The sequence below is a fragment of the Candoia aspera genome, chromosome 2, assembly GCF_035149785.1.
Source record: "Candoia aspera isolate rCanAsp1 chromosome 2, rCanAsp1.hap2, whole genome shotgun sequence".
NCBI lineage: Eukaryota > Metazoa > Chordata > Lepidosauria > Squamata > Boidae > Candoia > Candoia aspera.
In genome coordinates this window covers 65,766,791-65,838,879 of record NC_086154.1, presented here as the reverse complement: position 1 = coordinate 65,838,879, position 72,089 = coordinate 65,766,791, and the positions used below count along the sequence as shown (strand labels likewise).

The 72,089-nt window shown below is 41.3% G+C and overlaps 1 protein-coding gene across 1 annotated transcript; it reads left to right on the top strand.

Annotated features, from left to right (window-relative positions):
- Window positions 1-37,706: 37,706 nt before the first annotated feature.
- Window positions 37,707-70,973, top strand: LOC134492271 (glutamate dehydrogenase, mitochondrial-like). The gene is made up of 12 exons (XM_063296451.1): window positions 37,707-38,207; window positions 40,091-40,171; window positions 50,659-50,714; window positions 51,109-51,172; window positions 52,519-52,613; window positions 52,872-53,051; window positions 61,070-61,207; window positions 61,591-61,728; window positions 62,858-62,938; window positions 65,349-65,564; window positions 70,473-70,535; window positions 70,747-70,973. Exons 1-12 carry the CDS (start codon window positions 37,721-37,723, stop codon window positions 70,861-70,863), a joined length of 1,716 nt encoding a protein of 571 aa, XP_063152521.1. The 5' UTR covers window positions 37,707-37,720; the 3' UTR covers window positions 70,864-70,973.
- Window positions 70,974-72,089: the final 1,116 nt, after the last annotated feature.

Genomic DNA, 72,089 nt, shown 5'->3' with positions numbered 1-72,089 from the left:
CCAGCCTTGGATTCATCCAGCCCAGCACGTTGCATGATGTGTTCTGCATACAAGTTGAATAGGTAGGGTGAGAGCATACAACCCTGCCGTACTCCTTTCCCAATCTTAAACCAGTCCGTTGTTCTGTGGTCTGTTCTTACTGTTGCTACTTGGTTGTTATACAGATTCCTCAGGAGGCATACAAGATGACTTGGTATCCCCATACTGCTAAGAACTTGCCACAATTTGTTATGGTCCGCACAGTCAAAGGCTTTAGAATAGTCAATAAAACAGAAATAGATGTTTTTCTGAAACTCCCTGGCTTTTTCCATTATCCAGCGGATATTGGCAATTTGGTACCTAGTTCCTCTACCTTTTCTAAACCCAGCTTGTACATCTGGCAATTCTTGCTCCATGAATTGCTGAAGTCTACCTTGCAGGATCTTGAGCATTACCTTACTGGCATGTGAAATGAGTGCCACTGTTCAATAGTTTGAACATTCTTTAGTGTTTCCCTTTTTTGGTATGGGGATATATGTTGATTTTTTCCAGTCTGATGGCCATTCTTGTGTTTTCCAAATTTGCTGGCATATAGCATGTATTACCTTGACAGCATCATCTTGCAAGATTTTGAACAGTTCAGCTGGGATGCCGTCGTCTCCTGCTGCCTTGTTATTAGCAATGCTTCTTAAGGCCCATTCAACCTCACTCTTCAGGATGTCTGGCTCTAGCTCACTGACCACACCATCAAAGCTATCCCTGATATTATTATCCTTCCTATACAGGTCTTCCGTATATTCTTGCCACATTTTCTTGATCTCTTCTTCTTCTGTTAGGTCCTGCATCTTTGTTTTTGATCATACCCATTTTGGCCTGGAATTTACCTCCGATGTTCCTAATTTTCTGGAAGAGGTCTCTTGTCCTTCCTATTCTATTGTCTTCTTCCACTTCCGCACATTGCTTGTTTAAAAATAATTCCTTATCTCTTCTGGCTAACCTCTGGAATTTTGCATTTAATTGGGCATATCTCCCCCTATCACTGTTGCCTTTTGCTTTCCTTCTTTCTTGGGCTACTTCTAGTGTCTCAGCAGACAGCCATTTTGCCTTCTTGGTTTTCTTTTTCTTTGCGATGTGTTTTGTTGCCACCTCCTGAACAATGTTGCGAACTTCTGTCCATAGTTCTTCTGGGACCCTATCTACTAAATCTAGTCCCTTAAATCTATTCTTCATCTCCATTGCATATTTCATTAGGAATTGAGTCCAGATTTTTGGTTGTAAGTCATAACGGTTGTTAAGTGAGTCCAGACTAGTTTTTATAACCTTTTTTTACTGCAGTTGTTAAGCAAGTCACAGTGGTCATTAAGTGATTCAAGATCAGAGCTTGTGGTTTCCTTCGGCTGTTAAGTGAATGGCATGGTTGTTAAGTGAACCAGGAGTTACTTTGCAGTACTGGGTGGGGTGGGGGGTGGAGTGTGATAGTCATATGTTTTTCACCAAAACATGACTATGGAAGTGCTTCTGTGGCTACAGTAGTATCATTTTCAGTTAATATTACTGTTATTTTCAACTAATATTACTGGTTGATTATTAAAAACTTTTAATGTAAGGTCTTCATTGGAATCTTTGTTCTACAGTACAGTACTAAACAGGTTTAAATGTACTGTACAGCAGCGGTTCCCAACCTTTTTGGCACCAGAGACCAGTTTTGTGGAAGACAATTTTTCCACGGACCGGGGAGGGGATGGTTTCGGGATGATTCAAGCACTTCCTCTTTTTCCTGACCTTTTATTCATTTTTCTTCGCACTGTTTGGAGATAGCAGCCAATGGGCTTGCTTTCTCTGACAGGAGGCGGAGCTCAGGCGGTAATGCGAGTGATGGGGAGCAGCTGTAAATACTCAGGGTGTAAATTCACTCGCTCGCCAACCACTCACCTCCTGCTGTGTGGCCCAGTTCCTAACAGGCCACGGACTGGTACCGGTCCGCGGCCTGGGGGTTGGGGACCCCTGCTGCACAGTACTGTAACTTTTTTCCTGCTGTAGTAAACTGCAGCTTTTGTTACTGTACAGAACTGTAATGTATATAAATCTGATTTTTATAAAACAACTGTTTTAAAAACAGTAAACCAGCATTCAGTATTGTTAAATATAATTAAAAATTAGACAGGCAGAGGATGGAACATACATGGCACCATACAAATCTCTACTTAAGTTAAACAAAAACTGGGAAAAAATTAAAGGCAAGTATTCAGTACTGTATGGAAAAAGTACTTACTTATTTTTCTTGTACAGTAAGGCACACAAGGCTCCCTCTCCCAGCTGCTAAATCGCAGGAAGTACTGGGCCTGCTGCCTCAGAAATCCAGCGTCGTAAGCCTGGAGGACTTCCTGGTACCAAAGTGTGGTCATGTGACCCAAAATAACCACCACTTCCAGGATGGCCGAATCCAGGTGACGTGATTGCGGAGGCCTTGTGAGAGTCATAATTTCGGGCCCCAGTTGGAAATCTACTTTTGGGGTACCATCGTAACTTCAAACGTCCTTTAAGTGGCCAGTCGGTAAGTGAAGACTACCTGTATACAGCAGGAATAGTTGACTGGACCCAGATGGAACTTGATAACTTGGAACAGAAAACAAAAAAATGAATGACAATATTCCATGCTCTATACCCAAAAAGTGATATTGATCGGCTGTATTTGCCAATAGCTGAAGGGGGCAGGGGACTCCTACAGGTGAAACAAACTGTGGAGGAAGAAAAACATGGCTTGAATGACTATATGAAGAAAAGCGAAGAACCTTTATTGAAGGAAGTCAATCAAGGAAAGCTTTTGAAATCAACAAAGGTGAAGGCTGAGTATAGAAAAGAAACAGTTGAAAACTGATTTGCTAAGTGGAAGAACAAGCCAATGAATGGTCAATATTTGAAGGATATAGAAGGAAAATCGATAAAAACCCCACATGGAGCTGGTTAAGATAAGGAGTGTTAAAGAAACTGAAGGCTTTATTTTAGGGGCTCAAGAACAAGCTTTGCCAACTAATTGCATGAAAGCAAAAGTCCATCATGAAACCAACAACAGTAAATGTCACCTTTGTAGTGAAAAGGATGAAACAATTGACCATTTGATCAGTGGCTGCAGCAAAATTTCATAAATTATTCAAGCAGCCTCATGACCAAGCTGCCAAAATTATTCATTGGAAATTTTGCCAGAGGTTTGGGTTTAAATGTAGCAAGAACCACTGGGACCATCAAATTGAGAAGGTTTTGGAAAATGAGCAGGTTAAGATCTTATAGGACTTTAAGATCCAAACAGGCACTTTGTTCATAACACACCTGATATAATAGTCATTGAAAAGAAGAAAGTCTGGTTCACTGATGTTGTTATACTAGGTGATGCTAGGATTGAGGAAAAGCAATTGGGAAAAAATGGCAAAATATCGGGACTTGCAGATTGAAGTTGAACACTTACGGAAAAAGAAATCTGCTGTTATACCAATCATGACTGGAGCCATTGGAATAATACCTAAAGGACTCCCTCGATATTTGGACATTTTGAATTTATCGGACCTGAACACCCAATTTTACAAAAAAATACCTTGCTTGGAACTGCCTATATCCTCAGATACTACCTTAATAATTCTTAGGTCCTTGGTTAGGACTTCAATTATTAAGTTTCCACCAGTCTTTGACTGTGAATCTAACTGTAGATTACCAATAATAATAATAATAATTATTATTATTTATTAAACTTGTATGCCACCTGACCCTCAAGCATCCAAAATAATACTTTGAAAAAAAATTGAATCCCAAAATTAGCACAGAAGGACTAAGAATATAGTTTAGGCACAGAATACTGAAACCTGGAAAATCAGGTGGTGATTGTAGCAGAATGGGATGGACTATCCCGCAAGATGGAATGACTAACTGGTGGATAAAATCCCTGACAGGGGATCTATGAAATTTCAGTGATAACTTTGCCTTGGATTCAAGAGACAGAAGAGAACCCAGTCTCACTAGCTCTAAATCAAGGGAGGTTGTCACTCTTCATTTGTTTTGTTTTTAACAACTGATAAATTTGTAAAGCAAAACTAGCCAGGTCTTTTGGGATGAAATATGAGAAGCCTACTACTTGCAGATAGCTTAAAACGCAATCCTTCCAGTCAAATCATCTAGTTCTTACCCATGAGCAGGTTGGAAGGGCTTGGGAGACCTAAGGGAAGTATTTAGCTTTAGAATTTCCAAAACAAAAATCTGGAATGATAATTAAGTACTTAATTAAGAAAAAAGAATTGGCAAAAATATACAGAAAGAATGCACACTGCCTAAGATAAATTAGAAAAAAATAAAGATAAGTGGTAGCATTCTGAATAGAAGAAATAGAACCGTAATTCTTTTAGTCTCATTCTTGAAATCAATGGCATTTTCTCATATCATATCAATGATATTTAAATATCAGATATTAGGTCTATGGGGAAGCACACTGTCAGTCCCACATTACTGTAATTCTTTTCTTTTTTTCTTGTTCCTTTGAGTCAATCTTGTCTCCTGGCAAGTCCATGCTGTTTTCTTGGCAAGAGTTTGGGAAGTGATTTGCCTCCTTCCTAGATCTGAGAGAAACTGACTGGCCCAGCTGGCTTCTTGCCTAAGGCAGGACTAGAACTCACTGTCTCCCAATTTCTAGCCTGGTGCTTTGACATATCAAACTGGCTCTTTTTATTAATTCTAATCCCTTTTTTGAGGGGTGCCTCCGACTCAGTTTTTGACTCCTAGTGACTCCTGGACTAGTCCCTGAAGTTTTCTTGGCAAGATTTTTCAGAAATGGTTTGCCATTGTCTCGTTCCTAGGGCTGAGAGAGAGTGACTAGCCAAAGTCAGCCAGCTGGCTTCGTGCCTAAGACAAAACTAGAAGTCATGTTCTCATGGTTTCCAGCCTCTTGCTTTAACCGCTACAACAAACTGGCTCTCAATCACTATTAATACCCATGAATTAAAATAGGTAGATTTCATTGAGAAGGGTGATCCTATTATAAAGCATGGAAATGAGGTTATTCCTGGAGGCTGACTGGTACTGTTAAGAATCACAGATAGGGGTAGGAGACAGATTGGACACATTTGCAGAGAATTCATCCTGAACTGAAAGGAATGTAAGGCTCTTAAAAGGCTCCCATTTTATTCCCAGGAGGCTGGCTAAAGTGAAGTTGCCAGTGCATTATTCCTTGCTTTATTTAGAGAAAGGAAAAATGCCATTTGGATTTCTGTGCCAGGTATCAAATATCTTGAGCTAGCCCCAGTCACTCAAGATCCCAAATCTAATTTTCTCATATTTCAAAGACGTATTTAAACAGATTGCAAGATAACTGAGCTAGGTAATTGTGTACCATCTCTGTTGTAGATAGGCTCCAGTGATTAATATGTCAATCAGGGTTACAGTGAATATTAAGAGTCCATGGATGAGTCAAGAGCAGATACTGCAAAGAACATAAGGAAACCATATCACAAAGAAGTTATGTAAGGTAATGGTGATATTGTACTTCAGAAAGAAAAAGGAAATTAGCTTAGGCAGCGTGCTTGAAACAAAAGACCATCACTTTGAATCTCTTAGTGAAATGAATCAATTATGCTATAGAAATAAGTGAGCAGTGATGTTCAGGTTCTGAATTGTATTGATACTACCATCATAAAATGGCAGCCATCCTAGAAGTAAGCCATTATTTCTAGTTTACAACACCTTCTACTAAAATGCTGTCATCATACTTCACTACATTTCTTGGCAACAGTCAGTGCCATCATTGCCATGGAATACAGCAGTATGGCTGTCGAAAGCCCCACTCTCTATTCACCGAGAAAGCACTGGGCCATGTTCCCAACCAGCCATGCTAGCAATGAGCTGAGATCCAACACATCTAAGGGGCACTAGGTTGGGGAAAGCTGGCATTTGCACAGTTAGCTTTCACTCTCCTTTGCTCATCTTTTCACCTGGCTGGTCAATATGGCTATTAAAAGGATCCCTGCAAAAGGAATCTGATGCAATTGGCTCCTCCATACCCAGCATTCAAGGGCTACTTCAAGTTGACTATGTTGAAGGGTCAGCATGGTATCTCCTCTGCTTCATATCTATATGCACACAAAAATCATCTGCATTCATGTCTATGAGTATACCAAAAATCTATAATGATGTTGTGCTATATACATTTTTATCTACCTGCTAGAGATAGCTGGTTTCTGATCTCTTATCTGAGGGACCACCTCTCCTTGGTTACATCCACCCACCCCATTAGGTCCAGCAGAAGAGGCATGTTACGAATCCCTTTTATTAAGGAGTGTCACCTGACGGGACCCAGGAGGAGGGCCTTTTCTGCCATGGCACCTGCCCTTTGGAACATCATCTCCACAGAAGTTAGATTGGCCCTGACCCTACTTGCCTTTCAAAAGGCTCTGAAGGCATGGTTTCACTATCATGCCTGGGGATCTAGTTATAGTGTAGAGCCTGCTAGATGGTTGTACTGACTGATACATGTGTTGTATTGTACTTTCTCACTGATTACGTTTTATGGTTTTTAATTTGGTTTTAATTGTTCTCATTGTTTTATTAGTATTCTGATTATTGTTTTTTGTGTTTGTTTTAATTATGTGAACTGCCCAGAGTCACAAATATGAGATGAGTGGCTATACAAATTGCATTAATAACACATAAATAAATAAATTCTGCTTCTTCGAAGTCCAATTCTTTCATCCATAGAGTGTCACAGGGAAAACCATTACCTATACAATTCTGATCTTTTTAGGAACAGACGTGTCAAGGCATCTAAATATCACTTCCAAGGCCTTCATTCACTGATAGCCTAACAAATGCTGGCCTGCTGGTTCCTTTATTGTTGATGATTTATCCTAAAAGACAGAAGCTATCTACTACTTCAGTATTTTCATTGTCAATTCTAAGGCTGGCTGCTGTTATGTTGTTGCTAGTTTGGTCTTATTTATATTTATATTATTTATATTTATATTTTTTCACTGTGCTCCTTGACTTTCATTACTAGAGCGGGCAGATCATTTGCATTTTCAGCTATCACAATAGTGTCATCAGCATGGTACAAGTTATTGATGCTTCTTTCTCCAGTTTTAAAACCACACTTATCTTCTTCCAATTTAGCTTCCCCCCATATATATTCAACATGTGGGTTGAATAAATAAGGAGAGTGCGTATAGCCTTGTCTCAGTCCCTTGCCAACCTGCAGCCAGTCTGTTTCACCATATTCTGTCTGGACTGTGGCTCCTGTGCTGGGTATAGATTTCAAATGAGGACAGGGAGATGTTCTTGGATTCCCACTTTCCTAAGGACATTCCACAGTGTGACATAGTCAACTGAAACCCTTTTTATAGTCAATGGGGCACATACTGAGTTTTGTCTTTGGACTTCTCAATTATCCAGCATGCACCAGCAATAATGTCTTTTGTTTCTTGCCCTTTTCAAAAATGAACTTGAACCTCTGGCATTTCCCTCTCCATGGAAGGCTGTAATCAGCACTGGATGATCATAGCATTATTTTGCTAGCATGGGAAATTAAGGATACTGTTTGATAGTCTGCAAACTCATAAATCTCCTTTTTGGTATTGGTACGTAGATTGACATCTTCCAATCTGTTGGCCACTGTGTCATTCTCCATATTTGTCTGCATTCTTCTTCTGTTTCTTGCCATATTTCTGAGTTTTCCAGCAACATCAATTCCTGAAGCCTTCTGACTTGGTAATGATGAGAGTCCTAACCTAACATACTTCATCTTCTAGTATTACTGTAGATACTTGTAAATAAGAAATATTTTCTAAGGTATCTTGGATGTTGACATCTCTACTGCACAGAATTTCAGTACGCTCCTTTCTTCTCTATTTGATCTTTTTAAAATCAGTTACTATCTGTCCATTGGCATCTTTTAGCATACCGATCTGAGGTTGGAACCTCCTTCTGAGTTCAGAGATCCTTTGGAAAAATCCTTATTTATCCACGTATGTTTCCATCTTCAACGCCTTTACAGATATTGTTGTAATACTGCTCCTGCCACTTCTAGCAGCTCTCTGAAATTCACTGTTAAGTTTCTTTATAAGAGCTTGTCTTTCTTGACTTTGGCTTCTCTTCTTGGCAATTTACACCCCTGACATTCAATTTTCTTTCCTTTTTTGGGGGGTTTTGACAAACTCTTTTCACATTAATTCTTAACAACTTATTTGATTTCATTCCACAGTTCTTCTGGTTCCCTATTAGTAATGTTCAGGACTTTACAGCAGTTCCTGATCTTCTCCTTGAAAATGGTGAATACAGTATTTACTCAGGATTGTATGATGGACATTGGTTAGCTTTCTTCTTCTGTTTTAACTTGATCTGGAACTTGTACATGAGCAATTTTTGATCTGTTCCACAATCAGCACCTGGATATGTCTTTGTGGTTATAACTGCTGTTATATTTTGTTGATTTCAGATTGAATTTGACTGTAAAACCTGTCGACTTCTTCTTGTGCATCAGCAGTTGGAGCAAAAACCTTTGTTGTTGTCACTAAAATGATAATCTGTCTCCAGCAGTTTCCTATATCGTTGCTTCCCAGCTTTAGCTAGGCAGCTGGAATGACCTTCACACCTTGGGTGATGCCTACCTGGCATACTCCTGATGTGTTTCACTCATTCCTGCCAAAATGAAGCAGCATAGTGGGATGGGGGGGGGCTGTTCTTTAGGATAAGAGCAAAAGAAAGGTACAAGAAGAGGGAAATGACATATTCCTCTCAGTACTTAAAGGAAGTGAATATGTTGGTACATTCTGGCACTTGGAAGAGCCTAATGCTGGGTGGATGCCCTATAATTTGCTTGATGCCACCTGTGCTTTGTGCTGTGACTCATACATGAATCACATTCCAGTTGCTAATTCATACCATCAAAATCATTGTTTCTTTATGGGTAAGTGGAAAAGAGGCTGGTGTGCAAAGCAAAAGGGAGAACCAGGATTGCCTTGAATACTGTGCTCAGGACAAAAATATACTCAAGTCACTTCCATATATCCAGCATCACCCCACCCTCCAGACTCTCCCTAAACCCTCAGAGCCATTTGTGCAATGGCCTGAGATTGTCCTGACAGTAGTTGTTGAGAGTACAGGAGAACAGACCTGCATTTCTTCTACCCAACCTATGACAGAATGCAGAAATTGGAGACTGGCCAGCACACCTGCATTCAGTGCCTCTGTCCTTCCTTTATGTTCTCTTGCTTGCAGTGAAGGAGGAAAAACAGCCAATCTGGCTGACAAAAACCCATAGTTCATTTGGAGGTCACTGGGGAAAGCAGAAAAGCCATCAATGCAACAAAAGTGGCCTGCTGTCCAGTTCCATGGAGCTTGAGTTACTCAAATAACAAAATGGAAGTGTTGCAATGTCAAGTTTTGGGATGCTGAGCTGAAAGAAAATTGGGTTGGCTGCCAACTGAGTGGCAGTCAGTTCTAGTATGGGAATTCAGAGGCACAGTGATGTGGAAGCAGCATCAAAGCCCTATGTAGAAATAACTATACACTGTAGTTCTAATGAGGAATGAACGCTATAATGGCTTAGACATCTCATCACTGACCTTCACACAGTACTACTACTGTGCCCAGTATTATGTTGGGAAATTGCAACATGAAGGCTAGCTTGAAGTCCAAGGTTTAAAACAGATGCAAGGCCTACATAATCTAGAATGCATTGCAAATGGCTCTCTCCTTTCAATTCTGCATTAAGAATATTTATATTCCATAACTCTCCTCAGGCACACATTCTCTTGTTCAAATATGTGCACTAAGTATTTTTAATTTGATTTGCATATTAAATATTCTTCAATCAGAGCAACTATCCACAACTGTAACTGCAAGCTTTGTTCATTTTGATCCTTCCTTTGGAGGGAATACGTGTAACTAGTATTGCCTTGCTTAAGCTCTGTGGCAAGGGTCTCCTCTCTCTTATGTGGTTCATCAACATTTTGACCAGCTGATCAATGGAATGTTGAAAAAAAAAAGAACGGTTTGCTGTTCTCTGCACACTCCTTAGCCTTCTCTCACTATCTTTTACTTTTATAATGAGGAAAAAAAAAAACTTCCTCCCCACAACTGGCCACTGTGTGAGAAAAGAGGCACAGCCGCTCTTTGGTGTGACTGTGGAAGACAGGGGAATGGGGCCTAGGCATTTTGTTTTGTTTTTGGATTTTTTTATCCTGCCTTTATTATTTTTATGAATAACTAAAGGCAGGGAAGATAGCACACCTTCCTCCTCCTATTTTTCCCACAACAACAACCCTGTGAGGTGAGTTGGGCTGAGAGAGAGGGACTGGCCCAAAGTCACCCAGCTGTTTTTACTTGGAAGGAAGCCAGGAATGTTACCTGCCACAAGGTAGGCTGTCCCACCCCTACCTGGAGAGCAAAACAGGAAGAGCAGCAACCTCTTTGCTTTGGGAAGCCCCCCAAGCCTCATGGAAGCCGCACATTTTTTATTGACAAGATTTCTTGACTGCCTCAGTTTAAAAGGGCAGCTGGTGCTATAAGGTATGTACAATAGTATAATATTTATACATGAATTAACAGTTAATGATTGTTGTAGAGACAGAAGAACCTTCCATGTAAAAGGAGTTGTATTCCTAATATAGTCACAGGAGAGACACATTACATTCCTGTTTGCACAAGGCCCCAGAAGCTACTGGTTGTAGCTTTTCTAGATTTCCCTTTAGGATGCAAGGTATGTTCCTATTTCATTACCCCAACTTCTTCCCCATCCCCATAGATCTTTCCAGAGCTACTTCTCCTTTGGCTGTAATCATGGTACCTTACTGATTTTAAATTCTTTACAGCTGCTATTGCAACTTGATAGTGGATCTGGAGTAACATGGTTGGGTGAACAGTTGAGCAGAATAGATAGTCACCTTAAAGTGATACATTGCTAATTTTTTTATATTTGTTACCATCTTTGCTCCAGATAATCTTTACCTCAGCTTGAGACTGGAAGATGCAACAAAAAGCTGGCGAGGTCTGCTTCTTAATATGGCCTCTTTTTGAAGCCATCATTTACCTTTTCAGAGACTGAATTTGTATCTGTAATGTCCTCTGAACAAAGTGAAGTTGATTTGGGGGATGCTGGAATTTGGTGTTAATGCTGAAATCTGCTTTTGCTTTAGGAGAACTCTGGAAGACTTCTTCTGCCCTTTTGTTACAGGGTTTGTTGGGTCAGTGCACATTGTCAGCAAGGATTACTGCTGAATACATTGTAATGGTCCCTCTGGCAATTCCTTTTACTAGAGAGAACTTGACCTGTTCCATAGCACTGCTTGAAAGACAGTGATGTTTATTCACTAACCCGTATGTCTTGCTGGTCTTGTTTAACTTGCTCATTATGCTTTCCAGATCCTAACAAAGAAATCCAGGAAGGAGAGGGTAATTAGTTTCAGTGGTACCTCATGATATGCAGTTTAAATCCTGGAGAGGAAGGTGTTGTCAGCCATTTGGCTTGGCACTGGTGTTGGTTAGCTGCAGCTTCCTGCATCCTTCAACTGGAAGGGAGGAGGAGAGATAAGGGAGAAACATGTCTTCAAAGAAGTCCAAATATCTTTTCTTAAACCTTCCTTCTTAGATTCCAGTTCAGAGATGGGGCAGGATACCTTTTTCTGGGTTTCTGGTTTTAACTAGCACTCTCATCATCCTTAAGAAATCTGTGGGTCAGGTTTGGGAATAAGGATAGTAATGATGGAGAAGATGGGCATAAAAAGGAGACCTTGGTCCTCATCCTGGGTATGCATTTGCTTTATGCTTCAGCAATGCTTGCCATTTTTTAATTTCATGATTGCATTTTTTGTGAGGGAGATCTAGACCTGCTGTATCAATACACCATGACTATTCTCAGTGTCACTCTAATCTCCAGGGAAACTAATTGCTTGGCTCATTCGATGAGTGTGAGAGAGCCTCTTCATTAGGGAGATGAGGCTCACTCCTCTCTGCCCTATCTAAAAGGAAAGAAAAGATGGATTGGGGGCATCTTTACTGCAGTGGCTCTTTCTGGTGACCAGTTGTGTGGGCACACAAATAGGATACTGGCTAGTCATCTTCCCTGTTAACCCTACTACCAGGGGGAATTGGCTGAGTATCATCTGCTCTGCTCTCTGTAGTAATGTGGAGGGAAGAAAAGCATCTGGAGCTGCCATGATTAAAAAAAATACTTCTTTCACTCTTCCTCTTGTCTTTTCCTTTGCTGCTTGTGGACATATCAACAGGCGAAAGAATGGATTAGGGAAAGAAGGAGCTAGATGGAGGCAAAAAAAGTGGGGGAGAAATACTCCCAATAAATATGATAAAGGACTTGAGCTACAAAAGCTCCAGGAGGAGGCACCATTATAGAGATGGTAAATCCTCCCTCACTCCCTGTGAATCCCAGGAGAGAGGCTGTCTTATTCCAAGCTTAACTCCAAGCCTAAACAGAGCTCAACTTCTAGCAAAGCATCAAAAATAGGGTCCAGTTCCTCTCTCAATCAACATGAGCTGCAATGGGAAAACTGCATTTTCCAACATTTTCCATGCTATATCGCTGATAGACAAATTACAAGTTGGAATGGGAGTACTGTATTATTAACTGAGTAGCTGGGTGGTGAAAAAAAATAGAGGTGGGAGGAGAGCAAGATGACCACTTCTGGCTTGAATTAAACATCTAAACTAGAATCCAAATTTTCAGGACTGTAACAGCTATGCTAGCATGGCTCTTGCACATTGGAGCCCACACTTATGAGCTCAGAAGCTTTGTACAGCTGTGCTAGGAAACATGGAATTTGATTTGACTTCCCCAATCCAAACATCTCTCTCCTTCTGCTTATCAACATACTGATAATTTATCTGACTGAAAAACCAGCTTCTGAAGGACAAGTTAAAGATGGGAATTATGTTTGAAGGATACGTGCATTTCATGTAATGTTTTCAAAATCTAGTAAGTTAATATGAATTGTCATTTAAAGGGATTTTAGGATATTTCATAGTTGCTTTGATGGCTCTATCGATAGAAGGCTAGGCTAAAAATGGAAACAAGTTATTCTTGCCATCTTCAAACAGCAGAGTGCCGCAAGTGTTACAGATGGCTAGGGTTAGAATGAAAGCTGGGAGACCAATGCTGATCCTGCATGGGGGAGAAAATGAGTTGCTCTGGGATAGGCTAAGGTTACACAATCACAGAGAAAGGAAGGGAGCCACAAACAGGTTGCTTGACAGAGCTGGCGATCGCTTCCAAGGATATGCCAGACTTGGGCAAATCACGGGTCCTGAGAAGCCCCAGTATCTCCTAGCTGAGTGTTCTGTTACAGTGTCTTTCACAATGCCCTCCACCACCCACGCTCCCCCTTCTATGCAGATCATATGGGGGCCCTATATGAAGAGGGGAGGAGGGAGGTGCAAGGCTTCCAGAGCCTGCTGAATCTGCCTCAACCAATCAGCATCCATAGTGCACCTGATTGCTAGGCAACACAGAGGATGCAAAGACAGAAAATGCTCTTACCAGTAAACAGTGAGGAAGGAAGGCTGGGATGTGGAGAGTGGGGAGAGGGAGGAGAGATAAGAGAGCTAAATATAGAAATGGAATAAAAATAAAGTTTATTAAATGCCACATTACTCTAATGCTTTAGAAGACAAGGTAGGTTACGGGTGACAAGAAGCACTAATTTGTTCAAGATAGATATATGTGGGAATATTAAAGAGCAAACTCTCATGTAAGAAACAGCTCAACAGTTTTCACAAGGCTGGATCTTTTGTTTTTTTCTGCTTTCAGTGAGCCATGGCTTTTGAAATAGCTCATACATAAACATATGCATCTTGCTATACATTTGTGAGCAAATAAAGTGAAGGATGGTTTATTACACTTAATAAAGCATTTCAACTATAAAGGCTTGCATGCAAGCTTAGGAAAAATCATTCTTTTTTTAGCTTCTCCAAAAAAGACCTCTCTCTCAAATTTTGCTATTACCATCCCAACCAACCACAGTGTGTCTCCTCTGGTAAGGCTGAAGTTGGTTACTTATTCCCTATTTCTAGTCCCTTATTCACATGAAAATTTGAAAATCAGCTTAGTAATCATAAAGTTTATATAATGCCAGACTTAAAATTAAGCATTCTATGGCTCTGAAATCATGATATTCTGCCCTTCAAGAGAAACAACATTTTATGAAAACAAAAACAAAAATAAACCTGTTAAACAATCAGGCTTACAGATCTAAGATACTGAACCTCACAATTAACTTTGGCCTATGCCAAAACATAGACCCACAAATCCAGCAGATTACTCTGGATGTGATGCAGTCCAATCCATGACTTTCTTTATGTGTACGGCACCATTAAACATGGCACAGCATTATCTCTCTAGCATCAGATAGATAGAAATTAATAAGTATATGCCCCTATGTCCCCCAAAGCATCATTTACCTATTACCTACATTTGTCTAGCAGATTGTTCTGGATGTGACACAACAGCATCTTGTGTGGCCTGACATTTTCTGAATGTGCATGACATAATCAAGATGCCATACCAATTTTGTTTAAAAATGATAAAAACAAGTAAACTGGCCCCCAACCCCTGTGACCAACTAAAACCATACACCCACAAGTTCTGGAAATTGTCCTGGACATATGTGATTGGACTTCATCTCATTCAGTCCAAAGCTTTCTATACACATAAACCTATCAACAGTGTTGTGTCAAGGAACTGGGAATAATTAACCAACTTCAGCTACATTCTTTTTTATCAGTATGCATCAAAACTGATTATACAATCCACCAAAAATACCCTCCACACAGTGGCTCCCCTCTAAAAAAGTCCAATTCCAATGCAGGGATGCATTTTTGAAAGACAGTTCCAGTGGAGGACAGCTCTTTCCTCCCCAATTACAACTCCCCTCAATAACTTCCTACATAGCAAATAGGCTTTGACAGCATTGATCACCCTCTCCTTGGTGCCGTTTGCAAAAGCTTCATTCCAGTACAGGACAATTTAAAAACTGCATCTCAGATCAACTGGTGACTTGCATAAGAATTTGTCTTTTCCAAGGGGGCAGGTTCTTGGGAGCAAAGCTAGCAGGCTAGATGAGAATGCCTTGTGGGGTGAATGTTTCCTCATTCTCAATTTACATAATTACACTGAATATGCTTAGTCTTTATCCATTAAAGTTCCCATTCCAATCCCATTTTTTTTTACACTGTTTTGGTTGCCACTCATAAATACCCCATAAACTCTGGTACCTGTGGCAAACATCCTCTAACATCACAGAAGTGGCAGATTTTTTTGAAGAAGTCTTACCTTTACACAAGATAGCTGAGTCCCACAAGAGAGCTGAGTCTCTTACAACTCCATTGCCATTATGGTGCTAGAGCTGGCAACAACAGCAATGAAGATGTTTTTGTCAGTGTGACCTAACAAGGGCTACACTAAAACTACCTAAATAATCTCCTTCAGCACAGCCCCCTTTAGATCACAATTGTGCATCTTCATTGCTTTTTAATTAACCTGATATTCCCTTCAACAAGAAAATATTACGGTCAATTGCCAGATCCTTATAGAGACTGAAAAGATTATCCATAATTCCATGTGCACAGCTTCAGTGATGCTATCAGAATTGAAAGGCAGGCAGTATATATACTAACAATGTATCCAGTGAACAAGAGCATAGTATCAGTCACAAGTATAAGACTGTAAGTAGCTTCAGTTTGGCCATCATTTTCTTTTGACTGTAGAATTTATTACTGTGCTAGTTGGAGAATCCAACAAGCAAAGCACTGATGTACTTGTATGTCTATTTCTGGGAGAAAAAAATTCCTAATGACTGAAAACGTTGGTATTCAGGACGCTCATAGGAACCATATAGAGAGGCCCACAACTAGGGTCTGTGTCACCCAGGGCAAACATGGATTCCGCGCCCATTTTGGCGCCCCCAGTGTGGCACCTGGGGCACATGCCCCACTTCCCCCCCACCCAGTTGCAGCCCTGCATATAGATTTGTTTAATCATTTGCATAGTTGCTTCATTAGGGATTAAGTAAAAGGAGTCTCTCAATGTTAACATTTCTTAGGGAAGGACCTGGGCTCCTCTGCTAAACGTAAGTTTTCTGAAGACATGGCTTCTAGCTATCAAATGAAATTTTAAAATTTCATTTTCATTTTATAATTTTGATAACTAGAAGCCATATCTTAAAAATATCCTTAAGTCTGGAGAGGAAGTGTCCAGATCAACAAATACTATACAATGTAATATGTCCCATAATAGATATTGGGGTCAGACAACTGTAATATATCTCATAATAGATATTGGGGTCAATCTTCACAAATACTTTGAGAAGTCCCAGACAGAACTTAAAATAGTGCAGCCAAAGTAAATGCTCTAGAATTCATGCTAAGATTTTATCTTTTAGAGATGACTTTCCGATAGGGAAGTTATAGAGTATTGTTAGAACCTTTGCCAAATATTCTTGGTTTATCAATTATTGGACAACTGGCCCAGGTACTTGAGGTATTACATTTTCAGTGATACCCTGTTGCACCATAATCCAAGGAGCTCAGGTTGCCTACAGTATTAGTGATTTAGCACAATCCTTTCACTCAACAATATTATCTTGTTTCTTGCACTAATCAGAAGCTTTGGAAATCTGCTACAAATCCAAGATAGAGAGAAGTCATGTGATAAAAGCCAGAACTAGATAATCAAGACAGAACTGCTGGAATCCAATAAGACATTATATGTTGTCCTTATATTTTCAAAAGGAAAAAGAGAGATGCCTCAGGGTGTGCATATGTGTGTTTGTTGAACATGCCTATAGAGATGATCTCACACTGCACATTCTCATTAGACATAACCCATTTACTAATAGATGTAACACAGATTGCTGTCAGATGGGAAGCAAAAGTTGGTATCTCAATTTCACAGAGTAGATTTTCACATGGAAGAGATCCAGAATAAAGATTGATATCTAGCCAATGGGTGAGCACATACTTTAATCTAGTGCTGGCTTCAGCTCCCAGTTCTTTTGCTTTTTGCTCTTGATTGCTGCGAATGAGGTATGACTTGAAATATGCTAGCTCTGGGCACATTATACACCTGATAAATATATACTTGATGGCGAATATAGGCATGAAACTCTTTTGTGTACATTATATGCTATTTAGTAGAATGTAATAGCATATAGTGTAAACAACCAATTCTTGAATTCAGAACTCAAGTTTATGCAATGAGACAACACTTGCATCTCACTCCAAAAGTTACAGTGTGTACATGTCTTCCTACACTGATATTTATTTCCATAGAAACGGCCCTACCTCCATCCAAGTTTATTTCTGTGCCTATTTGAATTTGGCTTGTAATCAGTTCCTTCAATGGTGTTGATATCTAAATAGCTAAAGTAGATTGCTCTTTACCAATTGGGCTGGAGGGATGCACCTTTCAGTGACAAGGAAGAATTTAGCTTCCCGGTAGTCAACAAGAGCAAGAAATCAAATAGTGAGTGAGAAAAAATTAGTGCCTGGTGTCATCTTGTTAATTGGAGCAATGATTGTATGATAAACCATTTCAAATTAATCGCCCCTCATTTTCCTTCCCAGTCATTTAGCTCTATTCTAAAAGAGCTTCACGGGTTTAAACAAACCCATTTGAGTTGGGATCATGGAGCAACAGTTGCCTTGATCCTACAGTCACCACAACTGTATGTTACACAACAAGATGGTGAGATAGTAAACTGTCATATACCTCCTGGAGTTGGAAATAGCATCAGATAAGAGACAGGGGTGGGGATGGGGAGTGCATAGAGTGCTCAGCCCATCATCTTCACCATTCCAGCAGAGAAGTATGTGCATTTGTGTATTTGGTGGCAATGAAGAATAGAGGCATCAGGAGGAAACTGCTAAATAAGAAACCATCCCATTTTTTTTTTACCACCCATTCTACAAATTATGAGACCTAGAAATAAAAGTGACTCCATTTCAATATTAATTTTGAATGAGTGTTCATTTAGACTTGAGCAGCTTCCAGTCCCAAATACTTTGATCTGTATGAACATACATTCATTAAGAGTGAACCCTGAAGCATGTGAAACTCATGTTTTTCTGGACAGTTGTCATCTCGGATTTTTGTGACTGATTCCCAATTGACCACTTGAGTGGCAAAATTAGGAAGTAGCAAGCTAATCGCACATACAGTCCAGAAGAGGAAAGCTATACTGTCTGCATTCATTATCAGCTGCTTTCATAATCCCCCCTGTTTGTCTTGCTCTGTTACCGCCAGCAATTTCTGCCACTGCAGACCAGATTTGGCATATACCAAATGATGGGATGTGTGTGTTATTCTTGAGAGTAAGGAAAATGAAGATGGAAATTAGATTAGGTGTCTTCATCCTGATTTCCTGTATGCAAGAGGGAGAATAAGAGAGAGAGAGAGAGGGAAGAGCATTTAAGTGTACTCTCTCATCTACAGTCTGATACAGTCTAGGACAAAGAAGCCTACTTTAGTGCTGCTGCTGCTGAAGCACTGCTTTTCAGTAATTAGCTGGGAATTAAATTTAATCAGAAGCTCCCCAAATGACCTAAATAGTACTGTTCAATAATGCTGCTATTTTACTCAATGTCTTTCCCTTTGGTCACAATCTTTCTATTATTGTTTACTCAGAAATAAATACCTCTCAGGAAACGCTTAGCTCAGTTGGCAAATATCCCTCAAATGCCTTTATGATGTCAGTCCCTATACCTGGGAGCCGGAGGATTGTGATTATGGATTCTTTTGCATTTGCTTCTTTTCCATTTTTTCCAGTCAAATAATCTCTCCTGAAGCATACTGTTTTGACCCTGCTAAAAACCTTGCATCTTCTGTACTGAGGTGTTACCCTTTAGCGTTGTATGAGGAAAAGCAGCTTTAATTGAAGGTGTTTTTCCTCGCTGAACCAGCATGGGGCCTGTATTAGCAGCTGGTCCATCCTCCTTTCCCAGGGAAAAGAAGTGAGATTGGCAGGATAACAATAGGAGAAAGGGATGAGTAAGATGTTACTGATTGCCCTGGAAACGCAGGCTCCCAAAGCCTGTGTCAAAGAAGGCTGGTAACTTAGACAGAATTGCATCCACCTCCCACCCCAGCTCGCCTTTCACTCACACTGAAAGAAGCAGGGAAACATATGGCTCCCACACCCCACAACTCTTCATTTGCAGACATATGCCCAAGATCACACATAGTGCAACAGCTACACAGATTTTGTCCATATGCCTTGTTCTAATTTACCCACAAATTCTTGGCTGCCAACCCCAAATATTAAAACATATCAGTGAAAATCACATGTGCAAAAAAAAAAACAAAAACCCACCACAATGTCATTGAGCAGTATAAAAAAGTTCTCACTCCTAAAGAACAGTCCGTGTATGTAACTATCATCTTTGCCCTGGGCAGGCTTGCTTGTTTGTGTTCTTTCTTTCAAACACGGATGACAAATGTGTGGCTTAAACAGTACAGCTTTATCATGCTGCTTTGTTTTGATTGTGATTTGTAATTTGGACTATTATCATGGACATTTTATTTTATGATCTATGTACTGATGTTGATGAAAGTTAGCTATCCAAAGTCCCTGCATGTTAGCACTATACAGATTTGACAAGATAAATTTCCACATGCAGAGAATAGTCAAAGCAGTTTGGCTCAGCATAAAAGGTCTTTCCGCACCTTCTACAATTCCATTTAGTTCATTGTATTGTGCCTCATTTTTAACATTCCTTCAATGTTTTAACTATCTCTACTTTGATTGCATTTTGTGCTCACTCTATGTGGTTTTTATTTTGGTGTAAGCTACTCTGTGTCTGCTTTGCAGAGAAAAAAAGACTGTTTCTTCTTAAAGTTCTCCTTGTTCTGCATGAGACCAGGGAAGGATGGAGCTATTTTGAGGACAGCACCGTTGCTGGAATGCCCTGAGAGGCTCCTCTGACATTGTGTTTGTTATCTTTTCAGTGCCAGGTGGACATCCTTTTTATTTGTATAGGCTTTCTTTCTGCTGCTATTATGCTTTATCTTACTGGTTCTGGGGTATGTACTGTATATGCGTGCGTTTGTGCATGTATATGTATATATGCACACACTTGTTTCTATTCACGTTCTGCATTGAAAGATATTTTAACACCTTTTGTTAACATGGTTCAAATAGATAATAGTTTTCATTGTTAGCACTCTGGAAACTTTTTGTGATTGAAGAGAGAGACAGATATATATATATATATATCTCCTCCTATATCAAGCCCTGCTTATTTATAACAATCAAGTTTTGAAGAATTACTAAAGCACAAAATGGCTAGGTTCACCCATAATGCTAAGAAAGTATTTTTTTAACTATAGTTTGTTGTACAAGTCTTTTTTTTTTAAAAGGAACTTCATTAAATTTCAAAATATAAGTAAAAGATCTCCTTGGGGGAGAGGATTGTGCTAGCCACTTCGAAAGAGATGGTGGCATATTCCCTCCTAAAGAAGCCCTCCCTAGATCAGGCTATTTTAGATACTGTAGCTATCACCTCCAGTCCATCCTCCAGGAGATAAAGCCAGACTGCTTACTTGAGGGAATGATATTAAAGGCAAAACTGAAATACTTTGGCCACATAATGAGAAGACAGGACACCCTGGAGAAGATGCTGATGCTAGGGAGAGTGGAGGGCAAAAGGAAGAGGGGCCGACCAAGGGCAAGGTGGATGGATGATATTCTAGAGGTGACGGACTCGTCCCTGGGGGAGCTGGGGGTGTTGACGACTGACAGGAAGCTCTGGCGTGGGCTGGTCCATGAAGTCACGAAGAGTCGGAAGCGACTAAACGAATAAACAACAACAAGCTATCACCTAGTCCCTCTTTAGGGATGACTGTAGAGAAAACTGTAGGGCTGCAATTATTGAGTATCCTAGATGAAACACATTAGCTGGATCTTGCACAAGCCTGTGCATGATACAGAAATCAAATGATCATTCTGGTTATTGTCAGGTCATGGATGGGGGCAGTACTTTCAGACCTCTGGATCTTTCAATACCGTCAATCATGGTATCCTTCAAGGCTGGCTTTAAGGGCTGGCTTTTTCCTGAGTGAACAGTTACAGCTGGTGGTAGTAGGGAAGGAGAGGTGAACTTGTTGGCTCCTCCCTCATGGGGTGCTGGACAGTTTTTCTCTCATCCCCGCTTTTTAGTATCTAGCCACTGGAAGAGGTCATCTGTCAACCTGGAATGAGGTATCATCAGTATACTGAGGATACTCAGCTATATATCTTAAGCCAAACTGGAGATGTGTGGAAACCTTGACTCAAGTCTTTGAGGACCTGGATGAAAAAGAACAAGGTGATGAATCTGTGCAAGATTGCACTACTGCTTGTCCAGAAACCATCTGGCTTCCTAAATGCTCCAGAAGGTGGATAAGGTGGCATTCTCCCGAAGGAGCAAGTTTTTCCTTGTGGGTTTTCCTAGACATAATGTACAGCTGTTGATATATAGACAGGTGAAGATTGTGGCTAGGCCTTTGCGCAGCTTCAGCTGATGTGCCCATTGCAGCCATTCCTGTAGCAGGAAGCTTTGAAGACAGTAATTTGCGCGCTTGTCACCTCAAGGATTATTGCAATGTGCTCTACGAGGGACTGCCCTTGAATACTACCCCAGAAGCTATAGTGTAGCAAAATGCAGCAGACTGCCCATTGGCAAGTGAGAGCCACTATAATTATATATTTCTGGTTTTGCAGGCTGTATCATCTTTCAAGAGGCTTCCAAGTACAAAATGCTGGTTTTAACCTGCAAAGCCCTTTATCGCTTGATACCCAGTTGTTTTCAGGATTACATTCTTCAGGTAGGATTAACCAACCTGGTTCACGCTGGGATGCTGAGTGTCTCCCCTATATGTGTGATAGAAGGAGGGAAAGCCAGGAAAAAATGTTCTTTAGTTTTTTGGTTTATGTTCCACCCTGAAACAACCTCCTGTAGAAATCTGAATGATGCCCTGATAGCCTTCAGTGGAGTGACTATGATGGAGTTTTACTGTAAATACCTAAGATTGTTGCTGGGCTATGGATCCTGGAGCAGACTGATGATTTTACAGTGTTATCTGTTCATCTATGTTTTTATAATTTTATACAGAACATTATAAACCACTGGGAATCCTTATGGAGTTGATGATATATAAATATAAATAAATAAGTAACACCAAGACATAATGGGTCAGTTCATATGTCATACTAAGCCACAACAAAACCATAGTATGTTTTAGCTTAATGCATAGGTCCCCAGTCTCTTGGGACAGTAGGCACATTAGGACAGGCTGCGGTTCTTCACTCAAAGTGGCTGATATCAGATGGCAGTTCTTCATTCACAAAATGACATCCCACTGATTATAACAAAAGTTTATAATCAAATGACTGTTCATTTGAGATCTAGTTATCTGTAGACATGTCCATGTAGTTTTCTTAGCAACAGCATGAAAATAATTTGATACCATCTTCTTTTTCTTTTACTTCTCAGCTGAGCCTTCAGCCTTGGTGTTCTCACATCCAGGTACTAACTAGGTTTAACCATGTCTAGCTTTTCAAGGTTGGCCAAAGTCTCTTAGACAGTGCTTCCTATTTAGCCATAGGCTTTAAAAAAAACACTTTCCAGTCTCTGAAAATTTTATCTTGTAAACTAATCTCTCCATCTTGTAAACTGCTGTATGGAAACCAGTGCAGATAAGAAACAGAACAGAAAAGTATGTTATAATAAAGAGGAGCTGCTGCACTGAAAGAAAAAAAAATCTGAAGTGATTTGGGGGGGCGGTGTTTCCTAGCATTTTAAACCAAGGACAAGGGCTTGACAATTGCGCATACTATTGCTACATAGGAGTGGAGGCAGCATTTAATTTTCAGAAAAAGCATTGCTTCTGAAGGACTATAAACCCTTTCTTTAATTCTGTGTGAATGGCAGATTGCCATTTGTTAAGTGGAAAAACACTCATTCTTGCCACTAGTAGAAATAATGTTTGCCTACTAAGCCCAGACATGATTTGTGAACTCCTAAGAAAATTTGCTTGCTACAGTGAGTTGTAATCTCCCTCACTCAAACAGCCTAAGACATGCTCATTTCCTAAAAGGTACTTTCTGCATCTGGAACAGATGTGAGGAAACCTTTAAAAAGGAGAGAAGCCAACAGGAAACAGAAAAGGTTGTGGCAAGAGTGACCTGTGGGATGCATATTCCATGCCTGATTTGCTTGTCTAGGCCTTCATAGTGTTAGCGTGGAGGCTTTTCTCCTGTAGAAAGGCACAGAGATATCTGAAGCTATGTTCCCCCACCCCTTCTTTTCACAGATGGCAGCTTGCTTTATCTGCAAGAATGCTGTGCCAATTCGTGCAGGCAGCCATGCAGAAAGGCCACGCTTTAAAACAGATGTGATGCTGACAGATGGCAAGCAAAGTCTTGACTTTGAGAAGAAGGAAAGGCTGGAATAATGAAAGATAATTTTGTACATACATCTGTGTGTGTGTGCGTGTGTGCGTGTGCGCATATGTTTCCAGTTATCAGATGAATAAATACTGTATTTTTATAATTAATGACGGGCAAGCTAAAATCAAGAAAGTCCTGCCACTAAAAGTGTGATACACACACACACACACCTGTACCATATTGCCCAGTCCTTTGATTTGCTGACTCAACCCATACCAATTCTGCACCTCTATTGATTTAACTATTTACAAGTCTCCTTATGATATTAGGCACTGCTAAGTATGCTATCAGCTTGTGCCGATACTGTAAGGATCAAGTTTTGAACCCCTAAGCTGAATCATCACTGATTTAGTCTCAAACCAAATAAATTAGATGTTGTAGATTCCCCAGGCTGCAATCCCTGCATGACATCATCACCTGAACAAAGATGTGGTTTGCTTAATCACAGTTTGTTCATAGATACAGAGATACCCATCAAAGTTTTCCCTTTCAAGAAAAGCGGTGTTATAGAGAACACAGAGAAAGAGTAAGAAATAGAAAGCAAAAGAAATTAAAAGCATGAGATGAAGGCAAAAGAGGAAGAAAATATAGTTAATTGTAGTTTACAACAATATCATTCACCATACTTTTTTTTATCCTTGCAACCCATCCTTGTTTCTGCCATGCCCATACCCGCTTCATATAACATCTTTCGTTCTTTAAACTTCTCACCCATCTTTTTGAGGATCTCATCAACTCCATTCAATGACAACTTTCTCCATCTTACCTTTCTTCTCAACCCATTCATTCTTCCTCCTTATATTTGGTTTGTTATTCAATCCTCATTCATTCTCTCTATCTAACCAAATCACTTCAATGTACTGGTCTTTCATTTTTATATATAATCCATGTTCTTTCAGCATCCATATGTTCCAGACTCTATCTTTTCTTGTTTTACTCATGCATATATCTTAAGTATCCCATTCATATTCCATTCAGCTTATTTTTTTTATTTCTCTTACGAACTGGGCAGAAGCATTCTTTTATACACAGGTATTTCCACTTCTTTCAACAAACATTCACTCCTTTCAATAGCCATACTATCCACTATCTTTCTGCTAGCATTTGCATATCTTAAAAATTCTCCATCTATTTTTCCATCTTTAGTAAACATTCTAGCAACGTACACATTTATCTGCTGGCTCTAGTTTTTTTATCATTTATGTATAACTTAAAATTATTCACTCCATTTCTCCTGTCAAACACAATACCTTGGTCTTGTTGACACTCATTACAAACACTCTGTCATGTTCACTGTTTCAATGTGCACTGTACATCGTAACGTTTCACATGCCATGGTGCTGACGCGCGTTTCTGCTGGGAGGGAGCTGCTGTGAAACCTTGTGCCAAGCTCTGTATCTATGTTCATTTCAATGGAATGTGTTTAGGTTATGTGCTCTGTTCAAGGACTTTTCCCGCGGACCATCAGAAGCCGTTAGGAGCACCTGGGATTGTGAGCCTGGGAAGATTCTACGGGGGGAGGGATCTCATTTGTACCGAGGGTTTTTTAGTTTGCATTTGGCGCGCTTTTTCCATTCTCAGCTTTCTTTGTGAACCTGCATACTATTCTTTAATAAATCAGATATCTTTGTGATCCTGTTCATGAGTCTGATGGTGTTTTAGAATAGGCAATCCTTACATAAAGCTGAGAAACACCAAAGTCGTACCGTTAGCTCCTACCAAGATTAGTTTCTTGTGAGGGAAAACAGTTAACGATGGCCAAATCCAAACCCACAACCGGGAGACTCGAGGAGCCGACTAGCTTGATGCCCGAGTCAATGGTCAGGAGCGAAGAACTGAGCCTCACCCCAGAACTTTCAGGTTCAAGGCAGCATTCGAGTTCCAGCCCTGAGGGAGAGGAATCCGAAGATGGGAGAGCACCAGAGCAACCAGTACCCAGCGAATCGCCCGCAGAATTGATCACCTGGGATGAAATGGGAGAACCCCAGCCAGGGACGTCCCAGGCATCCTGGAAGTATCGGTTCCCGCTGACCCCAAACGTAGAATCTACCACGGTATCAGAAGGGAGACAGCCTAACGCGCGAGGGAGGGAGGAACCTCAAACCCCTGAAAGGCTAAGAGTGGTAGAGGCCAAATTAGAATTGATGGAGTACATGCTAAAAGCCCTGTCATTGTCATGAGGGGGGGGGGCAGCCGAGGCGCGAAGGAGATTCCAGCTCCACGCAATCATCCTCCATCCCCTCACCTGGACCACCAGCGGAGCGGGGCTGGAGCCGGAGCCGGGATGAATCTCCACCCCGCAGAGCTCGTCCATCAGTATCCCCACCCCGAGACAGGAGAACTACTGTAACGTGGGGCCCAACCACTCAAGCAGCCGCTAATTCAGCTCCAACAGGAGCGGGGGTGAAAGACTTTTCTGTCAAGTTTGATGGGGATCCAACTAAGTTGTCTTTCTTCCTCACTAATGCTAAAAGTTATATGAAACAGTTTGGACCCTGCTTCCCTTCCGAAAAGGCTAAAATAACTGCCATTGCCACCAAGCTGAAGGGACGAGCGGCTGACTGGTATGTTCAATTAAGTGAGGCTAGCTTCCCTGAGCTTGAGGATTTCAAGGAATTCATGTGGGTGTTAAAGCTGCATTTTGAGGATCCGCTAGCCAAGGCAAGGGCTAAAAAGGCACTGAAGGATCTTATCCAGGGCCAACTGTCTGTAGCTGATTATGCCCTGGAGTTTAAGGCTTTAGCTGGGAAAATCCCCGACTGGTCTCAGTCAACCTTAATAGAACAATTTAAAGAGGGACTCAACAGGGACACCCTGCAGTGGGCGTTGTGTAGAGACGACCCAGAGACATTGTATGAATGGATCTGTCTGGCCGGCAAGGCTACGCATGCCCAGCATACCTACATGCAAACCAAACAACCTGAAAAGCAACCAGCCACCAAGAGGGGACCCCGAAGTGCCACAACTGCTACCCAGCCAGGCTATAGAGCCTGGGAAGAGGAGAGAGATCGGCGCTATGCGAAGGGTCAGTGTCTCCGATGCGGAAAGGAAGGGCACCGAGCAGTTGATTGCCCAAAAGCCAAGGCTGGAGACCGAGCGGGCAAACTGCCAGCCAAATTGCTGCCCTCATCACAGTGGATGACGGCAGCCAAGGGGGCGGCTGACGCTGAAGAAGTACCCTACTTCTCGGGAGAGGCTGAAGACGACTCTAAGGAGCCGGCGGGAAACGCCAGCCACCTGCCATGAAAAGCGCCTGCAGGCAGGTGGAGGAGGATGGGTGCGAAGATGCTATGGTGAGTGCTGACTGTCCCACTCTAGCAGTAAAGTGACATTGGGCTCCTGCACAAAGACTACAGAGGTCTGGGCTTTAGTTGACTCTGGGTGTTCCAGGTGTCTGATTCACCCTGATCTGGTTGCTGCTTTGGACCTGCCTAGCTTTCCCCTCCAGCAGCCTTTGATCTTCACACAGTTGGATGGTTCAACGGTGGGGGGGGGGGCGGTGACCCATTTCACTGGAACTGTCGCAGTGCAAATGGGCAGCCACCATGAGACTTTAAAATTTATAGTAGCACCCGTTGGCAACTCCTTAGTAATTCTGGGAATTCCCTGGTTGACTTATCGAAGCCCCCATATAAATTGGGAACACAGAACTCTGACTTTTAAGGATGGGTTTTACCAAGCCCCTACCATGGAGAGGCCTTCAAGAGCGGGGGTTGGAAGGGCTGCAATTGCCATGCCGTGCCCTAGTTTGGCACATTTAGAGGGCTTGCCCGATCGATACCAAGATTTTGCAGACGTTTTTGGAGAAATGGAAGCAGATCAGCTACCCCCTCATCGGAAAACTGATTGTGCCATAGAGTTGGTTCCTAACGCTCAATTGCCCAAGCCAAAAATTTATCCAATGACTCAGAAGGAGCTTGGGGCATTACGGGACTTTATCGACAAAAATCTGTCAAGGGGGTTTATTGAACCTGCAAATTCCCCAGTTGGGGCCCCTGTGCTATTCCGGGAAAAGAAAGATGGCACACTTCGACTCTGTATGGACTATGGAGGTTAAATTCCATCTCGATCTGCAACAAATATCCTCTACCACTAATGAAAGACATGTTAACCCATTTGTCAAAGGGCAAGATTTTCTCCAAGCTCGGCCTTCGTGAAGCCTATTTTCGCATCCGCATCTGAGCTGGAGATGAGTGGAAAACTGCTTTTAATTGCCCATTGGGTTCATTTCAGTACAAAGTCCTCCCTTTTGGGTTAGCAGGGGCACCCGGAGTCTTCATGCAATTGATTAATGAAGTATTACATGATCATTTGTTTAAAGGGGTCCTGGTTTATTTGGATGATGTGCTCATTTACACTGAATCTGAGGAGGAACACGAACACCTTCTCAAACAGGTGTTAAGTAAGCTTAGAAATGCCAAGCTTTATGCCAAGCTTTCCAAATGTGAATTTCGCAAAACCCAACTTGACTATCTAGGCTATAGGGTATCTGACAAAGGCATTGAGATGGACCCTGAAAAAATTCAGGCGACTTTAAGTTGGGAACGTCCCCGCACCTGGAGGCAACTACAAAGTTTCCTAGGGTTCAGTAATTATTATCGGCAGTTTATCCAGGGATTTGCTGAGATTGCTTTGCCCCTTACTGACTTGCTACGTACCAAGGGTTTGGGAGAGACACGCAAGGTGAAAAACCCTGGGGCAGTGCTGAATTGGACACCTGAATACCAGGCGGCATTCGAGAAGTTAAAAACCCTCTTCACTGCTGAGCCTATTTTACAGCACCCTGATCCTGAACACCCCTTTGTGGTCCACGTTGATGCTTCTGACTCCTCAATTGGGGCTATATTGTTACAGAGGGATTCTGACAATCACTTAAAACCCTGCGCTTATTTGTCTAGAAAATTTTCTGAAACTGAACGCCAGTGGCATGTTTGGGAAAAGGAGGCGTTTGCTGTAAAAGCTGCTTTGGAAGCCTGGAAGGCGCTAAATGCCCTTTCGAGGTTTGGACTGATCACAGGAATTTGGAAGCCCTCCGCACCCCCTGGTGTCTCAGTCCTAAACAAATTCGCTGGGCTCAATTTTTCAGTCGCTTTAACTTCCAGTTAAAATTTATTCCAGGAAAGAAAAACTTTCTGGCCGATGCTTTGTCATGTTTACCTCAGGACTCTGACCACGTGGCAGATATAATGGGGACTGTTCTTACTGAACCACAACTGGGCTTGGTTGCCGTCACCCAGAGCCAGACCCGTGCACAGGCAACCCCGCCCCCAGCCCCGTCTGGGAGGCGAAAAATGCAAGTTCCTTGTCAGTTACAGAAGGACTTTCTCCAGGCACTGAAATCTGACACTTGGTTACTAGCTAATAGAGACAATGTTTCTTTTGAAGACGGTCTAGCGTGGGTGGAACACCGCCTTTATGTGCCTGAAACTTTAAGGGCTGATGTTTTACAGCGTTCCCATGATGATAAACTTGCTGGACACTTTGGGTTTGTCAAAACTTTGCATTTGGTTCGCCGTCAATTTTGGTGGCCAACCTTAAGGCGTGATGTAAAGGACTATGTTGCTTCCTGTCCTGTTTGTGCCATGTCAAAGCAAAAAGGGGGTAAACCACAGGGGCTTCTGCAGCCAGTGGCCAGCCCATCCCGTCCCTGGGATGAGATTTCTATGGACTTTATTGTGGACTTACCCCCCAGTCAGAAGAAAACTGTCATTTGGGTTGTAAAAGATTTTTTCTCCAAACAAGCCCATTTCATTCCATGTGCATCCATTCCATTGGCCCCGCAATTGGCCTGCCTATTTCTCATCCACATCTACCGTCTCCATGGTAGCCCCCCTCCCCCCCCCCGTTTGGTCAGCGACCGCAGGACACAGTTCACTTCCCAGTTTTGGAAATCATTTTTAAAATTGATTGGCACCAAACAGGCATTGTCCACTTCGTCGCATCCTGAGACTGACGGATCTACAGAGGTTTTGAACTCTGCCCTCGAACAATTCCTTAGAGCATACATAAATTACTATCAGGACAATTGGGTGGACTTGTTGCCCTTTGCTGAGGTGGCTTACAACAATGCTGTCCATCAGAGCACCGGGTAGACCCCTTTTCGTCTGGTTTCTGGTCACGACTTTGTTCCCATCCCTGAGCTGCCACAAACCCCTCCCCAGTCCTGTTCTGCCTCTGACTGGGCTGTTAAGCTGACTGATTCCTGGCCGGTGATTCAACAGGCTTTGGCTGATGCCCAGGCTGCTTACAAGTTCCAAGCCGATAAACGTCGTTCTTTGCAACACGATTTCAAAATTGGGGATCAGGTTTATCTTTCTACCAAATTCATCAAGTCCCCACAGCCCTCGAAAAAGCTTGCTCCCAAGTTCATTGGTCCTTTCCCTATTGTTGGTCTTATCAATCCAGTTACTGTTAAGTTGGACCTGCCTCACAATTTGAAACGCTTGCACCCTGTTTTCCATTGCAGCCTGCTCAAGCCTGTCCACCACTCTTCCCGCTGGCATCCTCAACCTCCTCCTCCTGCTCCGATCATGATTGACGGGCAACAGCACTTTGAAGTCAAGGAGGTCGTTGATTCTCGCAAGCTTCGGGGCACCCTCCAGTACCTGATCCGCTGGAAACACTTTCCTCATCCTGAATGGGTGCCTGCTCGCCATGTTAATGCTCCTGATTTAGTTAACCATTTCCATTTGGCTTACCCGTTAAAACCTTCCCCTTAATGCTTTCTTTTGGGGGGGGCAGTATGTCATGTTCACTGTTTCAATGTGCACTGTACATCGTAACGTTTCACATGCCATGGTGCTGACGCGCGTTTCTGCTGGGAGGGAGCTGCTGTGAAACCTTGTGCCAAGCTCTGTATCTATGTTCATTTCAATGGAATGTGTTTAGGTTATGTGCTCTGCTCAAGGACTTTTCCCGCGGACCATCAGAAGCCGTTAGGAGCACCTGGGATTGTGAGCCTGAGAAGATTCTACGGGGGGAGGGATCTCATTTGTACCGAGGGTTTTTTAGTTTGCATTTGGCACGCTTTTTCCATTCTCAGCTTTCTTTGTGATCCTGCATACTATTCTTTAATAAATCAGATATCTTTATGATCCTGTTCATGAGTCTGATGGTGTTTTAGAATAGGCAATCCTTACGCACTCATTATATTAACACTCACTACAAATAATCTGGTTTCACTGTCAACAACGCATCATCTACATACAAAAGTTTATAGACATTCACATCCCCTACTAACACACCTCTACCACTACCAAAAACACTTCTTATACCTTTATCCATAAATGCATAAAACAACCAAGAGGGTTCATTTATTCTCATGTGTGCTTTACTTCAATTATATGTCACTTTCATAAGATTGGCTGGGTTCATGCATTATGCTAAGCCATAAGCCATGATTAGCAAACAATGATCTCATTTACACAAATCGCTAAACCAAAACTAAAGCTGAATATAGTAAGACACATTTTAGCTCAGCATACTGTGTCAATAAGGTTATTCTCATCTGTTTTTTCAAGCCCTGACCATATCAGCTGCTTCTGGCCCTTTCGATCCTTGACTGCTGCCCAGAAAACATGTCTAAGGTATGGCAGAATTTTTTTCATCCATGCAAAGGAGAGAGAACAATACATTTTAAAAGTGTGATTATTTTGTAATCCCATTATAATAATCTGACAGAAAGAACCTTCTTGAGAAATAGTCACATGAGCTGTAAAATATAGCAGGTTGGGGAGAGTTCCCATTCTGCTCAAGTTGTTTCAGTTTGATAAGAGGACTATTTTATCCACTTGTGAAGCAATGACTGCTTTCAAACCATTCTGACAAGGAATTCTCTGAGCCTTACAGTGACAGTTCTGGCACCCTCTGATTTATTTTCTAGTCATAAAGACAGATGAACTTTGGAATAAATAGCAAGCAATGCATCTTAACAGATATCTCTAATTAAAGAGATGGTGTTAGATCTTGATGGTGGACACATGTGATAAGTAAAATGCATCTAATTGGTCTGTCTCCTGAGTTCCTGTAAATTTTGGATTTGGATAAAGCCAAGCAAATAATTAGGTAACAGTTTGGAGATACAGAGTTACATATGACAAAGATGACCAGCCACTAAGGGAAATACAGAGGCTCACACCTGTAAAATATTTATATTCTCTTACTTACTCCAATTATAGGGGCTCACTTTACTGTTCTCCCTTCAGTCATGGCTTTGTTGTTGTGGATCAAGTAAGATTGAATACATGGAGCGTGTTTTTCTAGGCTGTACCTTTTATTTCAATTTAAGACAATGGCTACTCCAGCCATGCTTAAAAATCTTCCTCATGATACTGAAGAATTTTATGCTTGCTTCTTTATAGCTGACAGAAGTCCTGAAGTCACTTATAGCACAGCAAAAATTTTGCTGCTTTATGACATAGATAGGCTGTGTGGTCAAAATCACTGGACAGAATGACTATCTACCTTGCTTACACATGAACATTATCAAATGATTTATAATTAATTAGGTTTTATTATATTGGATTTCTGATCAATGATGTTAATAGCTTTTTGATTTGGTTTGTCTTAATAGATATAGCCTAGAAAGAGATATGTGTACTTTAATGAAGAGCAGAGAGGCATTGTCTTGCATAAGGTCTGGATTGCTTCTTCTGAATTATTTCTGAAACATGCAGATCCCTACTGATCACCACTGATGCTGAAAAACTAAAGGTCAGAATACATCATAGAGAGCTAGTTTGGTGTAGTGGTTCAGGTGCTTGTCTAGAAACAGGGAGACCATAAGTTCTAGTCCTCCCTTGGTCATGAAAGCCAGCTGGGTGACTTTGGGCCAGTCACTCTGAGCCCAACCCACCTCACAGGGTTGTTGTTGTGGGGAAAATAGGTGGGAGCAATAAGTATGTTTGCCATCTTTAGTTGACTAAAATATATCTCTATATATAAAAAGCCCAAGTAGCAACAGTAAGAACAGACCACAGAACAACGGACTGGTTTAAGATTGGGAAAGGAGTACGGCAGGGTTGTATACTCTCACCCTACCTATTCAACTTGTATGCAGAACACATCATGCGACATGCTGGGCTTGAGGAATCCAAGGCTGGAGTTAAAATCGCTGGAAGAAACATTAACAATTCAGATATGCAGATGATACCATTTTGATGGCTGAAAGCGAAGAGGAACTGAGGAGCCTTATGATGAAGGTGAAAGAAGGAAGTGCAAAAGCTGGCTTGCAGCTAAACCTCAAAAAACCAGGATTATGGCAACCAGCTTGATTGATAACTAGCAAATAGAGGGAGAAAACGTAGAGGCAGTGAAAGACTTTGTATTTCTAAGTGCAAAGATTATTGCAGATGCTGACTGCAGTCAGGAAATCAGAAGACATTTAATCCTTGGGAGAAGAGCAATGACAAACCTCGATAAAATAGTTAAGAGCAGAGACACCACACTGACAACAAAGATCCGCATAGTTAAAGTAATGGTATTCCCAGTAGTAACATATGGCTGCAAGAGCTGGACCATAAGGAAGGCTGAGAGAAGGAAGATAGATGCTTTGGAACTGTGGTGTTGGAGGAAAATTCTGAGAGTGCCTTGGACTGCAAGAAGATCAAACCAGTCCATACTCCAAGAAATAAAGCCAGACTGCTCACTTGAGGGAATGATATTAAAGGCAAAACTGAAATACTTTGGCCACATAATGAGAAGACAGGACACCCTGGAGAAGATGCTGATGCTAGGGAGAGTGGAAGGCAAAAGGAAGAGGGGCCAAGGGCAAGATGGATGGATGGTATTCTAGAGGTGACGGATTCGTCCCTGGGGGAGCTGGGGGTGTTGACGACCAACAGGAAGCTCTGGTGTGGGCTGGTCCATGAAGTCACGAAGAGCCGGAAGCGACTGAACAAATAAACAACAACAACATAAAAAGCAGGATAAAATATATTAATAAAAATAATTTTCTCTCTAGGTCTCAGGTTTGTCTTAATGGAATGATCTTCCAGTACTAATAAACTTGATCACTATATAACTCTGACTTTTTAAAATAACTATTACTTTGATAGGCTTCTTAAAATTGCATTTACTTATAAGGATACATTTAATTAGCACTGTCTTTCCGTATACGATGAGGAACTAAAATGGAATAAATATCTATATCTGTCTTTTTAAAATTTCTGATGAAAAATGAGTTTCTCAATAGATCCTGTTATATACATAAGTGATTATAACAAGCAATGAAATATGACAGCATCAAAAGGATGCTTTTCCACTTGAGGTTTTTCAGGAGAACAGTGAAACATTTTTGGATTATCTGAGTTATCAAGGGAATCAAAATCTGAAAATTCAAATGCCCCGAAATAGCTTTACAACAAATTCAATGTGACTACATTTCAATAAAATCTTTATACTTCCTTCTTGGGTTGCCTGGTTGCCAGTTGTTCTACTTCTCAGAGTTTCTTCATCATACTGATATCAGGCCACAGATGTTTGCAAAACACTAGGAGAAAGACAAGCGGTGCAACCGATAGACTATAAATGATGAAGTCTTTGTTGAGAATAGAATGCCTTGCAGAGTGGGTACATTGTCTAAGAGACAAAGCTTGCATTAATACTGCTGAAAGCCGTTCATCCATCAAGAAGTTGGTGGACATGAACCCCCACCATAAGCACTGCACTTGCAAATGGAAAAAAAGTGTTTTGTCTATCCACTGGGAAGGACAGACAGTGCCAAAGGCTGTTATAGTGCTTTTGTATCTGAATAAATATAATGACAAATTAGTTTAGTGTTTAAATCTAAAAGCACATAAAATTTAGGGTTTAGGTACATTTGGTTTCTTCACTTCAGCAAGGTATTGAAAATCTTTCTTTTCAAACAGGCAGTTTTCATCTAGCTGATGAACACTGGGGGACCTTCTAGTTTTACTTTTATAATGGTTTTTAGTATAGGGAGGGTGATTTAGTGGATTATTTTATGCTAGTGTTATTTACTTACTCAAAGTCTTCTGAATAGGTGGTGTAAAGACGATTTTATTTATTCATTTAATAAAATAAAGATGGCTTTAATAAATAAATTTAAAACTTACCAAGCTAGCCACTTTATTATATGAAACACCACTGAAAGAATGTCTACATTAAGCCATAATCTCAAAAAAGAATGAAACTGCAGGTAATTCTTCACAATCAGAATGATAATTGTTCTGCCAATTAACCCTAAGACCATGTAAAATGGGAATTCTCACTTTAAAAAAAAAAAAAAAAGGAAAATATGATTTATCAGGGCAAAGTGACAGGTTGGTGTCTTTAGGATCAAACTGACTTGGAAAGATTCTGGAAAAAGATTTCAGTACTATATACTCTCGAACAGCAGCCAGAATGAGGAGTGTGAACAAAATAAGCTCCAGCAGCATTCTAGATTGCTCTAGGAATCTAAACATATGCTCAAATTTCAGCTGCTATTCTGAGATTTCTAACACCAATCTTCATTTCTGATCTTCCCTTACAGTTCTTGATTTCTCCTTAGAGAATTTCTTTTGCCTGCATTTCTCTTGTTTTGTTAAAGATGCTTTTATTGTTTGTTATGTGAAATACACCAAGCACAGTTTGTATTGAAAGTGTGAAAGTTATAATACACTATCACTGGCTTCACACATCATACTAAACCATGATTTGTTTCAGATGGCACAGTTAGCCGGGTTCATATATCAAGCTAAACCATAAATAGCTTATGAACCATAATGACTGAATTCACATAACACACAAATGAAATAAACCAAATCAAATATGGGATTAGTAAATGTAAACTAAACTCTTTCATGATCAAGAAACAGTTTTATCCATAGATGCCTGTCTTCAAACTCTGCTTAAACACAAAACTCATCACTTTCTGCCTGATCAAACCTAAAGGCTTGTTGTGAAAATGAAATGGTCATGTATGCCAGCTTGAATACATGAAAGCATGCAAATGTGGTTAAGGCAGCCGGCTAGAAACCAGGAGTCTGTGAGTTCTAGTCCTGCCTTACGCATGAAAGCCGGCTGGGTGACCTTGGGCCAGTCATTCTCAGCCCAGCTCACCTCACAGGGTTGTTGCTGTGGGGAAAATAGGAGGAGGAAGGAGTATTTGGTATGTTTGCCACCTTGAGTTATTTATAAAAATAATAAAGGTGGGATAGAAAATAAATAAATAAATAAAATTATGCTCAGTCATGAAGAGAAATTACACACTCCTATACATAATTACACACTCCTATACATAAAGCTGAATGAGAATCCCTCCCCCACCATCTAGGGAATGAATAGTACCTCTTTAAATTAAAAAAAAAACAGGACTATGTGGGCCCTGGAAAAGCTATCTGGTTCAGCACATCCCATGAAAACATTCCAATCCTGGAATCACTGTCTTGTGAACCATGCTCAACAAAGAATTGAGAGAATGAGTAAAGCTGGAATTTGATATGGAGTGCAGTCTATGCCAACTTTTGACTGAGTGGGATGGAAAGGCTGCTAATTTTGGACAGAAACTTTGCTAACATTTTAGTAAATTCAACTAATAAGAGGCCTATCAAAACATGAAACCTTCAAATGTATTTGAATCTCTAAATTCTCTACACATAGTAAAGTAGACTAACTGCTATTTATGTCGTATCATATGTAAATGAAAAACTGTGTGATTCTTCCTTTAACAGGAATGAAATTCAAATAATTTAAACATTAAGCTACTTTACATTCCATATATCTTAGATATATGTAAAATGTAACTGTTTTAATGTAAAATTAAAACAGTATCCTGTATATATCTACTTAGAAATAAGATCTAATTGAGTTCAGTGTGCCCAACTCTAGAAAAGTGTATATAGGACTGCATTTTCTCATTAAGACTGCTGAGAAATAACAATAAAAAAACTTGCATATTTGATATCAACCATTTTTACTTCTCTTAAGTGCACAGCATCACCTAACTTTCAATATATTTTGCAATCCACAAAGTAGCCTGAGATAATTATCTTTGAGAATATTTTAATTTCATCCTCTTTAGAGATTACATTTTTTTCAGCTTAAAAATGTTCTTAATATGTATACCAATCCTATTGCTATTTACTATGAAAAAAAAATTCTATTGGCTCAATGGAATTGTTTCCAAGAAAGAGTGAAAACAGAAAATTTTGTTAATTCAAAAGACACTCACATTTATTTATTTAATCAATTTATACAGCTGCTCATCTGAACAAGAGACTCTGGGTGGCAATGTATGTAATTTTTATGACTATGTCATTAGAAAAATTATATCATTTATGTATTAAAATCATGCAAATTGAGGCATAATTTGCATAATGTTGGCTGACTTTAAACAATATAAGTTAATACAAATCACCAAAAATAAGGTAAATTTAATGAGAGGCTGTTTTTAGATGCCTCAATACAGTGGATGTAACATGTCCAATTTTAGGGAGGTTACTGGACATATACTTTATTCATTGCATCCAATGACTGAAAATGGGGCTCAATTAGACTTGCCTAATAAACTGTTAGACAGGTTATGCAGACAGCATTTTGTTAGCTGGAAGTAAAACAAGACTGAGAATAGCTTGTTATGAAAGTAAAAATGGAAAGTGAAAAATATGAGTTACGTACATACTGCCATTATGCTACTCTCTGTTCGGGTAAGCAACCTTATGCAAAATATAGAAAAGTTATAAGAAATAGTATGCAAAAGAAAATAAATGAGAGAAGAAAAAAGGTACAGGAAATACAGTTAAATCTAATTTACTCCAACACTACTCTCTATTCATATCTGTTTACATCACACCTTTTTATATCTACATCCTGGCTTCCACCACCACATACCATATGATACTTTGCAATTTTTTTTTTTAGTTTCTCAGCTCTTTCTTTTCGAAGATCTTATCACCTCCATCCATCACAACTTTCTCATTCCATCTTTTAATCCTGGCTGCGGAATTCTGGAAATTGAAGTCTACAAATCTTAAACTTGGCTAGTCCGGAAAAACACTGTGTTAGGTTTACTCTCTACAGTGTTCTATTCTCCATTAGACATAAAACCTATTTTCTTACCGCTCTCTTACTTTTACCTCTACGAGCAAGGCTTCTCTCCCGCCCTTTTTTCCTATTGGACAGACTCCTGTCCAATCAAAACTTCACCACTCGATTTCCCTCTTCGATTCTGTTGGTTCGCTTAGTCTCACCTTTCGGTCTCTGTGACAGAGGCGAGTGAAATTTGCGCCTGTTCAGCCTAACAAAAAGGGCAGTGCTCTCCATTCTTCGTGTTTCCAATGAGGTGGTTGCTGAAGGCGCGGGGTGAGCGGCGGGGAACGGCCTTTGGGTGGGATTATTCGTGGCAGCCCCGAGCGGGGCTCCGGGGTTTGGTAGGGCTTCAGAAGTACCAGGCCTTGTTTCCATGGGAACAGGATCGAGCCATAGGGGGCGGGGACATTCTAGGCAGAAGTCGCGGGAAAGCGCTCGTGCCCTGCCGGTGGAAGCACGCGAAGGAAGCTGACGAAGAGCCCAGCTTTCTGGGCATAGTCGAAATATACTGCAACCGGGCGGCGCGCGTGGTTGAAAAGGAGCTCGTGAAGCGGCTTCGCACTCCCAAGGACGAGAATGAGCGAATGCTGCGGGTTCGTGGGGTCCTCGACGCAGTCCGGACCTGTGGCCACGTCCTGGAGGTGGCCTTCCCTGTTCGTAGAGACAGTGGCTGTTGGGAGGTGATCAAAGGCTATCGTGCCCAGCACAGCCAGCACCGTTTGCCCTGCAAAGGAGGTGAGCCTGAAGTGCACCTCCTGTACTGTACTGTAAATGTAAACAAACAATAAAAACGAAGCTAATTGTACGTTAACAGCAGATCTAGATATTCTTAAGCAATGATCAGCCTTGAAGATACTAACACCCATTGAGTGAAAATGCATAGGATTGTAGTTATTGGTTGTGTTGACTGGTCATGGCCATGATTCACTGAACTGTTGTTTACTTATTGGTTTACATGATATCCTGCTCCACAAGGTAATTGTGGATTCACACAATAAATTAGTTTAAAATACAATTAACTAGTGTGTGGTTCATTGTGTTGTGCAAATCTGTGCATAGAATTAGATGCATTTAAAGTTATTTAAGTTGTCTGCTTCAGCAGATGGAAGACTTTGATTTATTTTGAAATTTATAACCGGTCTTTAATATATTAATATGATCACATCTTTAGAATTTCTTAAAAGTAAACACAGCCATCTTCAGAAAGCCAACAAAAGTGGAACTGCAGAAACAGAAGGTTAAGTAATAACCCGATAAGCTATACTGTATGACTAGTGAACCTGTATTTTATGGGAAGAAGGGAACAAGGCTTCATACATACATGCTGGAAATAGTTGCAAGATGATGTGAAAGTAGATACCTGGCCATCTTTGGATCTGACAAATTGTAGTTACCAATCCTTGCTGTTTAAGGAAGTCTGATATGTCTAGCCTAGTGCTTAGAGTTGTTAGGAAAAGCCGATACATGTGATAAGCTTTAACTGTTTGCTTTTTAGCACAATAAGCCTGGTAGATGTGGGTTGCAAAAATCCAAACTATCACTAAGTAAGCTTTTACCTATCATTTGGTAAGCAGCAAAGATAAGGTTGACTAACTTTTTACTACTGTCTAGTGGTCATCCAGATTTTTGCAGCTGAGATCTGGTAGGTCTAAACCCAAACAGTAGATTTTCTGTTCTATTATAAGTAGAACTCCTTTGAAAGGTGGCATGTACTCTGCTGCTTTCTGTTGGTTAATGCCACCATCTAGCTCAGTAAAATGGTACTGCTGTCTGCTCAGCTGTGATTTTTTTTTTTCTTTTTTGGGCTGTTAGTATTATCTGGAAGGTTTTTTTAAAACCCTCTAATGTTAAGAATTAGTTTCTTTTAGTGCACTCCTAAAATGATGAGTTGCTTAAGAAAGATTGACACAGCTATTTTTTTTAAATGTAAACATTTGGAAGCCATGGAAAACCCTTAGATATTTTGGAGGAAATTGGAAACTATATAGCACTGTCTTTCCTATTGATCCTAGTCTAAAGCAATGACAAATACACCCAGTTATAGATTGGCTTGTAAAGTGTTTACCATGAAGTATGTGAGTATACTTTTCACAACTGGCAAATAGAGAAGAGGTTTTCCACAGATACATATCAAAGAATAGTTTAAGCTGAGTAGTTCATCTTCCCTCCTTTGCTTGATTATCTACCAGTATGTAATTTTCCCTCTTATTAACAAAATGGAAATTTATAAACAAAATGCATCAGGCTTACAGGACTCTAGACATGGTACTTTGTGATGATTGAGACTGGGGCAAATAAAGGATCTGTGTAAAAGCTGTAGAGTCTTTTATATAAATTGTGTAGCATTGATTACTGTTTTTTTGTGGGCTCTGGTAATCAATGCTACACAATTTATATAAAAGACTCTACAGCTTTTACACAGATCCTTTATTTGCCCCAGTCTCAATCATCACAAAGTACCATTTCTAGAGTCCTGTAAGCCTGATGTTTGGTGTTTGCTTTTTTATGTTTGTTCAGAATCCTTTCAGTTAAAATGAGTGGAGAGGTTTATAAATAAATGGATATATGTGTTCAATATACATTGATATATACCTGTTTGTTTCTCTTTCTTTCTTCAGGGATTCGATACAGCAAATCAGTTAGTGTTGATGAAGTAAAAGCTTTAGCTGCTTTGATGACATACAAGTGTGCAGTGGTAGGTAAGTTAGCACTGTATGGGTAAATACCAAGGATAGGCAGAGCAGACTTGGAAGTAGATCTATTGAAATTTCCTAGTGATGACAGAAAATACTGTGTATACTACTGTCTCATGCCCTCCTCAAGAAACCATCACTTGACCTAACTAGATAATAAAGGATTCTTCAAAGAAGCACAAAGAAGGTTTGCTGAAAGGAGAAAAGAAAATTGCAGAGAAGCTGGATGAATTATTTGCTTCCATCTTCACAAGAGTAAGATTGGGCAGATCCCTGAGCCTACTCTCCTGTTCTCAGGAGGGGAATCAGTTTTAGCCATGTAGAGGTGACAAGAAGTGTTAGGCCTTATTGACAGATTGACTATCAGCAAATCATCAGGTCCTGATGACATTCACCCAAGAGTTATTGAGCTTAAAGCTGAGATTGTAGACCTTCTAACTAAAATATGCAAACTCTCTATACTTGGTCTCTGTAGTTGAGGATTGGAAGGTGGCCAGCATAATTCCAATTTTTAAAAAGGGCTCACAGGGAGATCCAGGTAATTATAGGTTTGTCAGGTTAACATCTGTTCCAGGAAAGTAGTGGAAACTTCTGTTAAAGATAAAATGACCAAACATTTGGAGAGATCTTGCTCAAGGATACCCAACATGCTTCACTAAGGGAAGGTCCTGTCTAACTAATCTACTATTAAATTTTTTAGGGTGTTAACAATCGTGGAAAAGGGCAAGCTAGTAGGTATCATCTACTTATTATTATTTATTTATTAAATTTATATCACCGCCCATCTCCCCCAATGGGGGACTCTGGGCGGTTTACAATAAATAGCATTAAAACATAGCCAGATAAAAATTACATTAAAATATACATAAAAGCAAACATGAAATCCAAGTGGAGATGGATCACTAAGGGGTACTATGGTGCCAGCCATCCCCAGGTGGAGCTATCTCTCTCCCCCTCCCAAGCAAGGTGGCAGAACCAGGTCTTAAATTTCTTCTGGAAGTCCGAGAGTGAGGAAATCTGTCTCAACTCCGGGGGCAAGATGTTCCAAAGGGTGGGCGCTGCTGCAGAGAAGGCTCGCCTCCTGGACCCCGCTAGATGAAATTCCTTTGCTGATGGGGTCCGTAGCATGCCCTCCCTGCCTGACCGGGTGGGACGGGTCGATGTTATGGGGACAAGATGGTCCCTCAGGTACCCTGGTCCCATGCCATGTGGGGCGTTAAAGGTGATAACACCTTGAATTGGACCCGGAAGCAAACTGGTACCCAATGCAACTCGCGTAACAGTGGTGTCACTTGGGCTGATTTTACAGCCCCAATAACTGTCCGCGCAGCCACATTCTGGACCAGGTGAAGCTTCCGAATACTTTTCAAGGGTAGCCCCATGTAGAGCGCATTGCAGTAGTCTATATGGGAGATGACAAGGGCATGAGTGACCGGAGGGCATCTCGGTCCAGGAATGGGCATAGCTGGCGCACGTGCAAAGGCCCTCCTGGCCGCGACTGCCACCTGCTCTTCGAGCAGGAGTTGCAAGTCCAGGAGGACCCCCAGGTTCCGCACTGGTTCCGAATGGGGCAGTGCCACCCCATCCAGAACCAAAGATGACAACTTCCTGGAACCCGAGGAGCCATCAATCCACAGCCACTCTGTCTTACCAGGGTTCAGTTGAAGCCTGTTGTTCCCCATCCAAGCCCCCAGCACCTGGAAAGGGTGGAGACTGCATCACTTACTTCACCCGGGATGGAGATATATAACTGGGTATCATCAGCATATTGATGATACCTCATCCAATGGTGATGGATGATCTCACCCAGCAGTTTCATGTAGATGTTAAATAGGAGAGGAGAGAGTACCGAACCCTGCGGCACCCCACAAAGGAGGGGTCGAGGGCCGGATCTCTCCACTCCTATAACCACTGATTGGGAATGGCCCTGGAGGAAGGAGATGAACCAGCGCAAAACTACCCCGCCCACCCCCAACCCCCTGAGCTGCCCCAGAAGGATACCATGGTCGACGGTATCAAAAGCCGCTGAGAGGTCCAAGAGAGCCAGGATGGATGCACTCCCTCCATCCCGCTCCCGCCAGAGATCATCCATAAGTGTGACCAATGCGGTCTCCGTCCCATATCCTGGCCTGAAACCTGACCGAAAGGGGTCCAGATAATCCGTTTCCTCCAAAATTCTCTGGAGCTGCAATGCAACCATTTTCTCAACCACCTTTCCCAAAAAGGGAAGGTGGGAGACAGGGCGAAAATTGCCCAGTATAGTAGGGTCCAAGGATGGCTTCTTGAGGAGGGGGTATACCAGCGCCTCCTTAAAGGCAGCCAGAAACACCCCCTCCCTCAAGGATGCATTAACCATCGCCTGGATCCAACCACAAGTCACTTCCCGGGCTGATTTTATCAGCCAGGAAGGGCATGGGTCAAGCTGACATGTGGTTGCATTCACAGTCTGGAGAATCCTGTCCACTTCCTCAGGCCCAACAGGATCAAACTGTTCCCAGATAACAGGGTAAGTACATTCCCCTGGCATCTCCCCAGACTCCGCTTCACACTTAGAGTCCAACTTAGAATGAATCTGAGTGATTTTATCCTGCAGATGCTGTGAAAACTCTTCTGAACAGCCTTGTAGGTGGGTCCCTGGATCTACCTGACCCAGAAGAGATCAAGCGATCTTAAACAAGGCTGTCGGATGGCATTTTGCGGATGCAATAAGAGTGGAGAAATATTCACGTTTCACCACTCTTACCGCCACAAGGTAGGCCTTAATAGCGGCTCTAACTTGTGTTCGGTCAGATTCAGTCTTCGTCTTCCTCCAGCGACGCTCCAGACGTCTCTTAGCCTTCAAAACCCTCAACTCCTCCTTAAACCACGGGGAGTGACGGGTCAAGTGAGGCAAGAGGACGCACAGGCGTGATCCTGTCCAAGGCCCCGGTCGCGGCCCTATTCCAGGCCGTGGTCAGGACCTCCGCTGGACCGTGCAGCAAGCCCTCGGGAATAACCCCCAGCTCCCTCTGAAACCCTACCGGGTCCATCAGTCGCCGGGGGGTGGACCAATCAAATGGGTTCAGTCTCCCTGCGGAGCGGGGTGGCACAATAAAATCTCAGGGTCACCAGGGTGTGGTCTGACCATGACAATGGGGACAGATCTAACTCTCCCCTCAGATCACATTGCCACTGCTCCGACAAGAAAACTAAGTCCGGGGTGTGACCACTGTCTCGAGTCGGGTCCCGGATAATCTGGGACAGGCCCATGGCTGCCATGGTAGCCATGAACTCCCGGGCCATCTCCGAGGCACGTCCCAGGGATGGCAGATTGAAGTCCCCCAGAACCATAAGCCTGGGGAACTCCACTGCCAACCCTGAGACAGCCTCCAGCAGCTTGGGCAGGGAGGCTGCTACGCAGCAGGGAGGCTAGAACAGCAGCAACACCCCCAACTGTTCTCGGGATCCCAGCTTGAAAAACGGTCTCACAACCGGCCACTTGCAGAGCAGGGCCCCTGAAGGCCACTAGAGATTCTCTGATGACAACTGCCACCCCTCCTCCCCTGAGCTGGTGTCTCGGCTAGTGCCACACTTGAAACCCAGCCAGGCACATCTCGGAGAGGGCTACACCCCCTTCCGAGCCCAGCTAGGTCTCGGTGATACATGCCAGGTCTGCCCCCTCCTCTGTGATTAAATCACATATGAGAGGGGCCTTGTTGTTCACTGACCTGGTGTTAAGGAGCAGCAGCCAAAGACCAGGGCCCGCGAGGGTCTGTCGTCCAGGGCCTGGGTATGACCCTGGAGGGCTGGAACACGCCACTGGTAATAAACACCGGGGGCATCTTCCCCGAAGATGGCCTGCCCTCCGGGTCCCGTCATAACATCCCCAGCCCATCACCACCTCAATGGAATAGCCTGCCCCACAGCCCCCAGAGTTTCCTAATCTGGTAGCCTCCACTCCCGGACCTCCAGAACTCCTGGGCTTAACCAGGGGTCCCTCTTCCCACACATCCATCTTCTCCCACACCATCCACCTTAGGCAGGGGCAATCACCCCCAGCGCACCAGCTTCTGCTCTCGGCGCTGGTGGGTCACTGCTGCCATCCACACCCTTACAGTGCCCCACCTCAACCTCTCTCAGTAGAAGGGGTGGGACACACCAGCCACTCCTAACCACCCCTGACTCTCACTCAAGGGCGGGTAGATTTTCACATCAAACCAATCCTAACCTCCTCCCTAGCCTCTCACCCACGGGAGGAGTGGCACACTCACACCAAGGGACCCCAGCCCTCTGCCGCCTAATATAATGGGAATGGCCAGTCTCCCTTCCCCTCCCCCCCTCCGGAATTCCCTAAGATTTTAAAAGCCAGGGGTTTCTCCCAAAGCCACTTCACCCCCCAATCCTTCCCATTTCCCCCACAAGTCTGTTGCTCCAGCAGGTTCAGTCTGTTGCGAAGCTGCCATTGTGGGGCTCCATCTGGCCCATTGAGATGTGTCCAGGGGCCACCGAGGGAGCACAGGGGGCTATCGGGATTCCACTGGGTCCACACCCAGGTATGCCGCCACCGCCAGAAACCTCTGCTGCCCACCGCACGCCTCTTCATTTGGGTGGGGGGCTCCACTCGTCTCCAGGCCACCGGGGGAGCACAGGGGGCTACCAGGATTCCGCCGGGGTCCTCCAGGGTCCACAGGAAGGCTGTTTGCACCCTCCCAGGTATGCTGCCACCGCCGCCGCCAAAAACCTCTGCTGCCTGCTGTTCGCCGCTTCATTCGGGGGGAGGAATCCAATTGTCTCCAGGTCCACCCCGATTAAGCCGGGGGACCGACCAATCCACCCCACGGCCACCTCTGCTGACATGAGAGCCAAGCCAGAGGCAGGACTTGCAGAGGCTCGCAGAGACTAGAAAACCGGGGGTCAGCGTCTTTCTCGCAGCGGCCACCATCTTTCAGAAAACCTTGATAGCCAAGGAATAAAAGGTCAGGCCCTCTTGTGGATAAGCAACTGGCTAAAAAATAGAAAAAAGTAGGAGTAAATAGACATTTCTCACAATGGAGGGATGTAACTAGTGCCCCGCCCCCCCAGGGTTCTGTCCTAGGACCAGTGCTTTTTAACATATTTGTAAATGATCTGGAATTGGGTGTAACTGGTGGAATAGCCAAGTTTGCTGATGACAGTAAATGTTCTAGGTAGTAAAAAGAATAGTGGACTGTTAAGAGTTCCAGAGGGACCTTTGCACGTTTGAGGATTGGGTGTCAAAATGTCAGGTATCTTTCATTGTGAGCAAGTGTAAAGTGATGCACATTGGTGCCAAAAATCTCAACTATTCATACAAACTAACAGGATCAGAGCTAGCAGGGACTGATGAAGAAAGATATCTTGGAGTGAACAGTTAATTAAGGTGTTGACACTGCATCTGCTGCAAAAAAGGCCAACAGCATGTTAGGGATAACAAGAAAAAGTATTGAAAAAAAGAGTTGCTGGTATTATAATGCCCTTATATAAATCACTGGTACAACTGCTTCTGGAATATTGTGTGCAGTTCTGGCTGTCGCACCTCAAAAAAGGATATTGTGGAGCTAGAGAAGGTTCAGAGGAGGGTAATTAAGATGATCAAGGGAATGTAACCTATGAGAAAAGGTTGCAACATTTTAGACTAGAAAGGGGGTGAGTGAGAGCGGACATGATTGAGGTGTACAAAATTATTAATGATGTGGGTAAAGTGGATAAGGATAAGCTGTTTTTCTCTTAGGAAAATACTAGAACCAGAAGTCACCCTATGAAATTGAATATTGGAACAATCAGAACAGACAAAATGAATGTTTTTGGGTTTTTTACATAATGCGTAATTCAACTTTGGAATTAGCTACCATGAGATGTGCTGGCTTTCAGTTCACGGAGGTCATTGGGACCAATGTCTGTTAGCCTTGATGGCAGTGTGACTGCCTCTAAAGGCCATCAGCTGGGAGACTAGTGGGGTTCCTTGTACCGCTCTGAGAACAGACTGCTGGACTAGATGGTCCAGGGGTCCAATCCAAGCAGGGCAGTGCTTTTGTTCTTATTTTAGAGAACAATTGACTGATTTCCAACCTTGCCTTTTTAGGTGATTAGATTACTGTTGTAGTGTTTTTTGGATGAGTTGGATGAATTTGGATCATTTTCAGTTGTGATTCAGGCTTGGGACCAAAACTACACTGGTTGTTCTTGATGACCTTTGACAGGATTAGGATAGAAGGAATTCAGGTATCTGTGTTCTTCCAGATCTCTTGGTGGCCTTTGATACAACCAACCATGCTATTTTTCTGGCTGCATATTTGGGAGTGGGAGGTACTGTTCTTCATTAATTGTCCTTCCTCAGTGGTTCTAGTCACTGGTGGTGGGTGGGGAGAGATTTTGCTGCCTGGAAAGTTATGGGGGCACTATGGTGTAACAACATTACTATGGGAATAACATTGGCTGCCAGTTAGCTACCAGATGTAATTAATAGTGTTGGTATCACTTGAAAGTTATACATGGTTTAGAGTCCGGATATCTCAATGACAGGCTTTTCTGAGTTGAGAAGATCCAGGATTATCTGGGAGAGAGGACTTGCTGAGGGGTCCTACTGCCAAGGAAATGCCATCTTTGTGTATCACAAGCTGAAGCTCACTTGGTGATGGCCCCATTCCTTAGGAAGAGTTTACTCCCAGATATCTGGACCACCCACTCCATACTACATTTTTAGAAAGCCATAAAAATGTGACTCTTCAGAAAGGCATTTGGGGATAAATAAGATCATGCTAGTCCCAAATGGTGGAACATCACATTGCATGATTATAATTGTTAATTTATTGTTAATTTTATGATGGATTTTTAATCATTATATTAATACTGTAAATTGTTCAGAGTCTCTGGAAATGGAGCAGCATATAAGTTGTAATGATAAAGTGTGCTAATTAGGAATGTATAAAACATTTCACTTTGAACTATTTCAAGCGTGGAACTTCACAAAACTCCGTTTTCAGTGTGAAACTGCTCCTTCAAGTGCAAATTGCGCAGTTTCAAGCATTTTGGAAGTGTTGCAAGTTCAAAACACTTCACTTGAGACAGATTGTTTAACACTTGCAGTGGGGAGCTTCACAAAGATTGTGCTCAAATAGAAAAGTTTGCATAGCCCTTATGCTAATGCTATCTAAATATTTTGAAGGTCTGCATGTACTTTTGGAACTCTACTTTGTCCTCCTACAATAAAAAATGTTAACAGCATTGAGCATACTTTGTTATTCTTTTTGTTAATAAACAAAAGATCTCCCTGTGTGGGGGAGATGGGCAGTGATAAAGTTCGATAAATAAATAAATATACATTAATATATTGTTACTACATATACAATATATCCAACTAGGGAGCAGCATCTCACTGACTTTGGATCTCAGAAAAATTAAGTAGAGTCAAGTCTGGGTAGTAGCTGGATGAGAAACTGCCAGAAATTTCCAGAGTTGTAGACTACGTTATTGAAAAAAAATCCTGGAAGAAAGCAGGAGTAAATCATTTCCATACTGCTGCAGTGAGACTAAACAGACATGTCCATGAAGTCACGAGTTGAATTCAACTCAAAGGAGACTTCACATTTCAATATAGACTCACTCTCTCTATATATATATATATATGTATGTATGAGCACAGCTCAAGGGCATTGGGAACAACACCAGAGGCTCCAAACACCAGTTGCTCATAGATAGAGCAGTTGCCTGAGATTCAAGGTCTAGACAGACCAATCTGAGCACAGCCTGGATTGATTACAGGAAGGCCTATGACTCAACGCCACATACGTGGATCTGTGAATGCCTGGCACTATACAAAGTCAACAGGGCACTCAGGAACTTCCTCAAGAACTCAATGGGACTGTGGAAGACAACACTGGAAGTCAACTCAAGGCAGCTTGCACAAGTGGCCATCAAGTGCGGCATATATCAAAGTGATGCGCTGTCCCCACTGCTGTTTTGCATGGGCTTGAACCCCCTCAGCCAGATTATCACAAGAACTGGATATGGATACAACTTCAGGAGTGAAACTACCATCAGCCGCCACCTCTACATGGATGACATCAAGCTGTATGCTAAGTAAACGAGACATCGACTCACTGATCCACCTGACACGGATCTACAGTGAGGACATTGGGAAGTCATTTGGTCTGGAGAAGTGTGGCCGGATGGTAGTAAAGAGAGGGAAGGTAGTTAAGACTGATGGGGTGGAACTACCAGCAGGCCACATAGCAGACATACAGACCAGCTACAAGTACCTTGGTATTCCACAGACACATGGGAATCACGATGAGGAGGCAAGGAAGACAGCAACATCCAAGTACCACCAAAGGATAGGACAGGTCGTAAAGACCCGGCTCAATGGGAAGAACAAGATCCATGCCATCAACATGTATGCCCTGCCAGTCATCAGATACCCTGCAGCTATAGTGAGCTGGCCAAAAGAGGACATGGAGGCTGCTGATGTGAAGACCCAGAAGCTCCTCACAATGTACGGAGGCTTCCACCCCGTCCAACACCCAGAGACTGTATACCAGGCGGAAAGAGGGAGGGCGGGGTCTGGTGAGTGTCCAAGCCACTCTCCTGGATGAGACCCAGAGCATCCAGGAGTACATCAGTAAGATGGCACCTAAAGATGAGCTGTTGAGAGACTGCCTGACGCAGCAGCAGACATGGAAGGAAGATCAAGCAGAGGAAGTGCCGTGGCAAGACAAGACCCTGCATGGGATGTACCATTGACAGATAGCTGAGATGGCTGACCTTGGGAAATCCCACCAGTAGCTAGAAAGGGCTGGACTAAAAGACAGCACTAAGGCACTGATCATAGCAGCACAAGAACAGGCACTAAGCACCCACTCCATAGAAGCAGGGGTCTACCACACTAAACAGGACCCAAGGTGCAGACTGTACAGCTGCATCATGGAGATGCCATTATTTAAGTACCTTGAATTGAGTTGGGATGATAAGACAGTGTAATGATTGAGGTAATATATCAGGTTATGGTACAATTGACTATTTTGAGGTTCACTGTGTTATGTGAATTGAGTCAGTGTAAATGATTTATGGTTCACTGAGGTGCAAGAACCCAGGTTAGTCAATCTGGTAAACTATGGTCTACTTAGTTTATTATGCAAACACAGCCAATGATATATCCTTCAGCATTCTCCATTTTGAACACTATGTTAGTTGCTCATTTTGCCCAATTTATTCAGCATTGTCTATTCTGACAGCAACAGCTCTTTAAGACAGTTTTTCTCAGTATTTGCCACTTAATCATTTTTAACTGAAAATGCCAGGAACTGAACCTAATACTGCCTTTATTCAAATCATTTGCTCTACCACCGAGCAAATGGTCCCTCCCCAACATCTTGCTTTTTAATTATTTATTGGGCAAAATTATTTAATAAATAACAAATTCTGTGAATGTGGATGGTGTGCTTTTACAGTAGCACTATATTTAACCAAGTTAGGAAATGAGCATCACTCCTATTGATCATACTACATCATCACTAGCAAGAATCTTAATAGCCAGTGTTGGCTAATGAAATACCACTAATATCAAGATGCTTGAAATTTAAAAAGGAACTCTTTTATTGCTTAACTGTATTCATATAGCATACCGGGCAAGAAAGTCAATAAGTGCGTATTTTAATTCTTGCGCCCTAGGTTTTATCTGAGGTTTCTGATTTACTATGTTGTTTGAATTCTAAATACCCACCATCTTGGGTCCCTTAACCCAGTTGCTTTACCTTGGATTTCTTGTAAGTTACAGTGTTCACATTAAAGGAATCCATCATGATCACCACTTAGGATTCAAAATACAATTTTTTGATCAGTGTTTTATGTGAACATAATATTTGTTTAGACTTCAGTGAAAGGTTGGATTGAGACCTCAAGCTAAATTTTAGTTTATGTAAAAAACAGTTCGTTGAATAGGCCAAATGTTCATACAAAACACTAAGTCATAAACTGTGGCTTACAAACCATAATGTTGAGGGTTACATATAACAAAATCAAACCAACCACCTTATGGCTTTGTGTAACATAAACCAGGACTGTATGTTTATCCAGTGAGACAAGAGGGTTTGATGATGCTGCAGTGTGACGGTAGGTTTTAAACTCAGATTTGCTCTAGGTTTTCACTGGGTTTGTAAAGTAGATGCAGCTATATTATACTGAGAATTTTTTTCTTTTTTCTATTCTTGTTCCTAGTGATTTTATCCTAGCTTTAGAATCTTTCCTCAAATTACTAAAAAGCCCATGTATTTTCTAAGTAGCAGAGCTGTCATGCTTTGGTAAGCTTTTTGTGATATATTCATCATGAATATATTTTAGATGTTTATTAAATATTTTACTTGCTATTTTCTAAGAAAAAGTTTGAATTATGAGCAAGTACTCTCTCAACAGTTCTTAAAAGTTGCTCTCATGCTACATTTCTGTGGCTGGATAAGGAATGAAAAGATAAAATGCTAATTTGTCTATCTGGTATATTTCAGATGTTCCTTTTGGTGGGGCAAAGGCTGGTGTGACTATTGAACCAAAGAATTATTCAGTAAGTATAGGTTCTTCCTCTGGGATGAGAAGAGCAGGGCATGATGATATACTCTAATTTTGAGAATGATGCTGTGTGTTGCAGAATTTGGATCAGTGTATACCATATCAAACAGGGGATAGTGAGTCACTGTAAAGGTGAAGTGGGGAAGGCCAACATTAATTCTGTACAAAATAAAACCACCTAAGAACAACTGACTTCTTCAGAATTTTATCTATTAATTCCTTTGTCTTACCTGTTAAGGCAAAGTACTGATGCTGAAAGATTTTTGTCTTGTCAGGATGCAGTTTACTTCTGAAAAAAAAAACAAGCACCATAGATTTTTGTCATAATTACCTGTTGGCATCCCTGATGGAGCCTGTAATAATAACTGAATGTTGATATTCTTATACAGGAAAATGAACTGGAGAAAATAACAAGAAAGTTCACATTAGAATTGGCCAAGAAAGGTTTTATAGGTGAGTTCATTTTTGTAAAAAAAGTGATTGTTTCACAGGCTGCCCCAAATATCAGAAGAGATTAAGAGGTCATCCTCCAACCTGTTGTTCTCTTACTATGTTGAATGACAGCCCAGCATCCTCTGGCTGTGTTGCATAAAGTTATAAAAGTATGGGCTAGAATAATGCCTGCCATCTCTTACAGACGTCTGGCAGCCAGATTGTCTTGAACTGACATTAAAATCTGGAGAACTTTATTCTTTAATCAACACTGTATGTATCACATGATTTTGATGAGGATAGAAAAAGCATCAAGCTTGATCTCTAGTGCAGAGTTCTACTCCTTGGGAGTATCCATTTTTCATTATTAAAAAAATCATGTATTTTTTAGTATTGTTGCCCTTTTAAAGGAGCCTTAGCCAAGATGCCCTCATCTCCTTCCCCGGCTTTGCTGCTCAGTTTTGTTGATTTCTTTCCTCTCCTTAAGCATAGGAACCACACAGACACATTTGCAGATGTTAACATGAAAATATATGGAAGCCTGTTTTTTAAAGGAGCCTGGTTTTTTTCCTGGCATTCAGCCTCTTTTCTCCTGCTTACTATTTTTCTTCTCACTTTTTCTGTTCTGGTGCAGAGTGTACCTTCCATTGCACCTCTCTTTACTTTGGGTTCTGCAGTGGTTATCACAGTGATGACCATATCTGGACTGATTTTTTTTTTAAGAAAGGAAAATTTGTATGCCATTGCTGCATTTCTAGGCTTTGGGGTTAAGATCTGTGCCCATTAGTTCCGTTTTATTGCAATACTGTACTGCTTAATAATTGAGAATATAAATTTCAGCTGTGTGCAAAACATTTAATGAAAAAAATAGAAATGTGGCTTAATAAGATTTTAGTAGGCAAAGGGTGGACTTTATGTATGTCTGTTTATCTCTGATTCTTCTCAGTTAAAAAGAACAAGTGTGCAGTTCTGTAGACTTTTGCCTAGGAATATGTTCATTTGAGCTGAATGGGACTTCTGAGCTGACATGCTCATTTGTTTTGTTCACATTTATGGAGATAATACAGTTTAGACAATTTTATGCATATTTTGTTAGTTTATTATATGTTCAGTTCTCCTTTTCCAACCTTTATTGTTAAAAAAAATAAAGCTGCCATCCATTACCTACTGAACTTGCTACAATTGAATAAACATACATAGGGTTGCATAGAGAATGCCTAAATTAAACATTTGTTCAGTTTTATACATTTGTGTATACGGGTGTGCACACACACACACATGACTGATGCATTCTGGCAACATTTGTAATTTGTGGTAGAAGAGGCCCATCAAAAAACTGACTGCTCTAATTTGTTTAATATGAACAGGTCCTGGAATTGATGTAGGTGCACCTGATATAAACACAGGAGAAAGGGAGATGTCTTGGATTGCTGATACATATGCCAGTACTCTTGGATACCAGGTAAAGTTAATTCTTTAGACAAAAAAACTTTGTGTGGCTACTTTCTAAATACCCTTGCAGCCTTGATTCTTTCTCCAAATATTTCATTTAAAGGGAAGCTGGAAGTTTGGCTGTATCATGCTTTTTAAAGTTTGCTCTCTTTTTACGTTGTGAGTACACATGCTTCAGGAGATGACACAATTCTTGGCTTTCTGTCCATTGGTGAAATAAATATTTAATTTGGTATAGTTATTTATTGTTTCATGTTGGTAATTGCAGGATATCAACTCCTCTGCCTGTGTGACTGGGAAACCCATAAGTCAGGGAGGAATCCATGGACGCATCTCAGCCACGGGCCGTGGAATTCTATATGGAATTGAAAACTACATCAACAATACAACATATATGGATCTTATTGGCCTTAAAACTGGCTTCTCTGGTAAAACATTTGTTTTGCAGGTAAATATGGTACTTAGCTACTGTGGCATAGATATAATCTCATTCTTTCTCAGAATTGGAAAAAAATCCTAGTTTGCTGTTAGCAAATCCATCCTTACAAATTGGGAGTGATACTGCATTTCAAGAGTGGTGACATAGGCAAAATTGGACTCAAACTGAGCTGGCATATTTGATTGTATTTATTATTAAAATAATCCTGTCAAAAAAAATTGAATTTTGACATTTTACATGGTCCCAGATAATATTTTTATGTATAGTTACATATTATGTACAGTATCATATTATATAGATTACCTATTATAGTCACAAGCAATTGTTTTGATGATTTTGCATTATAGGTGCACACACAGACATACATGTGCATGCACACATACATGTTGTTACTACTATCAGCCCAAATTAATCCACTGTAGAATGAAAACCTCTTCATTAAAGGTTGTGGACTACCATGCTTATCTGCATGGTAGGTGCAGGTTGGTGGATAGACGCTAGGGCTGGGGGAGAGAGTGACTGACCCAAAGTCACCCAGTCCATACCTAAGGGAGGACTGGATTGATCTACCTACCTACCTACCTTTGAAAAAGAACATGCTGAGGCTGAGAGAAAGTGATCTGCTGTGGTCATAAAAGGGAGGAGGAAGGGAGGAAGGCACTGGGAAACTTGAAGGTGGGGAGTGTTGGAGGGATGTTTCACAGGTTTGGGACATTAACAAAGAAGAGGGAGGAAAGGCACTGAGAAGATCTAGGATCAGACAGATTGGTTGAATCTATTATACAGGTAGTCCTTGTTTAACATCCACTTGTTCAGCGACTGTTCAAAGTTATGATGGCACTGAACAAGGGGTCCTCATAGTTGCAGCCGTCACGGCATCCCCGTGGTCACGTGATCACAATTTGGGCACTTGGCAACTGGATCGCAATTACAGTGTTGCAGCGTCCTGCAGTTATGTGATTGCCATTTGAGACCTTCACTGCCAGCTTCTGACAAACAAAGTCAATGGGAAACCTAGCGATCACATGACTGCAGGATGCTTCCACCACACGGGATTCACCTAATGATGGCAAATGGGACTGCCGGAACTGCTGTTGCAAGTCAGTGCAGTCATGTGACATTTCACCTTAAGATTGCATCCCTTAGTGATGGAGTTCCTGGTCCCAATTACTGTCAGTAAGCGAGGACTTCCTGTATTGGGATACTGGCAGTGGTTGAGGGGAGAAAGTAAAGGGGAGGGAAAGTGCTTGGGGAAGTAGGCCAGCCTATGGGGTATGTTGCATTGGGACATCAGCAGCATCTGATGGGAGGGAAGGAAGAGAATAACAGGACTGGAAGGGATCTTAGGGGTCTTCTAATTCAATCTCCAGCCCAGGGCAGAAATCCTCATGCCACCCCAGGCAATTGGCTGTCCAACCTTTGCTTGAAAACCTCTAATGATAGAGCAGTCATGACTCCAGGAAGCAAACTGTTTTACCGCTTAATAGATCTCACAGTGGGGAAATTCCTCCTGATTTTGAGTTTGAATCTCCCTCTGTCAAGCTTCCACCCACTGTTTCCTGTCCTTTCCATGGGAGCTATGGAGAATAAATCCATACCTTTTCCCCTGCTATCATGTCTCCCCTTAGCCATCTCTTTTTACCTTAATCAGTTCCTTTAGCTGTTCTTCATAGGATTTAGCCTCCAGTCCCTTCACCATCTTTGCCACTGTTCTCTGAACTCTTCCTCAACATCTTTTTTGTACTGCGTTGAGGTAGTATTCCAGGTTAAGTCTGACCCGTGGAGCATAGAGTGGAACTATTTCGTTATTTCCTGATCTCGATATTATACCTCTAGTGATGTAGCCCAAGATTGTATTGGCTCTTCTGGCAGCTGCAGCATGCTGCTGGCTCATACTTAATCTGTGCTGTGCCAAGGTGCCCAGTACCTTCCCACAATTATGATTGCTGAGCCAGGTACCACTTACCTTGTACTTCGAAGGAGGAAAGCCATGTTAGTCTATGATGGCAAGAAACAGAAGGAGTCTGGTAGGACCTTTTCCAACTAACAAAATTTATGAAGAGTCACAAACTTTTGTGAGCTGCAGCTCATTTCATCAGATGCATAAAGTGGCTAGACTAATGTAGGATGAGATGAGGGATGGGGGGGACAGGAAAGATAGGTTACCTGCATCTGCAGCTCACAAAAGGTTATGCCTTTTAATAAAAAGTGTTAGCTGGAAAAGGTGCTACGAGACTCCTTCTTCTATTTTGTATCTGTACATCTGGTTCTTCCTACCTAAGTGCCCAGCTTGTTTCTTGTGCTTGAACTGTATTTTGGGAGAGTAGGGGCCAGGGTTCAAATCTAATATTAGCCTTTTGAGCATGGTTTCTCAATTAGAGTTCCATGGAACCTTTGGGTTCCGTGAGAGGTCACTAGGGGTTCCCTGGGCGATCACAATTTATTGTAAAAATTATTTCAGATTTGGGCAACTTCACATTAAAGAGGCAATTTTCATTATTTTTAGTTTAAGAACATTGTTAATGCATGTATATAGGCCTCGAGGCTGTCTTCTGAGATGTTAGCAGTCTCCTTCAGCTTTGTGTCATCTGCAGATTTGCTGAGCATCTGTTCTATCCCCTCATCTAGTTCATTTATGAAAACTTTGAAGAGCACTGAGAGGATTGGGGATAGGTGGGCTGGTGAGATATGCTGCCCTGGGAGTTCTCTGGGGAGAGAGAGGACAGTGCCTGTCAGCTTTGGCCTTTCCTCCTTTCCCTCAACCAGCAGTGCTGATGTCTTTTTGCCTGTTCTTCCTTCACCCTCCCAGAACAACTTCTGCTCAGAATAGACCTGTTTTGTTCTGTGCGTGGACCACAACACCTGAAACACATGTTTCAGTTTGAGCATGGACCACAAAAATACTTGTTTGTGGAACAATTCATGCGTTGAATATATTCACACCTCTATTGAATTTCTGTTGGAGTAAATTGCTAGCATCTGCTTTAAGCTGCTATAAGCTTCCATATGGCCATATAATTGGCTAGCATTTATTTCTGGGTAACTTTCTCAACTCTCATCATAGTGCACCTCTGTCTTTAGGTAGAGATAGATTAATAATATCATTCTCTAGGCTTACAAGATTTGGCCTTTAAAAATGTCATCAAGCTTTTTAAGATTTTACAGCACAATTAATCTAAGCCAGAAGCTCTACCATGGAACAGGCCCTTTTTATTCTTTCCAGTCCCCTGGAATGTAAAGAGGCTTAGGATCTAACTAACTCTCCAGAAACTCAACATTATGAGACCAAATTTGGCATGGTGGGAGAAATCGGCAAAAGAAAAATTGGGTAGAAAATGGTCTGAGTCTGCCAAGGAACTGCAGAGAAAAACATTCTAGAAAAAAAATCTCCCAACATTTTCCAGTGGGAAACACAACCAGACAATCCTGCTGACTCCTCAATTCTAAGCCCCTTCTCCTTCTCCAAACTGGTATTGTAAGTCATGTTACAGCGCCATTTATCATCATGTACAGCTTTCAGCTAAAGCCTCAGAGAGTAGAACCCATCCTGAAAAGATAATCTTTTTTTTCACTTAGAGATATTTCACGCCTGGAGCTACTGACCAGCAACTAGGGATCACATAAAGAACATTCAGAAAGCCCATGTGATATTCCTTCAGGATATTAACATTGTATAGAATAAAGAGAATTCTTCTTATATATTTTTCCACTATTTCTGTTATATTTTTTTTTATCATTGATGGCTGGAGAGCAATCACAACCCACACTGATTGGATTACTTGGTTTGAATTCAGGATGTGTTAGCATTGGGAACAGTGGCATCATGTGCCTGTTGCTGCCTTTTATATTACTTGAACTTTGGACCTCGCTTGTTTAAAGAAAGAAGATTCTGAGTACAGTATTCAGAATGTCTATCTGGTTTGGTGACCATGCTATACCCCTGAAAAAGAAGGCTGCGATCTATGACAAAATATGGTGTAATAAGGTTTTTACACTACCCTCCTACCTGTCTTCCAAAGAGCTTAAAAGTTTCCCTTCCTTCCATCCTGCTTCATGCTCACTATAGCTTTATGAAGTAGGTTAGGCTGAAAAGAGAGTAGCTGACTAAAATGTATTCGGTAAGTCTCATAATAGCTTTTCTTTTAACTTGAATTTTCTCAACAGTAGACCAATTTTTTAATCAAGGCACTGCAACTTTGCAGTACTAAATCATTTTTGGTTTCTGTTACAGTAGAATAAATAGCATATCCTCCAAATTTTGTGTTTAATAGCAAGAGCAATATTTTGCTTGGGCTGTACCACTTTTGAGTATCAGCTTTCCCTTAGAATCACTGTCCTGTTAATATATTTCTTCTGAACTGGCAGTTTGCCAGCCTCCCTTAAGTCTAAGAAAAATGTCTTTCTCCCAAAGCAGTTTTTGCCTCACGCTGAAAAACTTGGCAAGCAGAGTAAAGCTGAGCTTGTACAAGAAACTATCTTAAGTCATCTCTATTGAACTGAGTTTGCTGAGCAATCCCTCAAGAAATGCTTCACTTACTCTAATTAACTTACCAAGAAAATTAAACTTAGAGGGAAAGCCCTCAAAGACTTGTGGGAGTCTTTGTGGATTGTTATTCTTCTCCAGTAAACTGGGTTTCAATCTTTGTCAAAGAAATCAAGGCAGGGCACAGATGAGTTAGTAACCAAGCGGAAGAACTTAGTTACTGTGAGTTATTTCCCATTTGAATTGTCTTTTTCCATTCTTGGCAGTTAAATCTAAACTAGAATCGATCATGTAATGTGATTTAGTTGCTGCTATCATCTTATTGGAAAGTTCTGTAGTAATTGTCATCTTTGTATTTTGCTGTTTTTGATGGATTTTTCTTTTGAAAAGTTAACTGAACAATGGATGCTCTGATGAATGGAAAGTGCATTAAGAAGTTGATGTCATAACTGATCTAAGTGTACATCCTTGCTCTACATAAAAAATAGGGAAGAAAGGAAATAGGGCCTGGTTTTGTGTCAAAGAAAAAACTGAGATTTTTAGATTTAGATTTTTCTTTAAATGATCAATTCAGCACTTGGAATTAAAGGCTTTCTTTAACAAGTAGAACCCCTCCCCCACAAATCCTACCTACTGTAGTAGTACAAAGGAATAACTAGTTGCTCGGTTTTCAGAAGTGGTTTGCTATTTCAGGTACTCTGAAGAGTGAGCAAATTTTACTTAAGCCTCTCAGCTTTGATTTTATTTCTCAGAGTCTCTCTCTACTACTGAATTAAAGCACTACCCACCTATCCTTGAGTCAGCACAAAATAATGCAGTAAAAAAATTACTGTCCCTATTTCCAGTTCTTGTCCTCCTCCTGTTATGTCTGTGGAATAGTCTTTCCAGATTGGTAAGCATGCTGCTACTTGTTTATATTATTGGTTTTCCCCTCTGGCTGTGCCACTGTCCACCTTTAGCATATCACCAGTGAGCAGGAAGGATATCCATCAATCAGAGCACTGTAGAAGACTTAAAATGAATCTCATGTCAGGACTCTGCATATCTTTTCTGGGATGGGTTTCTGTTCTTCCTTCCATCCTAGACACCTGTATTTCCCAAGCTAGAATAATGTGAAAAAAAAAAAAGGAAACATCAGGGCAGTAATCTCCCCAGGGAAGAGAAAGGCAGCTTCTGCCATGATGGTGCAATTAGCTAGGTTCAGTAGTTACTGGGCAACCATTCTATTACTTCTGGAGGAGTTGGGGAAAGTGGCCGATAAGCACTTTCTCTCACTTTAGGGTCACTGCAGTGAGGACAAGCAGGACTGCTGCACTTTAAGATAAAGATGTGTTCTAGAAATTTTGAAAAATGCCTCTTGCTCTTCCCCAAGTGAGATAGTAGAGGTGAGTTTTACTTTCTTCAAACCTGGAGAGAAATTGGGGTTGAAAATGGAAGGGAGTGGGGAGGTAACCAATGTGAAAGGAAAAGAAGTCCTGATGGAGAGAAATAATTGAAAAGGAGGCTGGCTAGTAACTAGAGAGGAAATACTCCCAAAACATACTTCTAATTGCATGTACAACCTGATTGCTTTCAAGATAATGAATGGCATGGCATTCCAGATTTTATATACCTTGGGGCTATAGCGTTGGAAAATGAGGAGATGTGTTTATACCAGTACAGGTAATGATTCTTGAAGCTGTCTTATTCAAAAACTAGGAATGAGATAAAGCCAGTATAATGGGGATGGAGGACTGGGATTCATGTTGGCAGGGCATGATTGGGTTGTGGTTAATTGGGGACCTTAGAGAACTCAGTGGTGCCTACTTTTCCACAAATTAACATGGGGGAATGATGCCACATGGACCAGTTCATTGAGCTTTGCCAGTTGTTAACTACAGAACTTGCAGTACCCAGTGAAACAAAGAACATTTTTTAATGAAAGCTAACTAGAATAATGGGAATATACTGCAAAATAAAATGAAAAATATAAACCACATTTTTAAACCTGTCATGATTGTTAAAGATATAATTATTCTTCAACTAGACTAATTCTGCCTGGATAAATGTCTAGTACATTTACCTTGATAGCACAATCAATTCTTAAATGCCTGATAAGCAATTTTCTTCCAAAATCTTGCCAAGAAAACTGCAGGGTCTTGTCTAGGCAGTCTTCAGGAATCAATACTGACTTGAAGGTGCGCACACACAAGGAGAGCCAGTTTGGTGTAGAGGTTAAGGCAACAGGCTAGAGACCAGGGGTTCTAGTCCCGCCTTAGGCACAAAGCCATCTGGGTGACCTTGGGCCAGTCACTCACCCTCAGCCTCAGGAAGGAGGCACTGGAAACCACTTCTTAAAAACCTTGCCAACAAAACTACAGGGACTTGTCCAGGCAGTCACCAGGAGTCAGTGCTGACTTAAAGGCATGCACATACACATACACACTGCAAAATAAAATGAAAAAGTAAGCACACTTTTAATCTGTCATGATTTTTGCTGAAGATGTAATTATTCTTCAACTTGACTAATTCTGCCTAGATAAATGTCTAGTACATTTATCTTGGTAGCACAAACAACTCTTAAATGCCTGATAAGCAGCTCTATCAGCAAGGCTATGTTTGTAGAGTGAAAGACTGGAGGTCTCGAACTTCTTCTCCCAGAAACTCTCATATGCACCCCCAGATTCTGCCTTCCTGCCTTTGTGTAGCTGCTTGGTAGGGACTGCTGCCACCACCTATCTTCCAGGGTTACGTGTTTACCTGGTATCTTCTCTCCAACACCCAACCCATTGTGTGAGATCCCACAGTCTGTGTGCTTTATGGGCAAGTAAAAGAACAAGAAGCTGAGTAAAAATGAAATAAATTCAATAGTGTCCTATCCTGAACTTGTAGCATGAAATGTATGACTAGGGAAATCAGCCCTGCCTTCTTCTGGAGGTCAATCTCACAGGTGATAAATAAATGTTAATGTTTATTTTAAAAGGAAAAGAGAGAAGCTAAACAGTCATTGTTAATTTTAAGTAATCATATGTAAAACACTTAGTGATGAGTGAGTTAAAACTGTAAATAAAAATCATAACTTAAAAGAGTAGCTTAAAAGAATCTCCCATAGGAAAATACTATAAGGGGGTTAAACAAACAAAGCATAAACCATAAAGCAATAACTAGAGACATAAAAAATTAAAGCTAGTACAGTAAGAAAAAGCTAACTGTTTCCCTATTTCTCTAGAGAATAGATCACCTTTGGAACAGATGTTACATCTGGGCCAATTGGGTTACTTGGAAATTCCTGCTCTTTGCAAATTTCAGCTTAAACATGAGCTGAGGAAAGAGGGATAAATCCCACCGGTTTCCAGTCTATCAGAGAAGGGGAGTAGAGTGCATGAAGACACAGATTGGAGATGTCTGGAATATGCCTGAGAAGATATATATGGGGAATGTCTGAGTTCTGCCAGCTGGCAAGGGAACATTCATAGCAGAAGCAGATCTTCCTTTTTAGTCAAGAAATGTGTGTGTTCTTGCTGACTGAAAATTTGCTCCATGCTTCTCAATTTTGCCTTCACAGGGATTTGGCAATGTGGGTTTTCACTCAATGCGATACCTGCAGCGCTATGGAGCATGCTGCATATGTGTTGAGGATGTAGATGGTGCCATCTATAATACTGATGGAATTGATTCCAGTGAGCTACAACACTATAAACAAGTATGTTGAATACAGGGAGGCACCGGTGAGTTTTTTCTCTAGAACTACCCAATGCAGATAGGCCCTAGCCTGTTTCAGCCACAGTTTGGTCTAGAGGTTAAGGTGCTGGGCTAGAAACCAGGAGACTGAGCATTTTAGTCCTGCCTTAGGCATGAAATCTGGCTGGGTGACCTTGGGCCAGTCACTCTCTTTCAGCCCAACTTACCTCACAGGGCTGTTGTGGGGTAAATAGGAGGAGGAAGGAATATTAGGTATGTTTGCTGCCTTGAGTTATTTATAAAAATAATAAAGGCGGGATAGAAAATAAATAGTGTAGAAAAATCTTTTCCCATCTTTTCTCTCCTGGCTTGGCTTGGCTAACTGAAGTCTGTTTTTCATTCTAGGAACATGGCACCATTGTTGGCTTTCCAAAGGCTAAGAAACTCGAGGGCAGTGCCCTTGAGATACCTTGTGATATCCTTATCCCAGCTGCTATTGAGAAACAACTCACAAAGGCAAATGCTCGTTGTGTCCAAGCAAAGGTATTGTTTAGAGGGGGTTATTTTTTACTGCATAAGCTGCAGTCTTGTTTCCAGTAAGAAAAAAACCTGGGGGCTGGTTTATTGGAGTGGTAAAAAAAATACTGAGGTCATACCGGATAGCTCAATGAAAAAGTAAACTCAGTGTGCAGTGGCTATGAAAAATACTGAATTCCCTGTTATGGATCAGTAGGAAAGGGTCTAAAAATAAAACTGGGAACATTTAATTGGCCTTATAGAAATATTTGCTATGTCTACATATAGAGCACTTCTGGTTGCCACATTTTAAAAAGGATATAACTGTTGTAAAAAAATGCATGGAGTAACCAAAGAGATGAGAGGGACCAAGCACTGGAGTTCACATACTAGAAATTGTTTACAGTTGATCAGGTTCTGCTAGGGATAGAATTGGAAATCCATGGCTTTTTTAAAAGTAAATTTGGTATGAGAATATTTATTTATTTAAACAATTTTATATACGTGCATTGGGCTTTTCAACTTTGAGGGTAGGGATCAGTTGAAATGTCTTGCAGGGGCCAGAGCTTTTCTTGTTTTTGCATTTGAGTATAATTTGCAACATCATGATAGTAACAGAAGGAAGGTTAGATTAAGTGCTGCCAAATCTACATTAGAAAATAAATTATAATGTGGAAATTAAATATCCAGGTTGTGGGGCTCTTTTTATTCTCTGCTATGTTATAGAACATACTGTATGTGACAACAAATCAGAACTGGTGAATGTGTGCTCCAAAAATTATAGAAGTCATCTGTAATCCATCATGATCTCCCTAATTTGAAAGCAGCTCTCTAATCATAATGGAGTCGGGCAAGTTGAGCATCATATTCTCCAGGAGACCACTCCATTTCAAGTACAGTCTTTGAATACAGTCTTCATTACTTTATCAGTTTCTTCAGAGAGTTTTTGCTGAACTGCAGTATGCTGGGAAAGGACTAACCAACTTCCTATAACTGAATAAACAGGATTTATGCTGAATTTTTCAGCATCTTCAAATAATATGTGACGGTTTCATTTCAATTTTTTTACAACAATGATTTACCAGAGCATCTATTCAAAGTCTGTGTTTTAGCTGTAATTATTCTGGTTTATTCTTTATCTTTTCGTGCCTTATAGATTATTGCTGAAGGTGCTAATGGCCCTACAACTCCAGATGCTCATGACATCTTTTTGCAGAGAAAAATCCTTGTACTTCCGGTATGTCTGCAGATCTTTTGGCTCCAGCGATACCCATGCTTTGCTGTTTGGACCTCTAGCTACTCTGCTGCTGTTGGGCATTCTCCACCTTGCAGTGCTTTGCAAAACTGGGCAATCCTTTTGTGATGTAGTTAAACAACAGAGCATGACTGAATTTTGCAACGCATAGAGTTGAAAATATCCAGAGCAATCTAACAGAAATTGAATGTACAAGGCTACTTGCATCATTTTTGTATGGATTTTTGGATGTTACCTCTGCTTGCATATTAATTCCTGATTGTGAATTTGGCAGCAAAGTGAGGTTAAGTAATAAGTTGATGGCTTTATTTTACTACTTTTATTTTTGTGTTGTATTTTTATATAAATTAGCCCAAATATGTACTGTAAAATTGAAGCCACGTCCATAATGTCATGACCTTATTTTTGCAAAATAAATGTTAGTAGTCCATTGGACTGAAATAAAGAATATTTATATCTTCTAGTGCCAGGGCTGAGGTGGTATACTGTGCTGCTTGTAGTTCTGAATACTTTCTCTAAACAAACAAGTTTCTGAATTAGCTTTTGGTGGAAGGTTTATCCACTTCCTCTAACCTAGACTGGATTAATAGCAACAGCATTTCTTAGAGAGATTTTCAGTGGAAAAAACATGTAAAAATGTGTGAGTAGGTAGATGTTATATGAACTTCAAAAAGTTTTTACCAAGCCCCTCACTGAGGCTCCACAGTAATTTGCTAATGATAAGGTTATCCTAGATTCGTTACTGAGTTTCATCATAGTTGGTAGAATAAAGAAGCAAGTACTTCCTGTACTAGGAAGTTAAATAGTGAAGTCTGCAAGGATGTGAATTGGAAGTAGGCATGCATCAAAGACCAGCAACTTTTTCTAGCTGAGGGTGCATGTGAAATTTTGAGAACAAGTTAGGAGCATTCTTATAAAATGTCTGCTGGGAAGGGGGCAACCTCCTTTATTCTTCTCTTTCATTATATTCTACATGATCTCTGGTTACTTTTGCTTTTTTCTGAGGAGCAATATATACTTTTAAATACAGTATTGGGCTGCAATACATCATTTTTATTTTTTAAGAAAGCTTGTGGATTCTGTTCTCTTAAGCATGAAAATTCCATCTGGGAACAAGAAATCTAGAAAGCAGCAAACTTCCTTTTCCCCCCATAAATAATTTAATCTGCCCTTGTCATCTGCCTTTGCAGATGACAAGAAAGGCACTTTGGTGCTATATTTGGGATCCCAGGTTCTGTGTATTAAAAAAAAATTCTGGAGTTGAGGTGGACAGCATGATGTCCAAGTTCATAGACAATACCAAATTATTTAGGATACAGAAATCCCAAACAAATTGTTCTTCAAACTGTGTGAATGGATGAGAAAATAGCAGAAGTGACTAGAGAAGCACATTTACATTGATAGAGTGTGAAGATATGGTGATTAACTAGGAAAGAGTTCTTGAGGTCCTAAGAAAGAGTTCATTGAAAACTTTGCTCAGTGTGCAATGGTGGTTTAACAAGGCAAAAAGGAGTACTAAATGCATCTATTTTAATTGGAGGTTGAGATAGGATAGCACAGTACTCTTGCTGTGCTGTGGGCAGGCTATATTATATTGTATTGCCCTAGAGTGTGTTGCTGAAAATGCTGTCATGCTGTATTTGATCAGTCAATACTAAACTAGACATTTTAGGGGCTTTCCATAATTCATTTGACCCAAATAAGTATTTTCAGTTGGTCAATCCAAGAAATAGTTTCTGTCCTAAGGACCAGTGAGTATTCAGAAGTTTACACATTGAAACACACCATGTTCTACAAGTAGGAATAAAACAAGAATCTGTAACTGGTTTCTGCCCACCCACTGGCATGTGGCATTACTTCTTTTTTCTGTAACTATAATCCTTATAGTTTGTGATAGTACCGCTGTTTCCTTTGTCCCCTAATTTATTGTTTCTTCTCCCCCATCAAAGACCAGGATTCTAGTGAAAATGTAATGTATTTATTTACTTACTTAGAGGCTCTGAATAGCTGACAATTCCCAATGTTATGATTACCTCAAATTGTTCAGTACCTTGAATCATTGTTGCTGATATAAGAAGGGAAAGGGCAAGTGGGCTAGGCTTCTGAAGTCTATATTATCATTCATCCACAGCACAGGAAATAAATTTCTGTGCTGCACCAAAGTTGTGCGCTGTATGTGCTGCATTGCAAGATAATCCATGTATCATAATATAGGTGCTTGAGCTTAGTTTCAATGTCTAGAAGTAGAAATCAAGCAACAATATGGGATTGTTACTTTTAAATGTTTGTGCTGCTGTTCTACCTGGGGTTATGAGTAGGTAGCATTGTATTCTCACAGTTCTCTTGCTGAGAATTCACCAGGTAACTGAAACTATTTGTTTCTTTGTGGCAGGATTTGTACATAAATGCAGGTGGTGTGACAGTTTCCTTCTTTGAATGGCTGAAGAATCTTAACCATGTCAGCTATGGGCGCCTTACCTTCAAATATGAGCGTGAATCTAACTATCATTTGCTGATGTCAGTGCAGCAAAGTCTGGAGAGAAAGTTTGGGAATAGCAGTGGAGATATCCCTATTATACCCACACCAGAATTCCAAGCTAGAATATCAGTAAGTTGTATGTTTAACCTCTTCTCTTCTCTTCTCTTCTCTTCTCTTCTCTTCTCTTCTCTTCTCTTCTCTTCTCTAGCAATCTCTAGGAGAAGAATGCCTAGGGCTACTCTCTCAAGAAGATACATGGGAACTTCATTCCTACCAGAAACCAAGTTAAAAATAACATGTCTTCCCCTTTTGAAATGATGAGATTGGCTAAGGTATTTTCTAAATGTTACACTGAAATTAATCTCTATAGCATAATCTCTTAAGTCACGAAGAAAGTGTCCTCGCCAAGTTCAATTTTTATCTACTCACCTGAAGTTGGGAAGACATGAAACTTCATAATGGCTCTAGTATTGGCCTATAAAATAATAAAAATAAAACCAGAGCTTTTAGAAAAGATTCATGAGTTATTAACTGCAGCCTTGTTTAGAGGTTAATAACTTTTTAAGAGTGTTGAACCAACATTATTTGATTCCTGGCAACTGCCTGGACTAGTCCCTGCAGTTTTCTTGGCATGATTTCAGAAATGGTTTGCCCTTGCCTCCTTCCTAGGGCTGAGGGAGAGGGACTGGCCCAAGGCCACTCAGCTGGCTTTGTGCCCAAGACGGGACTAGAACTCATGGTCTCCTGGTTTCTAGCCTGGTACCTTAACCACCACACCAAACTGGCTCATTTATGTGTGTGTGTGTTTATGTCCTACTGCAATCATATGCAGATTCTTGGTGGCTCACGACATGAAACACAATAACAATTAAAATACAGAAGCTGACAGTTGGAAATGTACAAACATTCCTTCCCAAACACCCTCTGGAAAGGTTGGCAACTGGAGTTGGGTCTCTTCTAGAGGACCAGCCTGATGATGGTATAACAATGCTTATGGAACTTGGCTCTCTGACTCTCCTGAAAATGGGGGACAACTAGCTGTTTTCTCCCAGCACGATCCAAGTAGTTGGGCTGATTCCAGTGGAGAGATGTGGTTCTGATGTCAAGCCATAAAGACTTATAGGTTATAAACAGCACTTTAATTTGGACTTGGAATCTGATTGGAAGCCAATGCAGTGCCCACAAAATGTGGGTGCACTGGCAAGCATCTGGGAGCATCTGGGCCACTGTATTTCGCACCAACTGAATTTCCAGGTCTTTAAAATCAGCCCCATGTAGACTGCACTGCAGTGGTCTATACACATTGTGATGAGTCCTTGAGCTATACTAATCAGGTCCTCCTGCCCCAAGTAAGGCCATAGCTGGTGTACCAGTTGCAGCTGGGCAAAGGCCACCCCCTCCCCCGGGCTGATCCAGCAGGAGCTGCTAGTCCAGGAGGACACTCAAGTCTGGACCACCTCGTTCAGAGCTGAGACTCAGAGTCAACCAAAGAACCTGGTCATTCCTTATATGGCCAGCATGTCGGAAAAGATAAAACGGATATTTGGAAAACACCACATACCTGTATTTTTCAAATCCACTAACACACTGAGACAGAGGCTTGTACACATAAGAGGAGCAATGTACACTGTGTGCACAATTATTAGGCAAGTGAGTATCTTGACCATATCATTTTTATGCATATTTTCCACCTCCAAGCTGTATAAACCTGAATGCTTATTGGATATAAGCATATCAGGTGATGTGTATTTGTGTAATGAGGGAGGGTGTGGCCTAAGGAGATCAACACCCTATATCAAGGTGTGCATAATTATTAGGCAGCTTCTTTTCCTCAGGCAAAATGGGCCAAAAAAGAGATTTAACTGACTCTGAAAAGTCAAAAATTGTAAAAAGTCTTTCAGAGGGATGCAGCACTCTTGAAATTGCTAAGATATTGGGGCGTGACCACAGAACCATCAAACGTTTCGTTGCAAATAGTCAACAGGGTCGCAAGAAACCTGTTGAGAAAAAAAGACGCAAATTAACTGCCAAAGATTTGAGAAGAATCAAACGTGAAGCTACCAGGAACTCATTATCCTCCAGTGCTGTCATGTTCCAGAACTGCAACCTACCTGGAGTGCCCAGAAGTACAAGGTGTTCAGTGCTCAGAGACATGGCCAAGGTAAGGAAGGCTGAAACTCAACCACCACTGAACAAGACACATAAGTTGAAACAGCAAGACTGGGCCAAGAAATATCTGAAGACAGATTTTTCAAAGGTTTGATGGACTGATGAGAGGAGAGTGACTCTTGATGGACCAGATGGATGGGCCCGTGGCTGGATCAGTGACGGGCACAGAGCTCCACTTCGACTCAGACGCCAGCAAGGTGGAGGTGGGGTACTGGTATGGGCTGGTGTGCTAGTTGGACCTTTTCGGGTTGAAGATGGACTCAAAATCAACTCCCAAACCTACTGCCAGTTTGTAGAAGACACTTTCTTCAAGCAGTGGTACAGGAAAAAGTCTGCGTCTTTCAAGAAGACCATGATGTTTATGTAGGACAATGCTCCATCGCGTGCATCGAAGTACTCCACTGCGTGGCTAGCCAGTAAAGGCCTCAAAGATGAAAGAATAATGACATGGCCCCCTTCCTCACCTGACCTAAACCCTATTGAGAACTTGTGGGCCCTTCTCAAACGGAAGATTTATGGTGAAGGAAAACAGTACACCTCTTTGAATAGTGTCTGGGAGGCTGTGGTTGCTGCTGCACAAAAAGTTGATGGTCGACAGATCAAGAAACTGACAGACTCCATGAATGGAAGGCTTATGACTGTTATTGCAAAGAAGGGTGGCTATATTGGTCACTGTTTTTTTGTTTGAAATGTCAGAAATGTTTATTTGTAAATTTTGAGTTGTTATTCTCACTTTAACAGATGAAAATAAACGAGTGAGATGGGGGAATTTTTGTTTTTCATTTAGTTGCATAATAATTCTGCACACATAGATATGCTCCTAAGAAAGCCAAAACCTCACTTTTACTTCCTTGAATATTCAAGTTTGAGGTTTATTAACTGTAGTTGTTCAATAATGAAATTCATCCTCAAAAATACAACTTGTCTAATAATTGTGCACTTAATGTAGTATATGCAATCCAGTGCAGTGAGGAGTGTTCTGAGGAATACGTTGGAGAAACCAAACAGCCTTTACACAAGAGGATGGCCCAACACAGGAGGAGCAACACCACAGGACCAGAATCAGCAGTTTACCTTCATCTAAAAGAAAAAGGACACTCATTTGAGGACAAAAATGTCCACATTTTGGACAGAGAAGATAGGTGGTTTGAGAGAGGGGTTAAGGAATCCATTCATGCCAAAGTGGAAAATCCTTCCCTCAATAGAGGCAGAGGCCTCAGGCACAACTTGTCCCCCATTTTTCATGCTGCTCTTTCATCAGTCCCCAGGAAGATTAAGACCGCTTCACACGTTCACCAGGAAGGCCCCATTTAACGATCCACTTGGGGATGAGTGAGGGATTTAGGAGTAAGACATCCCAAAGACAATCCACACCTCCATGGCACAATTAAGCCATTCAAGGGTAGGGACAATGTAGCCACCCTGGAAGACATATATGGGGTCCCCTTACCAACCTTTGCCCAGACTGAAGAAGCTGCTTGGAGAAGCAGTGAAATGTTTCAGCCAGAAGAAAGAAACCCAGTGGGCATGACTCAACCTACAGATAATTCCACCTGGATGAATGAGAATCTTCAGGGGCAGTGCAACCCTATCAACAAGACAGGGGCATGGGGGAACCTCAATGTACAAAGAGTAGCTTTGCCTTGCTATGGTTTGATTTAAGCCTGTTGTCTCCCATCTAGACCCTAACAGCCTCCAGGCACTGGCACAAGATGTCAGCAGTAGTGGGGTCTGGGGTCACAGCTAGGTATCATCAGCATACTGGTGATACTGGGCCCTGACCTACCAAATGAGCTCTCCAGCAGCTTCATATAGATGTTATATAATGGGGAGAGAGCCAGCTCCTGAACACTGCTGACTGAAACCAGCTACTGAGGAAAGAATGGACAACTACCACTCAGTCTCCAACCTTCCCTTTTGGGGAGCAACCAAGAGGTGCCCTCAGGGAAGCAGATTGTAAAATAGTGCCCCTGATCCCTGTAGCTGGTCCAGCAGAATACCATGGTCGGTGGTATTGAAAGCCTCCAAGAGATCCAAATGGAACAAGAGAAGCGCACTATCCCTATCCAGGCCCTGACACAGATTATTGACCAGAGTGCTAATTCTTTCCATACCCAGGCCTGAACCCTGACTGACAATAGTTTGGATAATCCACTTCCTCAAGGGCATCCTGTAGTTGATCCCAAACCACCATCTCCACAACTTTCACCCAAAAGGAAAGGTTAGAGACTGGATGGTAGTGTCTAAAACCTCTGGATTCTGAAACAGAAGGATCCAACACCTCTTTCAGGGCTGAAGACATTGAACCCTCACACAAGGAAGCATTCACAACCTCCTGGATCCAGGATACAAACCCACTCCACCCCCACCTCCGCCCCAGTTATCTGAAGAAGTCAGGAGAGGCAACAATCCAGCTCGCAGGTGGATGACATCCTAGAAAGCCCTGATCCACTTCCTTGGAATTAACAGGCATAAAAGAAGCCCAGGTAACAGAGCAAGACAATGCCCCAGTCACCACACAAGACCCTGCCCAAATGGCCCAATGGTAATTCAACTGGGTGGCCCTTGCCCAAGAGAGCATTGGTTACCCAGAAGGCTGTTGACAACACCTGCCAATGCAATAAGAGGAGAATATATTTCTGTTCTGTCTCAGATTGCAAACTAGCACCTGTGGACTGATTTTATTCTCACATAAGTGGCCTCAGTTAAGTTAGGTTGATAGCAATATGCTCTATGAATTTCACAGCTCACAATCCCAAATCTGTTCACTCCAGTACACTGCAAAAATAAGTGAGAGTCACATATAAATATTGGTAGAAAAATGGAATGTCGTACTGTATTTTTCTCAAGCTTCTATTTTTTTTAAAGGGTGCCTCAGAGAAGGATATTGTGCACTCCGGACTAGCTTTCACCATGGAACGTTCAGCCAAGGTAGGTGCTTCGGATTGTATTTATCTTATCACTGTCATTACCGTAAAAAACAAAAACATATTTTTCATGTGGTAGATTTTCTGACCTTGCAGCATTATTGAAACAGTTATCATTACTGCAGTGGTACCATTTCTTATAATTATTTTTTTGGTTTTGGTTTCAGACCAGAATATTGGGACCATGTTGCTTATGTTTATATTTTGTTTTCTAGCAAATCATGAGTGTAGCCACAAGGTATAACCTAGGCTTGGACCAGAGAACAGCTGCCTACGTTTGTGCCATGGAAAAGATCTTTCAGGTTTATAGTGAGGCAAGTTTCACTTACTGAATGCCCACTGCTGGCCTTCTATCTGGCAGTTAAAAAGTACAAACAACAACAAAAAGTATGTATTGCTTTAGAAGATAAGGAACCTCTAAGCAGGAAAGCTGAACCAAGATACTGCTATGATGTAATGGAAGCTTTTTCTCTTGTTTGTATCTTATTCCTTCCTTTCATTTTCTCAGTATTTCTTAAATATAATTATTAAGTCATAGTTTCTTTCTGAGTTCTAATTTGGACTTACAGATGGTGCTACCACTCCATGGATGCTTTTATTTTGCTAAAATGTACAGAACATTAATTGTTGAAATTAAGCATTTATTGGAGTTCAGCCCCTCTTACTTATTTTATTCCATATAGCTGTGCATTACTGTGTATTTGGTTTGCTTTAATACCTTTATTACATCTGTGCTGCTATTATTCCACTCTTGTCCCAAACTCTTAATTCTGCTCTGGTCTTTGTGGTACCACTTTTCTATCTTCTTTGTGGTCTCCTTTGTAGATGAGATTCATTACAAATTAATGCTTTGTTTTTCTAAGTCATCAAGCTTGGATTCTGAATTTTAGCAAAGCTTATCCCCAGCAATAAACCTCCTTATTTATTTATTTATTTATTTATTTATTATTTTAAATATTATATATATATAATCAATATATAGCCTTGATTTTCTGTGTTGCATTCTCATTGTGGTTTCCCTCTCACATATATTCCAAGATCTCGTTATACACGAAAGTTGACTGCCATCTGACATACGACATTTTTCAGAAAACAGCAAGAAACAACCTAGCCATTATTTCTATGTTTTACTTCCTACAAGATGTTAAGTCTAATTTGGCATTCTTCATGATTTGAATCTCTGATAGTTATCATACTGACACTTTGATTTTCTATTTCCACCAGGACCTTTCCACAGTATCATTTGCAACTTTTAAGTTGCAGCTTGTGCCTTCAAAGGACTTTTATCATTGCGCTGTTGAATAACATTGATGAAATACTGTAGTAAAGAAATGTGATGGCCAAGGTCTATCCAATTTCTGAACAATATTCTGTTAGTATAACACTCCTTCTGTACACATTTTTGTATGGATGTGTGGCTGTGGCAGAATTACAGGTAGTCCTTGACTTAAGATAGTTCATTTAACGACTGTTTGAAATTACAACAGTGCTGAAAAAAGTGACTTAGGACTGGTCCTCACGCTTTTGACCGTCACGGCGTCCCTGCGGTCATGTGATT

What these genes read in the sequence shown, in the direction of transcription:
- LOC134492271 (XM_063296451.1), top strand. Translation starts at nt 37,721, where the DNA reads ATGAGGTGGTTGCTGAAGGCGCGGGGTGAGCGGCGGGGAACGGCCTTT. An exon ending in TTGAACCAAAGAATTATTCA is followed by an intron (nt 50,715 to 51,108) that starts GTAAGTATAGGT and finishes ATTCTTATACAG; the next exon opens with GAAAATGAACTGGAGAAAAT. An exon ending in GAAAAATCCTTGTACTTCCG is followed by an intron (nt 62,939 to 65,348) that starts GTATGTCTGCAG and finishes TCTTTGTGGCAG; the next exon opens with GATTTGTACATAAATGCAGG.